Genomic DNA, 72,089 nt, shown 5'->3' with positions numbered 1-72,089 from the left:
TATCACATCTCTACTAGATCTTCCACAGAATTCAACACGCTACGAGTTCTTGGTAGAACAGCTTTGGATTCCCGCTTATGATATCCCCGAATCCGAAATGATATGTCACCTTGTCGGCTCTGAATCCCCATGGTATGGTGAGTTCTACACCTATCTTCGCGATCATACCCCTCCTCCCAACCAATCGAATAACCAACGAAAAACCTTCATTCGCCAAACTGCTCGATATACCATTATTGCCGAAACCCTATACCGACGTAGTCTTGATGGTACTCTCCTTCGATGTCTGGAACAAGCTGAGATAACAAAGGCTTTGGAAGAAGTACATGAAGGAATTTGCGGGACTCACTCAAGTGGTCCATCACTAGCCAAGAAGATCATGCGAGCTGGATACTATTGGCCCTCTATGGAAAAGGATTCCTACTACTTTGTCAGGAAGTGCAAGAAATGTCAAGTTCACGGTGACCTGATACATGCACCAGCACAAGAACTGCAACCAATCACAACACCATGGCCTTTTTTTCAATGGGGTCTTGATCTTGTGGGTAAAATCCATCCATCTTCATCCAATGGCCATAAATTCATTATTATCGCCACCGAATATTTCACCAAGTGGATCGAAGCTGTTCCACTTACCCAAGTCACCGGCAAGCAGATCGCCTCATTCATCCTCAATTACATCATCTGTCGGTATGGTGTGCCCATGTCCATTGTCACAGATAACGGTCTTCCTTTCAAAAATCAGGATGTCCGTGAGCTTTGTGAGAAATTTCATATCCAACACCGCTTTTCCACTCCCTATTACCCACAAGGCAATGGTCAGGCCGAAGCATCCAATAAAAACATATTGAGAATCCTAAAGAAGACAGTCAATGATGCCGGTCGTGATTGGCATGTTCAATTGAATCCAGCGCTATGGGCATATCGAACTAGCATTCGGACCCCTACAGGTGCAACTCCTTATTCATTGGTCTATGGTGCTGAAGCTATCTTACCTATTGAGGTCGAGATACCATCCTTACGAGTTTCCTTGCATAATCTCATCGATGATGAAGCCTACAGAGTATCCCGTCTTCAGGACTTAGAGTTACTTGATGAGAAGCGACAAGCTGCATACAATCACCTCAAAGCCTATCAGCAGCGCATGAGTAGAAGCTACAATCACCGAGTTAGATCTCGTACATTTGAGGTAGGTGATCTTGTTCTTCGCGAAAATCCTCGCAACCAACCAAATAGAGAACATCAAGGCAAGTTTGAATCAAATTGGCTCGGCCCATATGTTGTCACTGCTGTATTCGGGTCCGGGGCATATCAGTTGGCTACATCAGAAGGAGAACCGCTTACAGATCCAATCAACAGCATGCACCTCAAAAGGTTTTATACCTAAGGTGTACAGAGCATTAGGCTCCACTGCACATCAAAAAATACCAAAAACATTCAGAAAATGTCCTGAAGAAAATACAAAAACATTCACAAAAGTAAAGAAAAAAATCATGCATCCAAACGGTGAACAACCACTCCGGTGGCACCTTGGGTAAGTGCGATGGTGAAAACCTGGCAAATAGGCGCCACTCGTAAAGGCAATGGCTCCAGTATCTTTCAGACTCATTGCGATCACATTCATGCACACATACATCCATCCATCCAAACCATGGCTTGTTATTTGATCTGCAATTAAGAAAATACTCCATGTGTCTAGCATCCCACCTTTTCATAGTCAGGTCTACAAACTGGGGGCAATACCCTTACCCTCGTGAAGGAAGTGGATTCTACATTGTCTCATATGATTCATTACGCTCTTCATTCAAACAATCATCAAAAACCCAAAAACATTCAAAAATGACTCTCAAAATACCAAAAACATTCAAAATTGTTTCACAAAATCCAAAAAAACATCGAGAAACCATCGAAAATCACCCAAAAAAACATGACAACACCTTGTACATATTCATCCGATCAGATACAAAATACTCACACAAATGACCACTTATCACTTGACCAACACAATCAACATCAACAATCCAAACTGTCTTAAACAAGGATGCATCCTTCCTTATCAAAACAAAGACAAGATGACATTTTATTTGACAAGAAAATTATGTTAAGCTATCAAATACTTGGTTGATTTACGAGTACAATCATTTGTTTATCTGTATCAGGATCTTTCAGCATTGTTTTGTATCGTTTGCGCATTACTTCCGATGAAGTTCTGGGGCATGTACTAATGGTGTCTACGTGGGAAGTTCACTAGGCTATGTGATCTTATGCCAAATGCAATCATAGATCACTACGGCTTGCTGACTACAGCGTATACCTCGACCATATGAGCATGAACCATTACCAAGGATCCATATTCTTTTATTCTTTATGTATATACTGTTTGTTTGCAGGTACAATGCTCATTCTTTGCTTCCTCCTCATCCAATTTGGATAAAGGTTTTTATTTCTTAGTACGGTATGCACTTGTCTCAGGATATGATCAGCCTAAGATCAAGGAGGACGATCCAAGTCATGCATGAACGGAGATAATCCTTGTCTGTTCCGCAAGCAATACTCAGGTCAACTTGATCCATTATATCAAGTTGCTTGTATTAACTTGCTATATCAAAATCCATGTAAGAAATACTCTGGTCATCTTGAATCTTTATGTCAAGTTGCTTGTATTTTCTTACAACATTTTAAAGCTCAGTGATGAAAAATAAAGCACCATGGATCGTCATTCCATCTCATCTATATATATTGCATTTCATTGCATTCCATCCATCCATACATTCATAATAGCTGCATATCATGCATACATAGTCATAATAATGCATACTCTATTTTCCTCTTCTTCCATAGGAATGAGTCATAGGTCCTCCATTTCTTCTAACATTGAACCCCCCCACCCTCCCCATCTCGATAATCAGCATCACATATCCTTCATCGTTTCCCATCAACCCAATCAAGCCACGTTCATCACCATCCATCTCTAATAGGAGGGATTGTGTTTCCCATCCTCATTCATCCACACAATCAAGCAAGTTGCTCTGTCTACACAGATACATCGACTCCCACACACCTAGACTATCAACAGATACTCTGATCAAGTATCTTCGGGTCTCAACAGGTAATCGATTATGGTAATCCTAGACTACATCAGGCATTTATCATAATGACCTAGTCTCAACGGGGTTGCCATGATTCCCCACAACCATCCATCACACGCACATACTATCAATTGATTAGCCAATCAAACACAATCCAACGGACAATTACATCAATTGTCTACGTCTCAATGAGTATTTTGCTTCATATACCTTGACTTCATCGGGCAATTACATCAATTGTCTAAGTCACATCAGGTCACTTTGATTCACTTACTCAGACTTTATCATGTCCAAGCGACCAACTGACATCAACTGTCACGCTTTGACTTGACCGGGGCAATTAAACCGATTGCACCAGATTGTCCAAACAATTTTGATCAATTGTATAGCATCAATCCAAACCCCACACTACATCTGCTATGTATCTCTTGCATGACTTCAGGGTACTCGCTGGCTTGTTGTTTCTTCATATTCACTCCATTTTCTCTCATTCTTTCATCATTAGTTCTAATTTCATTCTTTTTCGAGAGATCGCCCGATTTTTCAAAAAAATTCGGCCCATCCCTCGAGGGGGCATACCACCCATTAAATTTACATTTTATGGGGCATTTCTTCACACCTATTTTTCTTTCTTTGAAACGACGCGATAAACTGCACCGTCTCAAAGAGGGGCAAATGTAGTCACATAAATCTGTCCACTTAATTAAATGAATACTTAGTATTTATTTGATTATTTAACCATCAATTAATAATTAATTAAATTAATATTTAATTAATTCATCTTAACCCTCTTCTCCTATTAATTAAATAAATTATTCAATTTATTTGATTTAATTCACTTAACCAAATTCAGACCATTAATTAAATAAATAAATCATATTTGTTTAATTAAATCTTCTCTCACATTTAAATAAATTAATATTTATTTAAAACCCCCAAAATCCCACCTTGCACAATTATTTTAAATAAATAATTTATTTAAATCACCTTTATCCTCCACCCACTTGTATTTTCCTACAAAAGCAAGTTGCACAACTATTTTAAATAAATTATTTATTTAAAATCCTATTTATCCTCACCCACTTGAAACCTTTAAAGGTTTCCCTTAAAGTAGTCAAACTTGATGGCTTTAAAGTCTTCAAACTTGATGGCTTCCTTCTATAGTCTTCTTAAGACTTTAATGGTTTTCCTTAAAGTCTTCAAGCCTTTAATGGTTTCCCTCAAAGTCTTCAAGCATTTTAATGCTTTATCTTCATTTTCTCATTTAAATAAATTAATATTTATTTAAATATTTATCCAAATTCAACTTACACCATTTAATTGAAATAAATGATTTTATTTTAATTGAAAATACCAAAATTTCTCCCACTTGCATTTTCCTACAAAATCCACTTGTATGCCTAAACCCCTTCTAGATTCTTCTAAACCCTTCCTAATTAGCCTAAATTCATCCCTTAAATATTGTCACATTCCTAAGCAAATTGGAGTCACTTCTCAAAGACTCCAAAGTCTTTGAAAAGCAATTAATGCTTTGTGTGTTCAACAAATTAACCCTCAAAGTCTTGGATAACCTTTGAAAGCTTCCAACCTTCAACCACTAAATGGCTCAAAGTCTTGGATAACCTTTGAAAGCTTTCAACCTTCAAACACTTAATCCCCAAAGTCTCCAATAACCATTAATGGTTAATTCAACCCTCCCACATGGTTAAAACATTTGTTTTGACTCAACCTCTACCCAACCCAAAGGTCTCATCAGGCCATTAATGCTTTGACCATGATTATCTCTTAAACATTTGCACAAAGGTTTATCCTTGGATTAACTCCTAATCCAGTGGGTAATCCTAATTTAGACTTGACCCTTATCTTCTAGATAACCATGAGGTCTTCTCAGGCCTTTAATGCCTCCAACCTCTTCTCTCAACCCAATCCTATGTTGACACTTGTCACCATTTTATTGGTGCCAATTGTGCACATGGATCCCCAACTTTCAATCCTAACCCTTGTTAAGATTGCTCAATCTTAACCCTTCATTTCCCCATTTCTTCTATAAATAGAACCCTTCTCCTCAAGCAAAGAGAAGCATTTTAGAGTATTGTTGTTATACTGACATTAGCATAGAGCTTTTTCATAGCATCACTATCTACTCTTGCATAGTATTTTCTTATCATATTCAACCATCTTGAATCTCCATATGGCATCCATGGCTAGTGCTAAAAGCTGAGAGCTACACTCGTTTGGGACTTGGAGAGGAGAGGAACAAGGGAGGAGCAACTATGAGCATCTTGATTAGCTATTTCATTTTATGTTTATATGCTTTCTATTTCATGCTTAATATCTCTCTTGATATGCCTGTTTAGGATAATCTTTTGTTGCTAACACTAACGTTTGTTTCTTGTGCTCTTGTGTGTGTTGCCATCAAACAGATTTTCTAATCCTTTTTGCAGAGCATCAGTATAGTATGGACAAAGAGTGCTATAGTACGGACTGTTACTCCAAGGAAGGAAAAAACAGTGAGAAAAACCAAAATTTCATGATTTCTATTAGGGTTCTCTTGTTAATACAATCACCAACCTATTTACAATGTTTGAAGTATTCTTATATAGGCACACTCAAACCATTTCAACCCTTATGGCATCTATAACTACCTTGTAGAGTGATTTTACAACTTTTCTCACTTTTTGTCAAAATGTTGCTTGACAACATTGACAATTTTTTACTCTTAGTGCATTTTTGGCCTACAAGACAAATATCTTCCACCTAACCATTTGAGATGGTTTCAAATAATTAAACAGACCTACTCAAATTCCTTGCTGAGCTTGTTACAAGGTTTTTAACACATTTTCACTATAATGCCATTTTTGGCTTACAAAGGCACTATGGGCCAAAACTGGAAAGAAAACTTGAGTAAAATTATCTAAACCACTCTAATATAAACATAAACCATAATGAAACCTAAAAAAAACACTTGGACTCTTAAAATAGTCCTTTATTCAATTCATGATCCCATCAGGATCAAACAAGCCAAAATTGTAAAGGTGCTCCTGCACCATACTCCCCAAAATTGAAAAAGTTCCAAGTCCTCTTGGAAATGATACCTGCAAATCATATAGGCTTCATCTTGACCTTTGGCATGTACTTGTCTTCAGCTTCATCATGTATGGCCAAATGAAAAGATCCTTCCTTCATCTTCACTCTAGGCCTTGCTTCAAAAATCAACATCCACCATAGTTGTAGCTGCTCATAAGGTGTAGATGATACCATCAACTGCCATTCTAGCAAACTCTCAGTCCAAGAACAACTCCATGAATAGATATGAGAAATCTCAATGAACTTCATCTCAAAGTGAAGAGAAGTGCTCATTTGTGGGGACCAATAGATGTGCTTGGTGTCATGCATTTTCCTAGTATAGAGCATTGCTCCCATAAAGGTCATGACACCTTCATAAAGACTAATACCAATCTGATAGTGTTCATGCATGTAGACCTCTGTAGCAACATATGGATCAGTAACAACTATCTCTATATCTGGCCTACCAATAGGCTTCTCAGGTGCATGTGACCCTTGTATCATGTCTTCTTCTTGTTCAATCTGTTCAACAACTCCATCATCAGGATAAAGACTATGTGCTTCAGCCACATTGGTCTCTAACCCTTGCTCATCCTCAAGAACCTTTGCCATATAAGGTTCCTCTTCAACTCTTTGCTACTCACTCTTCACTTCAGCATGCATCTGCTGCTCAAAGCCACTAAATGGACTATCTACCTCTTCAACTTCAGCTTCTATGGTACTTGGGGTCACTTCTTCCACTAAACTTCCATTGTGTACTGTTGCACCATCTGCTTCTTCAACATCTTCCTCCTGGTGATTCTTATGCTTAGGGAAAGCTATTCTCTCAACCAATCCTAGACTTCTTGTTATACGCCATGTAGGATCATCTTCTTCTCTCATAGGGTTCAAGATAAAATTTGTGCCATCCTTAGAAAATTGATACACATTCCTATAAGCATCATACATAGTGCAATTGTCATATTGCCATGCTCTTCCCAAAATCAAATGACAATCTCTCAAGGGCATAATATCACATTCCACCATCTCATAGTAAGGACCAATATTGAAACGTACAACAAACTTCTCTTAGACATCAACCCAATGATCATCACTCAAACCAAATGCTTTGTAAGGTAACTCATGAGGGATCCTTGGTAGATTCATCTTTTCCACCATTTCTATGGAGACTATGTTATCAAGAGAACCACTGTCAACTATAACCTTACATACTTTACCCTTGCATTTGTACTTGGTTCTGAAAATGGCTTGTCTTGGATCATATCTACTCTCCATGTTGTTAGGAACTTCTTTCTTCAACTCTCACAATTCACAACTAACTGCAAGGATCTACTTCCTTGCTCTGATATTGATTTGATAGGGAGATTGCTAGGTAAGTGCTCAAAAAGGATTTTTAAGTCTAAAGGTTCAATTTGTTTCCCAAAGACTTACTTGTGGCTTTTGTATATGTTTGCAAATCATTCTTGAGGTCTTCATGCTAGCCACTCATACATCACTTCCCTAGCAAACTCCCCTTTAACTGGGCTCATTCCCTTACTCATCCCCTATTGGTTATGCCAAACCACTCCATTTCTTCCAACACACTCCTCTGTCCCTTTTGGGCATGATTCTAACTATTCTCTGTTCTCACAAGCACCTCCAACTGGTTTAGGGGACTAGATGAAGGTTTTGTTCAAAAAGCTTGTTTTCATTCTCTTGTTTTGGCTTCTTAGTTTCACTTGCTCAAATCAACTCCTTGGGTCTCACAATCCAAAATGCTTCACAAGGGTGTCATGGAGGTTTCTCAAAGTTCATTCAATATCTTGGAATGTCTTCCAAAGATCTCTCCAAACTGCATGAGTTCAAGGTGATCGGTTTCTTGGAAAATGCATTTTAACAATCAAAAAGGCTTGTAGCCCGTGGAGGGCTAATTGTCACTTTTTTGCTCATTATGGTCAACGATGGCCAAATCCTCCCACAAAATTATCTTGTATGATAATTTAGAGGTCTAGGCTCAAGGAATTTTTAGGTCTTAGGCTCCATCAATAAGGTTTAGTGACTGTCCACAAATTTGGGCTTAAAAGTAGGGTTTAGTGAGGGTTTGGATGCATCTACCATAGATTCTCTCTCTCAAACTTGTTTCAAACTCCCACACTACTAGGAGAACTCTACCATAACAAATTAAAGCATTCCTTGCCTTTGATAAACAATCATTATGCCAAACACTTGGCAACAAACTGGGAAAAGAAGTAAAAATGCCACTGTCATTGTCAAACCTCTGCCCTTTACCAGTCAACTGGTGCTACGCCTTTGGACCTGCATAACAAGGAGTTTGAACTAGAAATATACCTCAATGAGGTCTATAAAACATTAATGAATTTTCCTATTACATATCCTTCATAGTTACAAGGCTTGGTTAATGCTCTTGAAGCATTCCTTGAGATATTTGACAATGCAAATCACAAAACAGTGAACTTGCTGCCAGTTACAAAAATTGATAAAACTTGCACATTAAAAAATTGTCAACTATTGAATTTGAATCAAACTAACTTGTAACACTTCTCAGACTCCTTTCTTGGCAACTTAAACACTTCAATGCATTTTGATTACAAGAATTTGAGTTTTCAAGAAGGATATTAGTCAAGTTCCAAAACTTGTATAATCTTCACTCAAATTTGTCCTCCAAACATAGTTTTGACTCAAAAAGAAATATATACACAATTTACATGCATAAATAAACTTGACCCAATCCATTTTGGTAGGAACCCAAGCCTGGATTACTCAAGTTGTGGCATTTTCCAACTCCATACCCTTGACAGGGCAGTGAGCACACAGAATGGAAGAAATTTTTTTACACCAACTTGCAAAAGAAAAAACAGTACAATGATCACTTGGGGAGAATTAAATAATCAATAGGAGCACTTCCCATAAGGTACAGTATGGACAAAGAGTGCTACAGTACAGACTGTTACTCCAAGGAAGGAAAAAACAGTGAGAAAAACCAAAATTTCATGATTTCTATTAGGGTTCTCTTGTTAATACAATCACCAACCTATTTACAATGTTTGAAGTGTCCTTATATAGGCACACTCAAACCATTTCAACCCTTATGGCATCCATAACTACCTTGTAGAGTGATTTTACAACTTTTCTCATTTTTTGTCAAAATGTTGCTTGACAACATTGGCAATTTTTGACTCTTGGTGCATTTTTGGCATACAAGACAAATATCTTCCACCTAACCATTTGAGATGGTGTAAAATAATTAAATAGACCTACTCCAATTTCTTGCTAAGCTTGTTACAAGGTTTTTAACACATTTTCACTATAATGCCATTTTTGGCTTACAAAGGCACTATGGGCCAAAATTGGAAAGAAAACTTGAGTAAAATTATCTAAACCACTCTAAGATAAACCTAAACCATAATGAAACCTAAAACACACACTTGGACTCTACAATAATCCTTTTTTCAATTCATGATCCCATCAAAATCAAACAAGCCAAAATTGTGAAGGTGGTCTTGCACCAGTTATCATCTTTCTGCTTTAACTAGTCTGTCTTGACCAATGCCTCTTCATGCCTAAGTGTTCACATCTTTGAACCTTTTGTTTGAACCTAGAGTTCAGTTCATGAGATCATCGGTTCATTGGTTTATTGAGTCCTTGTGCGCATTATGGCTTAGTTGTGGCAAGTTTAACTTGTGCAGAAAAGTCTGTGCGGAGAATGAACTTGAACCTTTGAACCTTTGTTGGTTCAAGGTTCAACACGCAACATAATGTAAAGGAAAAGTAATTAATGAAGCATATTGTGGGTAAAGTCTGTAATTTTGAACCTTCTGATTGAACCTCGTAGTTCAAGGTTCAACGATTCAGTTTGATAGTCCAATTCTGCACATATATCCATCAACCCAAAAATGCAGCAAAAAAAAAGTTACAAATTTTCAAAATCTAAAGACAAACGACCTAATATTTTGGTCTTAAATGATCCCAGATTTAATTTTGTGACCATACGAGGTCATATGATGTATTATTTTAATATTTTCTCAGTGCAACAATATGGTTGGTAGAGTCAGTTTACAAAGGAAGTACCCTAATTTGGCGAGCTGTTAAAAAATAGTTAAAAACCCATTTGTAATTTTAAATATCATAATTGCTCACAAATTTTCATGGCCCCAAGATGTCCGGTTAATCCATGGTGAATTTTAAAAAAAATGGTTGCAGGAAAAATTAAAACTTTCTCAGTCATTTATGTGCAACAGTTTAAAACATTTTAATAATGTTTTAAATCAGTATGAAAGCAGCAATTTCACAGGAAGGTGAAAGATTAATTTTATTTTTTTTGTAATTAGTAATCTTTTCCAAGAATCAGTTATGTTAACTAAAAATCTCATCGAGAAAGAGAAGAAGATATATATGAAATGAAAACAAAGAGTTGAGGAATTCTTTTTTTGTTGTTAAAAAAGAGGGGGCAACATAGTTTTCTGGATGGCACAATTTTATTTTACAGAGGTGTTGAGTCCGTGAGCCCACATTTTGGCATTGATGAAATAAAGAAGATTTTGTTGATCCATGCATCTGTCAATATTTTCTTTTGATTACCATGAGCTTTGTTTCTCTTGTAATTACCTTTCATTGCCTTTTCCGTTACATCAAACTGTGTATATGCATTTGATTATGAAACTTTGATTTCATAAATAACTTGTATATTGGAAAGAAATCTATTGTTAGCTCTTTGTCTGGGCATTCTAACCCCCCTTGTCCTTTGAGGCATGAGAGAGACTCGATCAGAATCCAAGGCATTTTGATTCTATTGGAAAGGGTATTTTCGTGGGTGTGGGTAATTAAACTGTGTTTTACTTATCTTCATTCACTTCATTTTAAATCAGTTTTTCACATCTACTTTCATAGTTATGGGTAGATGTTAGTTTGCCTTTATTGCTTTCTAGTTAACAGCATATTTAGAAAACATACATTTTATCCAACTAAGGGAGTTGTACCTTCATATCAAAATTCAGTGAACACTTGCAGTTTCCATTACAAGTGACTCAACTATTGGTTCTTTTTTTGTCTTTCAATTTGGGCTTTTGGGAGTCATTTTTGAAAGGTATTTAAGAAATACAAATCTATTAACCAACAGATTTTTGGCGATTCTGCTGGGGAAATCGAAAATAAAAGATCAGTCCTTTCTTTCCTGAGGTTTTAAAGATATCTCTGTGTGCAAGGAGATTGGCGACTTTGTTGATAAACTATGTCAAATCAAAAAGTTTAAAGAAATGGGAGAAGATTAGACCCTACTGTCACAAAAATTCTTCAGACGGATGACAAGGTGTTGCATGACTTTTGGGATCGCTGCAAAAAAAAGTATTATTGAAGCTGTAAAAACAAAGAAAAGTATGGAAGATGACCATGTATCTGCACTCTTATGGATGAGCCTGTGCGCTAGGTTTCACAAGCTGAAAGAGTTGGAAGAAATAACAAATTTGCTGCATGCACACGAAGAGAGAATATCCCAACTTAAAGAGGAATTAAGAGTTGATGATGAGGATGCCCCAGTTGTTTCATTTTCTTTTTATTCTTGAAACTTTCCAGTCTTGAGTGAGCAAGAAGTCCAAGGAGTAACGATTAAGCCTCATGAAGATTTAACATACGATCAAGACAATATTGGAGGACTTGTGAGCCTGGATAAAGACTCGTTGGAATCTTTTTCTTCTCCGTAAATAGAAAGTTTCAATTTTGAAATTATTGAAAGTCAACTTGTCCCATAAAATCTTAAAGATGAAAGTTTTCAGATTAACACATAGCTAGAATATGCAACCTTCAATTTTATTGAAGAAGATGGTAAGAAATATTCTTTGCAAGATTTTAATGAATCTATTCTGGAGTTATTTCACTTTGAAGATACAATGATGTTATTTGAAGGTTTATCTAATGAGGCTTGTGTTAGAAATAAATCAAAATCATGCTCTATCAAGGATTTTTTGAATTCTGAAAATGTGAAAAGAAAAGAAGGTTTTAGAATAAATACAGAGCAAGAAAGCAGTCAAGCTGTAAAAGCATTGCAGTTTCCATAATTTTTGGAGGTTTTGGAAGACATTTCTTTATGTGAAAAGGAAATCATATGTCAGTTTTTATCATCCATTGAAGGAGAAGGCTCTTCTATTTTCCTTTGGTTAACAAAGATCCTATGCTTGATGAAGTTATCATATATCACAATCTTGACATGGATGTTGAGAACTCTTTTAGAGGTGATGTTTTTAATCTGAGAAATTTTAAAAATAATGCATCCATCCCTTTAGATACCTCTGACTTTTATTATTTGCAATAAAAATAGAAAATACTTGAATAGTACCTTGCACGGAGTTCAAGGAAATTCAAAAATTTATGATGAAAGGTGGCTTTTTGAAGATGAGCACATATATAGGTTTTTTTTACACATCATTAATCTGAGAGTTAGTAGTGAAGCAGTCGTTAGAGGGTCATTATCCTTTGCTACATTTCACGACCACAATCCATTACTAGAGAAGGACTCATATTTTTCCCAGCCAGTTAACGACTTTGCATAGCCATTTGTGAATTGGTTTTGCTGCACCTAGTCTGGGTGCATAAGGGTCTTAGTTTCCTTTTTCTATTGTGTGTCTTTTGGCTTGGCTTTCCATTTTTGAGTTGTGGTTAGTTTAGTCTCTTCGGCTTGGTCAGTTTTGGCTTGTAATTTTTTAGTTCATGCCATGTTCCCCTTCACCCCTTTGCAAAGTAATGCACTTTATTCCTTCAATTTCTTTGACTCTATTGCGCAATGGATAAGGCACTGGTCTCACCCAAAGACGTTCTAAATTCTCTTCGTCCTTGTAGTCCTCGTCCCCTAGTTAGAGCCAATTGTTACTCCCTATTTTTGTACTAATTAATTTTTCTTACATTGATATATTTGTGCCAAGATAATGTGTGTTTAATTCAGCATAATTAATTCTCTTAAGTTATCATCTTTCTGCTTTAAGTCTTTCTCAGCCAATGCCTCTTCATGCCTAAGTGTTCGCGTCTTTGAACCTTTTGTTTGAACCTGGAGTTCAGTTCAAGAGTTCATCGGTTCATCAGTTCATTGAGTCCTTGTGTGTATTATACCTTAGTTGTAGTAAGTCTAACTTGTGCAGAAAAGTCCATGCGGAGAATGAACTTGAACCTTTGAACCTTCGTTGGTTCAAGGTTCAAGGTTCAAAGGTTCAATGCGTAACATAATGTATAGGAAAAGTGATTAATGAAACATATTGTGGGTGAAGTCTATAATTTTGAACCTTCTGATTGAACCTCGCAGTTCAAGATTCAAGGTTCAAAGGTTCAACGGTTCAATCTGACAGTCCAATTCTACACATATATCCGTCAACCAAAAAATGCAGCAAAAAAAAGTTGCAAATTTTCAAAATCTAAAGATAACCCACCTAATATTTTGGTCTTAAATGCTCCCAGATATAATTTTGTGACCATACGAGGTCATATGATGTATTATTTTAATATTTTCTCAGTGTAACAATATGGTTGGCAAGGTCTATTTACAAAGAAAGTACCCTGATTTGGCGAGCTGTTAAAAAATGGTTAAAAACCCATTTATAATTTTAAATATTATAACTGCTCTCAAATTTTCATGGCCCCAAGATGCCCGGTTAATCTGTGGTGAATTTAATAAAAAGTGGCTGCAGGAAAAATTAAAACTTTCTCAGTCATTTATGTGTAGTGGTTTAAAACATTTTAATAATGTTTTAAATTAGTTTGAAAGAAACAATTTCACAAGAAGGTTAAAGATTAAAAAGAAATATTTTGTAATTAATAATCTTTTCCAAGAATCAGTTATGTTAACTGAAAATCTCATCGAGAAAGAAAATAAGATATATATGTAATGAAAACAAAGAGTTGAGGAATTCTTTTTTTGCTGTAAAAAAATAGAGGGCAGCGTAGTTTTCTGGATGACACAATTTTATTTTATAGAGGTGTTGAGTCTGTGAGCCCACATTTTGGCATTGATGAAATAAAGAACATTTTTTTTTTTCAATAAAAGTGGACAAGCCACTAAACTTTTTTATTATATTTAATAATTTTTACAACGGGTTCAAAAGGCATACCGGTAGGAAAGAACCCGTAAGAAAACCTCTGGTTATCACCTTAAATATAAATGAAACTATACTACCCTTACAATATAGTTGTTATATATCCAATTGATCATTAAACCTGCCCAAACCCATTCAATTGAAATATACAATGAGGTCCCATAGGATATTTCTAGATACAAAGTTCATCATGTGGTTATATCCACCAAAATATGGGCTCAGTTGGTTACAAAATGAAGAGCTGGATATCAACAAATATCTCCTCGAGAAAATCATGCAAAGACACCAAGAAGCCCATAAGCTTTTACCAAATGGAGAGCAAAAAATCTTCAACCCAGCTTGTCAAAACTGAATTATACAAAAATTGTCCATATTTGCATCAAAAAACATACCACAACTACAAGATATCATAGAAAAGTAATCAGATATGTAAAAACCAAGTGCTAGTGCCTTCAGCAGGAGGATCATTAGCTGCATCCGGAGGAGGAACAACCCTTAGAGGGAATTCCAGCCGTGTAGGAGCAAAGAACAAAAAGCTCAAAGAAAGTAACGAATGTAGAGCCTCAAAAACAACCCAAGCTTTGTCCACAAACTGAGCAGGAACCTAATTCAGAAGAAAATCCATACAAGCCCGAGTATCATCCATGGTATCACATATTAGCCCCATTCTTAAATCAAACAATAATTGACCATACCATCCATTACCCAAAAGCTCATGACGAGGAAGAAAACCACCGTAATAGAGAGACCCCACATTGAAATGATAATTATCCAAAGCATAAAAAACCATATCCCTATTACACAATGTTGGAAATATGAACGTGGAAACCAGGAGACAGACTAATTCAACATCAAGTAAAACATCATAACAAATCGAGACAAAATCTTAGAATAAGAAATATTAAGACAAATTTCCAACCAGCGATTCCCCAAAAGCTTGCGGATTTCAAAAGCCACCTCAGGAGAAAACAGGTTAAAAACCTTACTGAGCTTTTCATAATTATCCGCAGTTTCTTCCTCCGAAACCCCAGATTCAAGCACCACTCTATATATTCTAGAAGACAAGAGACTCAACATTTATAGAAGAAAAACACACCAAAAACCCACAAAACATGTGAAACAAAATGCAGCCTACCTCAATCTAAATAATCGAAGTGAAATGCACGAAAAGAAGTAATAAATGGCTACCATCAACTTACCACCATGTCGACGGAATTTTTTTTTGAAAAAATATCATATCAGAATTACAAACTGCATCAATGTGATATTTCACAATACATAACAACACTTCAAACATGACAGCCATCAATGAAAGCTTAATGGGAGAAAACACATATGCCAACAAATGATTACAAACATCATAGAACAATGCCAATCCTACCACACCCGAAACTCACACAAAACAATCTTCAAGGAAGTATAGAGACATCATCAAACAATAATAACCCAAGTACGTACAACAGATAATACCTCACACATGCCAATATCCTTTATAAGCTGAAAAACATTATATCGCACATGCCCCCACCCTTGAATGTATCATGATTACCCACATCCTCACCCTATGAATGACATCGTATATGATGAATACATAAAATAGAAATATAATTTCTGATAGTTCTGATACTTAATATAAGTACAGATCCAATAGCCAACAAGATGAGGGGGGGGGGTGAATCATACAAACTTAATCATCCATAAAAACATAAGATTCAACCTCGGTAACATATATAATAGTAATATAACCAAAACTGTTAAACTTGCAAACTCAAAAGCATATGAACAATATAAACCTCATAACACCAGATTTAATGTGGAAACCCAAATAGGGAAAAACCACTGTGGGATTTCAGACCCACTAAGAAATATACTCTTCTAGAGTATGCTCGGTTAAAAGAAAATCCTGTTAAAGATTACAAACATATTGGTAGATGTGACCTGGTTAAGGGATTTCCCTCAGATCTGTTAGGATCTTCACTTTGTTAGAAGTGACCTTGTTAAAGGATTTCAAACATTCAATCAGAATGTCACCTTGCTAGAGGGTTTACATATAAGACTGTTAAGTCCACTCGGTTAAGAGATTTTCTGTCACTTTCACAAAATAACAGTAATAAAAATCTATCTGCAACTTCACATCTAAAAATGCTAAAGTAGATTCCTATGTGTTCAATACAATCTAGACATAGAACTAATCTTGTCTATATGTTGGGCTTCTATACTCTGTTATTCTAATAGGTCTTCAAGCTTCTGTGCTTGGTAATCACTATGTAGCATCCCTGTGCATACACTTGCCCGCATACATTGTTTATCGACAGTTTCCTATTTATAAACAATTAGGTAACCACTTAATCTCCTTGATCACATTTCCCATGATCAATGATATCCATCAGATCTTCAATCTTGTCCAGGTTCAATGCATCTTTCGATCTGAAAATGTTTTACCTTGCCTTAGAACTTGCATAATAGTCTTGGAACTTGTGCCAGGGTATTGCGATTCAATCTGAGCTGTAGATCTTCATGCCAACTTTCCATTGCCTTAGATTCGTTAACAAACTTCTTCTACGGCTTACCAATCATTTAATCCACGCCAGCTCATCAACTTCCTTCATTAAATACTGCATGTAAACATTTAATTCATTCTGTTATAGCTCAGTTACAACTCGGTAACAACTCAGTGAATACTAAACTCCACTCGGTAGACATTCCGCCTTCATTAACTGATAGCGATAACCTTAGGGTTTACCGACTAGGTTCCTTAGGGTTTACCGACTAGGTTCTTTGCTTGATAACATAGTATAGTATTAACCTTTACGATTTACAATATATGTATGATGTTAAAACAATCTAAAACATCATGATCTCATCATTGTCTGACTCGATAGTAGTTTCCCATTGAATACCTTATTCATCATATTCTTTCCTGTGTCTTTTACCGACATCTTTATAATCTTCATATCATACTTCTCAAGATATGGCAACATCATACTGAATTAGAAAATCAATTTCTTGACATCAATGACAAAATAATAATATAAAGATAGTAAAACATCTTTAATTAGTTATATCCATAATCCTCAATAACCTTCTCAATATCCTTAAGAAATGCCAACAATCTCCCCCTTTGGCATTGATGGAAAAACCAATTGATTTGACCTTAATAGATTCAGATTGCTATGATTCTGAAATGCTGAAATGCTCTCCCCCATACATTAGACTTCTCCTCATTTCTTCAGTCTACTTCCCAATCTGTAGTCTGCTCAGTTTTCTCTTAGTCTTCTCCCCTGATAGATCTTCTCTCAGTCTTCTCTCCGTTATATTAGTCTTCTCCCCCTTTGTAGGTCTTCTCCCCCTTTGACAACAATGCCAAAAAGAACTTAAAGCATGACTTGCTGCTATTGTGTATCAACTGAGTCTCGGTCAGAGCATTTGTCTTCAATTCCTGTTCCCTGTAATATTTTCTATATTAATTCCAGTACACTTTTAGAAAACATCCTAAAGTGTATAACTCAACATCAACTCCCAAAAGATATTCATTAGAGTCATCAGATTGATGCTTTCACTGAACTCGGTCAGTGAGTAGAAGATAGGGGTAGGACCCCTAACTTGCTTCTGAGATATTCAAAAGTGTCCTTTGGTAGTGGCTTGGCGAAGATATCTGCTATTTGCTCCTTTGTGCTAACATATTCCAACACCACTTTCTTCTCTTGAGTTTCTTCTCTAAGATAATGATATTTGATAGATATGTGCTTTGTCTTAGAGTGCATAACAGGATTCTTTGAAATATTAATGGCACTAGTATTATCACAGAATATAGTTACTAGCTCGGTAACTATCTTATTTATACCTTCCAACAATTGTTTGATCCATGCAATGTTGGTACAATTCAATGCTGCAGCAACTTATTCAGCTTCTGTTGTTGACTATGAAACACATTCTTGTTTCTTGCTAAGTCAACTCACTAGTCTTTCTCCTAAAAAGAAAGCTCCTCCACTTGTGCTTTTTCTGTCATCAATGTTGCCTGCCCAATCAGAATCAGTATAAACTTTTAAATCAAAATCATTTTCTTTTTGATATACTAAGCCATAATCCTCTGTGCCTTTCAAGTATCTAAAAATTCTTTTGATTGCTGTCATGTGTGTTTCGTTAGGATCTGTAGAGAATCTTGCAACTATACCTACTGCATGTGCAATGTCTGGTCTGTTGTGAACAACATATTGTAGTTTTCCAATCATGGATCGGTAGAGTGTCTCATCAACAGATGCAGATTCATCATTCTTAGATAATTTACAGTTGGTAGTCATAGGAGTACTTACTGGTTTTGAATCATCCATTCCAAATTTCTTCAAGATTTCCTTTATGTAATGAAAATCTCATTTTTCATTTGTAGTATCTGTAAACCTATAAAATACTTTATCTCACCGATTAATGACATCTCAAATTCTTTCCTCATTTCATTTCCAAAGTTCTTGCATAAAGAGTCATTTCCACAAAATATAATATCATCAACAAATATGGCTAAGATCAGTATTCCATTTTCATCTTTCTTCATGTACATGTTGTTGTTCTCACTTGTCCTTATAAAACCAATCTTAATCAAATAAGAGTGCAATCTTTCATACCATGCTCTTGGTGCTCATTTCAAACCATATAAGGCTTTGTTCAATTTACATACCTAATCTTTATTATTGTCTTCAACAAATCCTTCAGGTTGTTCAATGAAAACTTCTTCTTCTAATATTCCATTCAGAAATGCAAATTTGGCATCCATTTGATATACCTTGAAGCTCTTGAAAGCAGCATAGGCCAACAATGTTCTTACTCCTTCAAGTCTAGCAACAGGTACAAAAGTTTCACCATAATCAATTCCTTCTTCTTGAGCATAACCTTTGCAAACTAATCTTGCTTTGTTTCGAATTACTTCTCCTTTTTCATTTAGCTTGTTTCTGAAAATCCACTTTGTACCGATTACATTTTTGTCCTTCGGTCTTGGGATTAGTGTCCATGTGTCATTCTTCTTGATTTGATCAATCTCTTCTATCATAGCATTTACCCAATCTTCACTGTTAAATGCCTCTTTCACTATTCTCAGTTCAAATTCAGATATCAAACATATGTTCTATCTCAGTTTGTTCCTTGTCATCACTGGATCATCCTTATCTCCTATAATCTGACTTGGTGCATGATGTCTTCTGACATACTTCGCTAATACAGGCTCGGTAGGCTCTGTATGATCTTCTTCATCACTCGGTAATTGGATATTCTCTTCATTTTCTTCAACAATCTTCTCGGTAGGACTTCTCGGTTGAACATAGACAAATTCATCATAGTCTTCTGGTTCCTTGGAATTTCCTTCATCATTTCTTTCTCCAAATTCATCAATTTTCACATTTGCACTTTCTACTATTTTGTTAGGTGATTTGATCAGACATTTAAATGCTTTGCTTCTGAAAGAATAACCTAGAAATGTTCCTTCTTCACTTTTCTGATCAAATTTGCCATTTCTATCATCTTTATGAACATAGCATTTACTTCCAAAGATTTTAAAATAACTAACATTAGGTTTCTTATCATACCAGATTTCATATGGTGTCTTCAAAGTACCTTTCTTCAATTGAACTCGGTTCAAGGTGTAACCAACTATGCTTATTGCTTCTCTCCAAAATGTTTGTGGCACCTTCTTTTCAATCATCAGTGTTCTAGCACAATCCACAATAGATTTGTTTCTTCTTTCAGCTATTCCATTCTGCTGTGGAGTTCTTGGTGCAGAGACTTGTCTTTTAATACCATGATCATTGCAGAATAAGTTGAATTCATCAGATGTGAACTCTCCTCCTCTATCTGATCTAAGACATTTCAGTTGTCTTCCTGTTTCATTTTCAACTCTTGCCTTGTACCATTTAAACATTTGAAAAGCTTATGATTTTTCCTTTAAAAACATTACTGACATCATCCTTAAATAGTCATCCACAAATAATATGAAATACTTATCACCATAATAACTTTGAACTTTCATAGGACCACAAAGATCAGTGTACACTAGATCTAAAATTCCCTTAGAAGTGTAAGACTTACTTGTAAAGATTGATCTTGTCATCTTACCCATCTGGCATCCTCAACACATAGCATTCTCAGGTTTTTCAAGACTTGGTAGACCTCTTACTCTGTGCTTCTTACTTATTTTGATCAGATTATCAAAATTTACATGACAAAACCTTTTATGCCATAACCAGGTATCATCAATCTTTGCATGCAAACACTTATTCCGAGTTGAGTCAAGGTGAAATGTATTACCTTTTGTTTGTGTCCCGGTAGCAGCTAACTTTCCATTCTTGTCATGAACTTTGACAATTTCTTTCTGAAATTCTATTCGGTAACCTGTGTTGTTTAGCTGTGCTACACTCAACAAATTGTATTTCAAACCTTCAACCCAATAAATATCATTGCATCTTTCATTATCAAGAAGAGTTATAGATCCTTTACCTCTTACCGGACATGGTGCATCATTACCAAAACTAACATAGCCTCCATCATAATCTTCTAACATAACAAACTTGTGTTTATCTCTTGTCATATGATGTGAGAATCCACTATCTATAATCCAAGAATCATTAGTGTTTATGTGAGATATTAGAGCTTTTTCTTCATACCTTTCTTCATCTGAGCCATCCTTGATAGCCACATAAACTACTTCCTCTGTATCAGTCTCATCTGATTTATCATCGTTAGATTCCTCATTAGCTACTAAGCATGTCTTTCTATCTCTTCTTCTGAAGTCTCGGTGTCCTCTGTAATGGTTATATTTCTGTCTGTTATCTCAGTAATCTCTCTTTTCAGTAAAATCTTTGTCAGGACAGTTAGAGCCCATATGTCCTATCTTATCACAATTGAAACATTTCAAAGGTAGTTTTCCTTTATACTTACCTTTGCCTCTCGGTAACCTTTTGGCTAATAGTGCTTCAAACTCTTCTTGCTTTCTAATTTCCTCATATAGTTTGTGTACCTCCTCCATGTTTTTGCGAAATCTTTCACTTGCTTCACTGTGATTCCCTTTAGAGTACTTATACTTTCTATCATTGTAATCATCAGTTTCATCAATATGAAAAGAACTGAATGCAGATTCAACTTTATTTAAAGATGACCCACTGTTATCAAAGTTACTTAACTCAAATGCATGTAGCTTACCAATAGTAGCATCCAAAGAAACTGACATATTAGGTACAAACCTCAATTCATTGATTGCAGAGACTCGGATTGCATAAGCTGGTAGAAGGGTTCTTAACAACTTACTTGTTATATCATTTTCTTCAATAGTTCCACCTGCTCCTTTGATTTGATTGACAATCTCCTTTAGTCTTGTACTGTACTGAGTTATGTTCTCACCTTCATTCATCCTCATAGATTCAAGTTGTCCTCTTAGACTGTCTACTTTTGCTCTTTGAACATGTTCATCTCCTCCATATACTGATATGAGCTTATCCCACATTGCCTTTGCATCATTGCAACCTTCTAGATCATTAAACTTTGAATCGGTCAATGCAGATGTTATTTCAATCATTGCTTGAATATGTTCTTGCTTCGCCTTTATTTCTTCCATAGTCAATGGATAGGTGCTCGGTGTAACAAAATCATTCTCTAGATAGTATACATCATATTCTCCAACTCCTGATAGATGTAGCTTCATCCTTTTCTGCCATGTAGAGAAACTTGACTTGTTCAGCTTCGGTGCATCCCTCTTATACATCTTTGGATCTTTAACTCAAGTGCCTTTAAACTTTCCTTCTGGAGTCCAAAGCTCTGATACCAATTGATAGTTCTGATACTTAATATAAGTATAGATCCAATAGCCAACAAGATGAGAGGGGGGGGTGAATCATACAAACTTAATCATCCATAAAAACATAAGATTCAACCTCGGTAACATATATAACAGTAATATAACCAAAACTGTTAAACATGCAAACTCAAAAGCATATGAACAATATAAACCTCATAACACCAGATTTAACGTGGAAACCCAAATAGGGAAAAACCACTATGGGATTTCAGACCCACTAAGAAATATACTCTTCTAAAGTATGCTTGGTTAAAAGAAAATCTTGTTAAAGATTACAAACACATTGCTAGATGTGACCCGGTTAAGAGATTTCCCTCAGATCTGTTAGGATATTCACTTTGTTAGAAGTGACCTTGTTAAAGGATTTCAAACATTCAATCAGAATATCACCTTGCTAGAGGGTTTACATATAAGACTGTTAAGTCCACTCGGTTAAGAGATTTTCTGTCACTTTCACAAAATAACAGTAATAAAAATCTATCTACAACTTCACATCTAAAAATGCTAAAGCAGATTCCTATTTGTTCAATACAATCTAGACATAGAACTAATCTTGTCTATCTGTTGGGCTTCTATACTCTGTTATTCTAACAGGTCTTCAATCTTCTGTGCTCGGTAATCACCATGTAACATCCCTGTGCATACACTTGCCCGCATACATTGTTTATCAACAGTTTCCTATTTATAAACAATTAGGTAACCGCTTAATCTCCTTGATCACATTTCCCATGATCAATGATAACCATCAGATCTTCAATCTTGTCCAGGTTCAATGCATCTTTCGATCTAAAAATGTTTTACCCTGCCTTGGAACTTGTGCCAAGGTATTGCGGTTCAATTTGAGCTGTAGATCTTCATGTCGACTTTCCATTGCCTTAGATTCATTAACAAACTTTTTCCATGTCTTACCAATCATTTAATCCGCTCCAGCTCATCAACTTCCTTCATTAAATACCGTATGTAAACATTTAATGCATTCTGTTATAGTTCGGTTACAACTCGGTAACAACTCGGTGAATACTAAACTCCACTTGGTAGACATTCCACTTTCATTAACCGATAGCGATAACCTTAGGGTTTACCGACTAGGTTCTTTGCTTGATAACATAGTATAGTATTAACCTTTACGATTTACAACATATGTATGATGTTAAAACAATCTAAAACATCATGATCTCATCATTGTCTGACTCGGTAGTAGTTGCCCATTGAATACCTTATTCATCATATTCTTTCCTGTGTCTTTTACCGACATCTTTATAATCTTCATATCATACTTCTCAAGATATGGCAACATCATACTGAATTAGAAAATCAATTTCTTGACATCAATGACAAAATAATAATATAAAGATAGTAGAACATCTTTAATCAGTTATATCCATAATCATCAATAACCTTCTCAATATCCTTAAGAAATGCCAACAATCTTTCATTGTCTGTTATAATGCAATATTGCCAACAATTTCTACTTCAAATACTAGACATGTACCGATAGTCATCCATATAGTGAACATGAACATAAGCCTGCCAAATCAAGGAGGGTGGGAAAGGAACTTAAAAACACCAAGTATTAAATCATGTAAAAACCAGATAACAAAAGAGACATGCAAAGCATTAAACATTCTAAACTCCTTCCCAAACTTTAGAAGGAATTTCTTTAGAATCAATTATACAAAAATGTGCTTTGCTATCAATAGCTAGATTAGCCAGAAACTCTACCATTGTGTTAATTTCTTTGTAACAATGACATATTAAGGAGGAATCAAAAGAATCTAACTTTTGTAAAATATGATCAAGAAATATTGCAACTTCCAGCAACTCAATTTCTTCTTCATGACACTCTGAATAATTACCATAGAGTCACCCTCAATCACTATATTTTTTATCTTTAAAGAGATTGCCATATCCAAGCCAAAGGATAAAGCTTGATACTCCACAAAATTATTAGGAATAATACCAATATTGTAACATTTAGCAAGGATGAGTTGCGCATTATGATCAAAAATAGCTATCCCAACCCCTGCCTTCCCAGGGTTTCCCCATGAGGCACCATCAAAATTAAGTTTGAAGTGTCCCCAAGGAGGAGTTTTCCACTTGGCCAACAACCACAGCGCAAAGGACTTGTTACTCTTAGAGATTGAACCATGAGAGGGTAAGATCGAGAGGGCTTTCCAAACCTTGGTAACCCTATTATCCCAATGGGAAAAGGAAGACTGGTTACCCAAGTTCTTATAAATATATGACAAAACAACCTGCGAAATAGAGGCTTCAATTTTTTGCAAAACATCCGATATAGAAGAGCACACCTTTTTGAAAATCCTACTATTTTGTTCAAGCCAAATATTCCAAAGGACAATAGAGGGAGAAATAACCCAAAGGAATGCATAGAAAGATGATGCAAACATGAGAGGCCAAGAGCAAAAGTGAGAAGCAAGATCCTTACCAATAACAAAAGATAAACCTAATTTACACAACAACCAATTCCAACACTCATGAGCAAAATCACAATGAAGAAATAGATGTGAAGAGGACTTGAGGTTCTTATTACAAAGAACACATGGAAAAACAACAGTAATACCTAATCTGTCCAACCTCATTCCTGTTAGAACTCTATCCTGGACAGCCAACCAAGCAAAAGCTCAAGCTTTAGGTAAACAAGCCAAGTGCCAGAACAACTTATAAGGCCAATAAGAACAAGTTTTAGCAAGTAAAAGGGAGTTATAACCATCCTTAACAGAATACTTTCCAAAGTCATTCCCAGTCCAAATAAGTTCATCCTCAGAATCCAAGAGAGTGACAAACCTCTCACCCATAATCTTATCAAACTCTGTTTTCAAGTGCAGATCCATATCAAGGAAATCAATCGACTTCCATTTAGCCAATTTTAGAGGACCATTCTGAACAATATCAAAATAGTCCACCACAAACACACCCCAAAGAGAAGTGAGGATTGCAATCAAGGGAGACCAATCTCTAATGCTAATCAAGGAACAATGTCCATTCCATGATTCATCCCAAAACTTAGCTTTCCTTCCATTATGAACAACCCATGAGAGACGGGGAATAATAACTGCTTTGCATTTACATAAAATAATCCAAATGACAGAACCAGAAGGCAAATTAGAATTTTAAAAATAATCTCTATGGGACCATTATTCAGATATTTAGCAAACATAACCTGAGCCCACAAAGAATTTGGCTTATCATAGTTTCCAGACCAATTTAGCCCCTAAAGCTAAATTTTGATTCTCCAAATTACGAACACCAGTACCACCTAATTCCTGAGGAAGACAGATCTTATCCCAGGCTACCAAAGGCAACCTCTTTTTTCCATCCTTATTGTTATTCCAAAGAAACGACCTTAGAGTATCTTGCAAGTTTACAATAACAAATTTTGGTGATTTTAATACTGACATTAGATAAATAGGAACAACATTCAGAATATATTAAATTAACATCAATTTACTAGCCAAAGACAACCATTTATGGTTCCAAGAAATAATTCTTTTCAAAATGACCAAAATAACCTTATCCCAAAAACCAAACTTATCTTGCTTAACAAAAAAAGGAATCCCAAGATACATACATGGCAGATTACCAATCTCAAAACCTCAAAAGGAATGCAATCTCTTCTGAACGAGCAGTGAAGTATTAAGGATTTTTTTTTTGACTTATCAACATTTACTTTCTAGTCGGAAAACAAAGCATACTCTTGAATTATTTCTGAAATTATTCTAGCCTCTGCTAAAGAGGCATGACCAAATAACAGAGTATCATCAACAAAGAGACAACGTGAAATATTTTGAGGAAAATTTTGAATCCTAATACCTCGCCAAAGACCCCCCGATCTAGCAGCCTTGATAGCCCAACTGAAGGATTCAATAAGAAGAATAAAAAAAAAAGGAGAAAGGGGATCTCCTTGCCTCTAACCTCTAGAAGAAGAGAAAAACCACAAGGAGAGCCATTCAGAATTACTAAAAAATCTTGCAGAAGATATACATGAGCGAATCCATTTTACCCAAGCATAGGAAAAACCTGACCTCAACAGAATGCTACACAAAGCTTTCCATTCTACTTTTTCATAGGCCTTCATCATATCAAGCTTGAGAATCATGGCCAAAGATTTCTGGGAGGAGATAGAATGCAACACCTCATGTGCCACAATTGCACCTTTTGCAGTTTCCCTCCCTGGAAACAAACCCCTTTCTCCAAGGAAATAATATTAGGTAAAATCTTTGCTAACCTTATATAAATTGCCTTAGCGAATATTTTATATAAGGTATTACATAGAGCAATAGGCCGGAACTCAACAAACGACTTTATATCCTCTTTTTTAGGAATAATTGAAATCATTGTTATATTCAATTCTTTCAAAATAGGCCTATTCCTCTTAGCCTCCTCAAGAGCCAATAAAACATCATTTCCAACAAAATCCCAACATTTCTGAAAAAACAAAGGTGTATAACCGTCAGGACCAGGAGCTTTATCAGGGTTCATAGCAAAAACTGCCTGTTTAACTTTTTCTAGAGAAAAAGGAGCCATTAACATCCTATTGTCTTCTATGGTTACTAGAGAAGGGACATGAGAATCAAAGTTGCTAACATCTCTTACTTTTGATGTCAAAAGGGTTTTAAAAAACCTAACAACCTCCTTAGCAATATCATCCTGCTCGGTCAATAATTGACCTTGTTGATCCTGAATACAAGCAATCTTATTCCTACTCCTCTTCAACTTGGTAGAGGAATGAAATTTTTTTGTATTCCTATCCCCATCTGAAAGCCATAATTCCCTAGACTTCTGTCTCCAATAAATTTCTTCCCTAACCAAAATCTCCCCAAGATGAAACTTAAGAGACTTTAGTTCATCACAAACCCTAGGAACCATCCCATGTTGAATCACATGATTGTTGAAACATTCTATCATATCCTGAATTCTCTGCTTTTCTTCAAAAATATTCTTAAAATGAACTAAGTTCCACTCTCGAATATTCCACTTTAAAAAACTGAGCTTTCTAACAATTTGAAACATTCTAGAACCCGAGACAAAAGGAGCAGACTTCCACCATTTTTTAAGTAAAGGTAGAAAATAGGAATCTCTAAACCACATAGGCTCAAACTCAAAGGGTGACTTGTGAAGAGGTCTATCCTATAGAATGGAGAAGGAGATTGGAAAGTGGTTTGAACTTAGATTAGGAAGAATAGAAGAAAAGAAACCAACATCTGAATCAATCCAATTTTCAGATAATAAGAATCTATCTAATCTTTCAGCTATTTGAGAAAAAACCCTTCTCATATTAGTCCATGTAAAAACACCATTCTGAGTTTTACAATAAAAAAGACCCAAATCAGACATGAAGGTCCCAAAATCATCTATAATCCTCTTATTAGGAAGTATACCACCACTCTTCTCCCCTAATTCAGAAAAAGCATTGAAATCTCCCCCAAAAATAACAAAATATCCCTGTCTCAAAGGGGAGGAGATCCTTCCACGCTCTCTCCATAATTTACATTTGGCTTGAATTCCCTAAGGAGCATAAATATTAAAAAGCCAAAATTTAACATTAGAAACCTTACTCTTGATAAAAGTCAACATCCAATTAGCATCAGAAGAAACAAGTTGTAAGTCAACATTATAACTATTCCATAAAAGAGCCAAACCACCTGAGGCCCCTGAAGAAGAAACAGAGACATACTTCCACCTTTTCCAAGAAGAAAAAATGACATCAACAGATTCTAAAGACAACTCAGTTTCCTGAAGAAGAAAAAATATCACACTTAATTAAGTCAATCTGAGACTTAATTAAGCGTCTCTTGTTAGGGGCGTCAATATTTTCTTTTGATTACCATGAGCTTTGTTTCTCTTGTAATTATCTTTCATTTCCTTTTCTGTTACATCAAATTGTGTATATGCATTTGGTTATGAAACTTTAATTTCATATATAACTTGTATATTGGAAAGAAATATGTTGTTAGCTCTTTGCTTGGGCATTCTGATCCCCCTTGTCCTTTGAGGCATGAGAGAGACTCGATTAGAGTCCAGGGCATTTTGATTCTATTGGAAAGGGTATTTTTATGGGTGTGGGTAATTAAACTATTTTTTACTTATCTTCATTCACTTCATTTTAAATCAGTTTTTCACATCTACTTTCATGGTTATGGGTAGATATTAGTTTGCCTTTATTGCTTTCTGGTTAAAAGTATATTTAGAAAACATTCATTTTATCCAACTGTAGTGTCATAAAATTGTGACCCCTGCAATTTTAACCACATTTTGAGTCCTCATCTCGACGATGACATCTTCTTCCCTAACCGAGACCTATTTCTACATTTTCAACCCTTCACTCTTTCTCCTTCATGACCTGTGTCTACTCTAGACCCTATCTGGGCCCCAAAATAGGGCAGGATAGGGGCGTGGTGCCCCTGTCCCCCTTAGGATAGTGGTGTGGTGCCCCTATCCCCCTAGGATAGGGGCATGGCACCCTTTTACCCACCCCTTAGGGTGGCCCTATGTCAGGTCTGCCCGGTCTCCTATGCACAACTTGTCTTTGGGGTTTGCAATTCCTCTTTGTCGGCCTTCGGTGGTTAAAAATTAATCCTTGAGGCATGTATAAAAAGGAATTCAATACCCTCATTCAAGGATGGATGGACAATGGATAGACATATGATAAGGGATAAGGAGCATAAGGAAAAGATACAAGATTTCAAGGTCATCATCAAGAATTCAAGCATTCAAGTCTTCTTCATTAATCCATTGGAGCAACATTACAACATTCATTTGCAAGCATGTGTGTGTGTTAGGGTTTTGTCATGTTACATGCCATTTCATACAACATTTGTGGTTACATTCTAGAAGCAAAACAATCATCATCAACAAGTTACAGATTTGCAAGGTATACATTTCCATTGTTTACATTCAAGCATTTGCAATTACTTTCTTTCAAGGTTGATTCCTCAACTGGGGTTTAACTAAGGCAAACCCCTATCCACAACCATTCTCCCTCTCTTTTCTGTGTGTAGGTTACAGGTGCACAGCTATAATTGTAGGTTTGGGATTCATTTGCATAAACAAAAGAACCCTTTTCATTTCGCAGATTTTGTGGCGGACCATGTACATTCTTGCCACGGTCCCGACGAATTTTCTCCAAATTTGCAGGGCAGATCCACATCAGTCTAATTAGCTCAGATACGAAGTTACAACATGATCCCAAACTGGTAGCTCCTCATTTCACTCATTTTCTCTCTTTTTTGCATAGTCAACAAGTCAACTTTCTCATTTATAAAAGATGGTAAATCACACTTCAACCACTTGCAATATGCTTAGAATTCACATCCTTGTTTCCCTCAGATTTGGATCTAGCGGATTCAAGCCCCTCTTTTGAATGTAAAGTTCCTCCCAAGTGAAAATCATCCTAGTGGCTTCCTTTCTCTCTACTAGGTGGGGAGGCACTAGGATCCAATTTTCCACTTTACACCAACAAAGGGAGTTGTACCTTCATATCAAAATTCAAAGAGAACTTGTGATTTCCATTACAAGTGACTCAACTATTGGTTCTTTTTTTGTCTTTCAATTTGGGCATTTGGGAGTCATTTTTGAAAGGTATTTAAGAAGGACAAATCCGTTAACCAACAAAAGCGCAATGACAGAGAGGGAGCTTGAGATAATAGATGTAGAAGCAAGTAATGCAGAAGGCCTAGGAGCAGACGAGACTAATATATCAAACTACATGATGGTACCGACTTCGGGCCCAATGAAACATTTGACTGAAAAAGAAACCGGTAGTGAGCATCCTCATTGGTTAGATACTACCTTGACCAGTAAGAAGAGGAACTTAGTTCCTGCCTTGGTACCAATAGATGATATGGTCAGCAAAATTTTGGGAAGGCCTCCAAAGGCAAATAAATTGAAGACTATGCCAAGAATAGACTTTGATGAAGATACTAAGAATTGGATAGAAAAAATTGCTCGTCCTAATGTAGATGCAGCCACAGAAAGCCCTCATCAAATGATTTTTCCATTGAAAAGGTGAACCTTGGAGTCAGAACAAGGGCAGCAGATGCCTATCATCTGGAGGCATCGACTAAAAGAATTGTCACATGGACTTGGAAAGATGAAAAGGATAAGCAAGAACTAAAGGAGACCTTGAGACATATGGCAGAATACATAGAAGCAATCCATAGTTCAAATCCACAGCCTCAGTCTCAAATACCATCCTCCTTCGACCCTAAATCACCAGTGCATCAGAAAGCCCTTGAGAAAATTCAAAAATGTAGAATGATAACTGAGGTTTTCATGGATTGTCTTGAGGGAATTCATAAATCAAGAACATAATATTTTATTAACTTAAGCAAGGTATATGAAAATGCTCAGTCAGTCATGAAGGAATTAGAGACAAAAATTACAGATTGGAAAAAGAAGGAATCTAAATGGGCAACGGTAACAATATAGATGCAGGAGGTGCAAACATATGGGGTGATGAAGTTCTTGAATGAAAAACCTGTACCGAGCCTTGATGATAATGTTCTCTATGTCTACAAAAAGAACATAGATAGGAGAAACTCCATAATACAACAAGCATATGGTGAGTTGGATAAGTTGATGAATCATCTTGCTAAACTAATAATATCAATACAAAACGACCTCAAATGCATAGGGATTAAGTGCTTAAAAGAAGATGGAAAGACCATTGAAAGTCTTGAAGTTATAACAGAATCATTTAAGGGTAAGATCAATTATATGAAGGAAGTGAAAGCATTAGATTCAAGTGACCTATCAACCACAGCCAAAATCAAATCCCCGTTATTCCTCTACATTGAACACTTGGGCGATCATGCTAATCAGGTGGAGAAGGTCCGCAGAGAAAAAGAAGTGTGGAAACAAAGGATCACCCAAATCGGCCTCCCACACTCTGCGCTTATCCAGAAGTTCTCCACAACTCATGCAAATTGGATGAAAGACACCACTGCCACATCTCTTGAAGCCAATAAAAGTGCCCGTCACCTTGGTCAGATGTCCTCCTGATATTTGTTCTTGGCTTTTTCCATCTGGGGAACTAGGTTTAGTTATTTTTGTTTTAAAAACTACTTTGAAACTGCGGGGTGGAAAGTAAAAATTATGTGTTTCCCTAATTAACTATTGGCCAAGTTGTGGCTATAAATGCATTTTCATAAGACTTTGGAAGGGTCCAAAAAACTTTGAGTTGAGTTAGCAGACTTTTTTTTTTCTTTACCATGTTGTGGATTTTCAGTGAAGACATTTGATCTGTGAATGAAATGATACATTTTCTGTAGCTTTCAAATCTGTGTGTTTGAATGTGGAAAACAAATCTCTATTGGGATATATGTTTATGTGCAAAATATGTTATTTCCTTGATTATCCACTTATCATAAGTCTGTGAATGAATCTGATAAATAAAATCCACTATTAACTTTTATTTGGATATTCTGATCCCCCTTGTCCTTTGACACATGAGAGAGACTCGATCAAAGTCCATGATATTTTGATTTCATTAATAAAGGTACTTACGTGAAATGGAACTGATTTGATTGTAAGTCTATGGGCTTTGCATATAGAGTATTTATCTTTGCAACACTCATGTGGTGTTGACTAATGAATGTGGAATGCCTTTTCTTGCTTTCTGGTTAAAAGTGAAGTTAATGTTCGTTTATGTTTAAAAATTCATTGAATATCATATGGGAAGATGCACCCTTATGAAGAGGGTAAACCAATAATCGATTCACATAACTATTGGTTTCATTTGCCTTTCAAAAAGGTCATACATGATTCATTCACTATAAAAATAAGGAAGAGCAAATATGTTAACCAATTAACCAACTATGTGCAAATGAGTTAATTCATTCTCTTGTGTTCACTAAAAATCCTTAGCATCGTATATGACTAGCTACTTGGATTATCCTATCTTTAAAAGCATCCCGAATAGAGCCTCGTTGCTAGCAAGCTTTTACAGCTCCGATGAGGTTATTGACTGTAATCTCTCAAATATTGCTCCATTGCCAGTAGGTGTCCATATCCCCGATGGATTTACTCACATGTTCCCATAGTCAATCTTTTTATTGCACTTGTATAAGTGATATTTTAGTTATATATCATTGCTATTTTGCCTTGAGATGGATATTTGGCATAACACTTTTTCTTTTGTATTTTCTTGCCTTGACTTGTAATTAATGAAACCCACTTGGATGTGACAATTATAGTGGCGCTGAAGTAGGATTTTGGATTTTTCACTAGTCATATGATCAACTAGGTGTCTTGAATGAATTAGAGATTTTGTTAATGTGTTTGAGATATAGAAATTAATAGATTTTGAGTTAACAAGTCTCAAATAGTGAAATCAATACCTAACCATGAGTAAAGTGTCGTCACAAGGTAATGTTGAAAACGAATGACCTTAGGACCTCAAAGACTTCATGTTCAAATATCTAAGAAAGGAGATGACCCTTGTTTCTCTTGAATGCAAACAAATGATAAACTTGGATAGTTGCCTTGTTTTATTGATGCTAATATATGCCAATGCAGAAACTATATGCTATGAAAATTGTGAATATCATGTGCTTGGAAAGAAACTATATGGAATGCAGTGATTTTTTAAGAAAATGATATGCAATGCGGAGAGTAAAATCTATACTAACCCAACCCTTAGATGTAGTATCATTTAAGGTGCATGATGTTCATAGGGTCAGGAAGTTTTGTGCAGGTAGTTCATTGGTGTTTGTTTGAAGAGCTGAATAAAGATGTGTTTTCCAATAGGATATAAGGACTCATATAAGTGTACATGTTCAGTATCTCCAATGTTGATTTCATTAGTTTTTGGATTTTGTGGATCATCAGAGGGAAATCCAGCTCTGGAACCCATGAATTCAGCTATAGCCTTATCATTTTTCAAGCAATCCAAATGTGGTAGATTCTCTTTCCCCCAATCTATCAAGTGTGGGTGTATGAGGCAAATAGATTCTGGTTATGAAGTTGTGACCACATTGGCATTTAAAAATGGCACACATACAATCATTGATAAATTTTTCTCTGCAGTATGATCGGGATTGGAGATTTCATTGATAAGGAGTTCATGAAAAACTTGTGTCGAGGGATTGATTCATAAGGGGGACTAGGAGAAATGATAAGTTCATTTGAGAGGGAATCTTGTGAGGAACATAGAGGATTATGGCATGAAGATGAAGGGATGGAGGGATCTTGATCAGGATCTGGATAAATAATGGGATCTTGCTTAGGACATGAAGGTGAAGGAATACTTTGATCTTGACTTGGAAAGGGATTATTAGGAAGGATGGAAAAGATGTCCTGATCTTGCTTAGGAGGTGGATGTTGGATGGGATTTGAAAGGACACTTTTTTCTTGAGACAAAAGGGTATCATTATGAATGGAATAGAAAAGAGTGAGGGGATCATCATAAGATTCTTTGTCGGTGGGATCTTGGTCAAAAGTTGGGTTGGATGGAAGGGTTAATTATTTATCTTCATTTGTTTCAAGACTCATTTCTTCTAATTTAGGATCATCCTCTTGACACAGGGAAGGATTTTGGATATGCATGGGAGATACTTGGAATGTTTCAACACATTAGCTTGATGAGAAAGGATTTTGAATGAGACTCTTTGAAGTGGGTTTTCTTGGAAATGGAATATATGATGGCATTGGATATTGAATTTATGACGCATGGGATGGACTAGCATCATGACTTGGATTAGATTGGATTCGTATTATGGATAGCCCTTGGGAGGTTTCATTATTGGATACAGATGGTGTGGATTTCTCTTGTGTGACTTCAGGGTATAAGGAAATGGTGGAAGGTATAGATGCTACGTGAGGTGCAAAGTCTTGATGGGAAGAGTCATTTCTAGACATGGGCAAATGACCTTGTTGCATGATAGGTGACACAATGACCATGTTCAATTGATGTTCAAAGGGTGACATGTTTGTAAATACACTTGCATTCATTTGGGACACCCTTGGTGGTGTATTTGAATACATAGAAGGATATTCACATACATGTGATGTGACTGAAGGCAAAATTGATTGTGTGATTGTGTGTGACCTTGGTAGTGGTTGACTTGTTTGCACAATTTGTGGTGCTGAGAGTTGTCATTTGTTGTATTGGTTGTTGGACTTGCATCGTTGGATGTGTTTACTATTGATATTGGTTTCTCATGTTTATTTGTGTGAGAATAGCTGGTATGTCTAATTCCATAATAATAGCTTGCACATCAATTGGCTCTAAGTTCATATTGGGATATCTGAATTGTTGAAATAGTTTGAACATCTGGGATCTACTCTCTTCACTTTGTTTAACATTTTGTCCAAGATCTCTATTTCTCGAGCTAGTTTCTCTTCAAGTGGTGGATAAATAGGTATGACGCTTGTTTATTCCTAATAAGTGTGATGCACGTTTTGGGACATGTATATGCTGGATTGAGATGATTGATTGTTTGGTTGCAATGACATGGTCCCATGAAAGTTGGAAGTTTGATAAGGGTAATGTTGTCTCCTAGAGGTTTGAGAGCTTGTTTCAACCATTGCACTATATGCCATTATTTGGGGATTTTTGAAGTTTAGGGATGAAATGCAATCGCAATGAAAGGATGGAAGTGCAACCCTATTTTTTTGTTGTTTTTGAGAATTTTGAAAATGCAAAAATGCAACTGAGGATGACAAATGCAACCTATGTTGTTGAATTGTTTTTACAAATTGGATTAAGGAATGACAAGATGAAATCCTAAAGAACGACAATGCAACCTATGGACTTGGACTAGGGAACACCCTAATTTTGAAGATAATGCAAAATGGAGATAATGATTTGACCCTATACCTTATGAGGATGAAGACTATGCATTATGCAAGGACTAAAACTGGAATTATGAGGACTGTGCAAGGACTTATGCAAAGAATATGATGACTATGCAAGGACTTATGTGAGGATTATGACAACTGTACAAGGACTATATGCAAGGATTATGATGACTATATGGGGATTATATGCAAAGATTATGATGACTATGTAAGGACTTGTGTAAAGATTACGATGACGTATATGGGAACTCTATGAGGACGTAGATGAAGACTATGCAAGGACTTATGAAAGGTAAGGATGCAAATGAGGATTATGCGAGGACTTATGCAAAGTAAGGACATAAATGTGGACTATAATGAGGACAATAATGAGGACGATGCAAGGACCTATGCAAAGTAAGGACGCAAATGAGTACTAAAATGAGGATGATAATGAGGACTATGCAAACACTTATGCAAAGTAAGGACGTAAATGAGTACAATAATGAGGATGATAATGAGGACTATGCAAAGATTTATGCAAAGGATACGGATGTAAATGAGGATTATAATAAGGATGATAATGAGGATGATGAAAGGACTTATGCAAATTGTAAGGAGGTAAATGAGGACTGTGATGAGGATGATAATGAGGTCTATGAAAGGGCTAAGGACTCTAAGAACACCTATGGTCACAAGTATGCAAAATTTTGGACTTTGTTGGATTGTCAAATGTTTCAAATAACTCTGTTTGTAGGACAAGTCTATTTTTTCAATTATGAGAACACTGTCTGAAGATAAGTATAGCTGAATGAACTATGTTCTGATGAACTCTGAGAATTCAGAGATACATAAGGTAGGGCCTAAAATAGCCAAAATACTGACTCAATACTAGTCTAGCACAATGATACACATAAAAACACAGAAGACAATCTTAGGCTAGAAAGTGGAAACCATTTAATGGGCCCCCCACAACAAAATACTAAAACAAGACGAACAGATAGAGAGTTTGGAAGCACTGGCTCCACTCCATGACACACACTTCTCGAGCATGCCAATCTCTCTTACCCCGAAGATGTTAAGATCTTATCACCGAGGATTTTTTGTCTCATCATGCAAGGTGCATGGAGGGTATCTATGGGGTACGATCCGCACACCCAAAACCAATAAACGTGGGATTTGGGATACTAAGTTGGTTCTTATTGTAAGTTTCGAGGGATTTTGATCCAACGATAAATTCTCAAAGAAAGCCACTTAAGGCTTTAGTTAAGCTTATCAGTGCAGGGAAGGCCCCCACATACATCAAATTCACTCAACACTCTAGCTGCCTGACCAGTATGTTTATATAGTGGCTCAAAAAACCCGCTCGAGAGTATGCTGGGAGAGATGATATCCCCAACGCATCCCAATTAAAAATACCTCTGTGGGTGATGAAATCCCCAGTCAAAAATACCCCTAACTACTAAAAAGAAAAAGCGAGTGTCGTTATCACCTTTCCCTCTCTGTCAGTGGAAAGGTACTTAATGCAACAATAGGTCCACCCAAGACATAAAAAAGTTATTTTTCCCTTAAATATCGCAATGTGTGATTTATTCTATTCATAAGCCAGATTCACGTCAATTTAAAAGCCCAAACTGAGGTGTAAGATACACATGTGCATGTCTATTTTAAAACACCAAAGTGAAGTGTGAGATCATGCATGCCAATTTTAACCAGATTTATTTTAAGCACCAAGCTGAAGTGTGAAAGCATGCATGCCAATTTTAACCAAATTTGTTTTATGCACCAAGCTAAAGTGTGAAAGCATGCATGTCAATTTTAACCAAATTTTGTTTTAAGCACCAAGTTAAAGTGTGAAAGCATGCATGTCAATTTTAACCAGATTTGTTTTAAGCACCAAGATGAAGTGTGAAAGTATGCATGCCAATTTTAAACTTAAAATCCAAAAGTGATTTAACCCTAAAGGATCCTGCAATTAAATTGTTAGTGGTTTCCAAAATAATCTGGGAGGATCAAGCCTTCTTTGTAATTTCACCACACGCTACAAACAGGGAACTAGTAACCAAAAAACACACAGAAAAACTAGAAAACTGAAAGCCAAACTACCTATTGAACGAATGTGTGATTTTAACAGAGTGAATACATAATAATGTCTAAGCGAATGCATGACCCTAACAGGTCGAATGTGTGAAACTGACAGGGAGAATGCGTGACAGATAAACAGACAATTAAAAAAAATCTACAAAAAGCCTAAACTTCACCAACAACCTGCAAAATAGACTGTGAGGCCCTAGTCAGATGTCTCATCAACCATTCTATATTAAGCAATTTATATTTCACTCTGTATGATAGGACTAGGTTGTTGTATCTGTCAATAGTTGGTTGGTCCTCTAGGTCTTGTATACTTTTTTAAGATTTTAGAATTCACTGATAACGTCTGGCTTGCCTCCTTTGTTCTATCATTCTTCAAGCACCTGAAATCTTAAATTTTACCATATGTGCCATAAGAAGTTACATTGAAAGCATCATACAATGATAAAAAATCTTCAAATTTGCATAATGTAATACAAAATTTAGACAAAACAGAGGATTTAAAAATAGAAAAAGGAAGGAAATAGAATGCCTAAATATAAACGATGTATGCGTAATTATATCTGAGAGAATGTGTGAAAGTATCAACACAAATACATGACCCTGAAAGGTTGAATGCATAATTATGTCTATGCGATTGCCTGATGATGCCTGCTTGATTGTGTAATGTTTGATTCCTCTTTTTAAATCCGTATAAAACCTGCAAAAAAATCTGAAAATCCGTACAATTTGCAAAAATCACATAGAAACGTAGAGGGTTTATTAGCTGTTGTTCACGTTGGGTTCACCAAAATGTATATGCTTAAAATCATCATTATTTAATTAGAAATAAAGGGAAATCACGAATCCCTATTCTAGAAATTCAAACATAAACCAATTAAATAGATGCATAATAAAATCAAATTTAAACAATATAAAACTCCCTATTTTGCATCATAGCTTCCATTGTTCTTCTCTTCTTTGTGATAATATGGCTCTCAGATATCGTGCTGGCAACCTGCAATTGACACAAAAATTTGAAGTTCATGATTCTCGTGATTGTTTAAAATTGAGATTGAATGCTCAATTTATAGATTTTTGGAGAGGATTGATTGAGAGGTGGAATAGACTGATCAAGAGGTGGAACTCGAGTGAGCTCACATGCTGATTGATAGTTGAACTACTGATTTGGAGGTGGAACATAATAGATTGAATAGATAATTGAGTTAACTGATTGAAAAAAAAACTAATTGAAAGATGAAAAAGAATGATTGGAGAGAATTAAAGAAAAGATGTAATTAATCAATTAAAATAGATGGAATAGTTAACTGATTGAATGTTTTTTGGAAAAAAGAAAAGTCGAAGATAGAAATAGAGATTGAAAAGATAGTTGAATTAATTAATTTAGCATGTGCTTGCACTTTGACTTTGATTTTCAATTTAATCTTTGCATGAGATTTATTTCAAATATTAAATTTATTTTAAATTCAATTTGTTATTGAATATATTTAGAACTTGACTTTGATTTTCAATTTGATTTTTGAAATCATGCACATGTATTTGAAATTAGATGAAATTAGAAGAATATGAATTTGAATTTGAATTTGAAGAATTAATGAAATTAGAGGAATTTAAAGAAATTAAACAAAATTAGAATTTAGAAGGAATTAATTAGTTAATTAAATAATTTAAAGAAACAATTTAATTATTTAGAAATTGAATTAAATTAATAAAGATTATTCAATCAAATGTATTAAATCATAATTAATTAAATAATCAATATTTAATTAATATTAGAAAAGGGTTTAAATGATTAACTGATTAGAAATAGAAATAGAAATAGAATAATTAATAAGACGATGAAGAAATATGAATTTAGACGAATAGAATTAATTAGATTAATTAAAGAATTAAAGAATTATTTAATCAATTAGAGGAAAATTAGTACATGATCAATGAGACATTTTTAGGTGTCTACATTTGCCCCTCTTTGAGACAATGTCAGAGCAATTTTGTTTCAAAGAAAACAAAATTTTTTTTGCCCCGGTGATGCTTTGGGTATAATGCCCTAGTATATCAAGAGATGTAGGTAGGATGTCCCTTTAAGAGATTGTTTATGCATTAAAGGTATGAATGATCTCTCAAATGAAGAAGAATGTGAGATAGAAGAATAGTTAGTTGATTAGAGATAGAGATAGGTGATGTGAAGATGATATTGAGATAGAATATGAGAGAATGAACCTTAGAATGAAATAGAATGAAATATGAGAATTAGAAGAAATTGAGGATGACTGATATGAGATGATAGATTGAAAATGAGAGACTGAAAATGAAGATGATGGTTTTCATGAACTTTTGTGCCTTTATTCATAGCGCAATATATATTCATCATTGAGCCTTATTATGTAACAATGGAGCTTTGCACATCAGGGTATAAGGAACCAAGATGTAAAGATATCTCATTGAAGAAAAAACACATAGCAGACAAGGAGTGAAGTCTCCATTCCGGGAATAATACCAGGGGTTGAGGTATGTGCGATAGTCACAAGCATAACTATCCATGATATTTTGGATGAGATATTTGCCGAATGAATGTACCAGTCACAGACACCTACAGGAACTATTGCCCTAGAAATTCATTGGTCCACACCACAAACAACAAACAAAGAAAAAGATCACGACCATCCTGGCTCTTCTAGTCACTTGTGGACATCCTTGAGTAGCATAGGAACATGACTTGTCGCCAAATGATAAAAGATAATGACTAACTAGGACAAAATTCAGCAGCCATACTGATCTGTGTCTTCATTTTGATTGTTTGATGTGATAGTTGATAATGTGATCTCAGAATGTTTGGACCTCGTTTAAGACTGACATGTCTGATTTGGAGTATATCCATCTTTGTTTAAGACAAGATAATGATCACTTGATACGGATATTTATACAATTGATAAGATAGTTTGATCAGTTGATTGCAGATGTTTGACTGGATAGTTGTATCCTTTGTTAACTTCGTGCGAAGTGTTTGCTGGATATCTACTAGGGTGTTTGATTCTTGCGAGACATTTTATTGCAAATTTTTTTATTGATTTTTTAGTTTTGATATTTTTTTGGATTTTGTGGATTGATATTTGAATGTTTTTGGTTGATTTTTTCAGGATTTTATATGAATGCTTTTGGAATATTTTTTTCAAGATCGTATATGGATTTTTTTGGTATATTTTTGTTGTTTCCCAATGTTTTTGATATTTTTTCAGTACTCTGTTTGATTTTTAGGATTTTGTGCTTTTCAATTTTTTGAGATTTTTTTTGAAATATTTTCCAATGTTTTTGGATTTTTTCAGGACTTTATATGTTTTTTAGGATTTTTTCAGCTATGCCCCCAGTATGCATACCTATATGACATGATGACCTACCAAATTCATATGGAGACAATGAATTTTTGACATGACCTATGTTAATGCAATATGCATGATGAAGATGCATTTCCTATTTAAACAAGGATGACTGTGTTTTTTTAGCATTTTTTAATACACCAATTGAATTGGAGGTACAAATATTTCATAGATAAGTGGTCAATTGATCCTTAAGGTCCCTTGGAACATCCAAATTAACACACTTAGTGACTAGGATTTACAAATGGAAACGCGGAAAACTTCCCCATTGGTTCTTGAAACTTTGATCTTCTTTTGCCCATGTGTGTGCAAATGAGTTAATTCCTGCTCTTGTGTTCACTAAAGATCCTTAGCATCCTATATGACTAGCTACATGGATTATCCTAACTTCAAAAGCATCCCAAATAGAGCCTTGCATCCAGAAGGCTTTTAGAGCTCTGACGAGGTTATAGACTATAATCTTGACGATGTTATAGGCTATAATATCTGGAATATTGCTTTATTGCCAATAGGTGTTCATAGCCCTGATGGAGTTACTCGCATGTTCCCATAGTGAATCTTTTTGTCCCACTTTTATGCATGATATTTCAGTTATATATCATTGCTCTTTTGCCTTGAGATGGATATTTGGCATAACACTTTTTCTTTTTCATTTTCTTGCCTTGACTTGTAAGTAATGAAACCCACTTGGGTGTGACAATTACAGCAGTGCTGAAGTAGAATTTTGGATTTTTCACTAGTCATATGATCAACTAGGTGTCTCAAATGAATTAGAGATTTTGTTAATGTGTTTGAGATATAACAATTGATAGATTTTGGGTTAACAAGTTTTAAATAGTGAAATCACTACCCAACCATAAGTAAAGCATCATCACAGGGTAATGTTGAAAACAAATGACCTTAGATTGAAAACAAATGACCTTAGAACATCAAAGACTCCATGTCTGAATAGCTAAGAAAGAAGACGACCCTTGTTTCTCTTGAATGCAAACAAATGATAAACTTGGATAGTTGCCTTGTTTTATTGATGCTGATATATGCCAATGTAGAAACTATATGCTATGAAAATTGTGAATACGATGTGCTTGAAAAGAAACTATATGGAATGCAGTGCTTTTTTAAGAAAATGATATGCAATGCAGAAAGTAAAAGCTATACTAACCCAACCCTTAGATGTAGTATCATTTACAATGCATATTGTTCATAGGGCCAGGAAGTTTTGTGTAGGTAATTCATTGGTCTTTGTTTGAAGAGTCTGATAAAGATGTATTTTCCAATAGTATATAAGGACTCAACTAAGTGTACATGTTCAGTATCTCCAACATTGATTTCCTTAGTTTTTTGATTTTGTGGATCATCAGAGGGAAATCCAGCTCTGGAACCCATGAATTCAGCTATAGCCTTATCATTTTCAAAGCAATCCAACTGTGGTAGATTCTCATGCCCCCAATCTATCAAGTGTGGGTGTATGAGGCAAATATAGTCTGGTTCCAAAGTTGTGACCACATTGGCACATGAAAATGGCACACATACAATCATTGATAAATTGTTCTATGTAGTATGATCAGGATTGGTGATTTCATTGATAAGGAGTTCATGAAAAACTTATGTAGAGGGATTGGGATCATGAGGGGGACTAGGAAAAATGGTAAGTTCATTTGAGAGGGAATCTTGTGAGGAACATGGAGGATTATGGCATGGAGATGAAGGGATGGAGGGATATTGATCAGGATCTGGAGAAATAATGGGATCTTGCTTAGGAGATGAAGGTGAAGGAATACTTTGATCTTGACTTGGAAAGGGATTATTAGGAAGGATGGAAGGGTTGTCTTGATCCATCTCAGGAGGCGGATGTTGGATGGGACTTGAAAGGACACTTTGTTCTTGAGACAAAAGGGTATCATTATGAATGGAATAGAAAAGAGTGAGGGGATCATCATCAGATTCTTGGTTGGTGGGATCTTGGTCAAAAATTGGGTAGGATGGAAGGGTTAATTCTTGATTTTTATTTGTTTCGGGACTCATTTCTTCTGATTTTGGATCATCCTCTTGAAACAGGGAAGGAGTTTGGATATGCATGGGAAATTCTTAGAATGTTTCAACACATTGGCCTGATGAGAAAGGATTTTGAATGAGACTCTTTTAAGTGGGTTTTCTTGGAAATGAAATATATAATGGCATTGGATCTTGAATATATGAAGCATGAGAAGGACTAACATCATGACTTGGATTAAATTGGATTTGTATTATGGATAGCCCTTGGGAGGTTGCGTTATTGGATAAAGATGGTGTGGATTGCTCTTGTGCGACTTCAGGGTATGAGGAAATGGTGGAAGATATGGAGGCTACTTGAGGAGCAGAGTCTTGATGGGAAGAGTCATTGCTAAACATGGGTAGATGACCTTGTTGCATGATAGGTAACACACTGGCCATGTTCAATTGATTTCCAAAGGGTGAAATGTTTGTAAATACACTTGCATTCATTTGGGACACCCTTGGTAGTGTATTTGAAGACATAGGAAGATATTCACAGACATGTGATGTGACTGAAGGCAAAATTGATTGTGTGTGACCTTGGTAGTGGTTGACTTGTTTCCACAATTTGTGGTGCTGAGAGTTGTGTCATTTGTTATATTGGCTGTTGGACTTGCATCATTGGATGTGTTTGTTGTTGATATTGGTTTCTCATGTTTATTTGTGTGAGAATAGATGGTATCTATGATTGCATAATAAGAGCTTGCACATCAATTGGCTCTAAGTTCATATTGGGATATCCAAATTTTGAAATAGTTTGAACATCTGGGATCTACTCTCTTCACTTTTTTTAACATTTTGTTCCAAGATCTCTATTTCTCAAGCTATTTTCTCTTCAAGTGGTGGAGAAATAGATATGACACTTGTTTGTTCCTAATATTTGTGATGCACTTTTGGGGACTTGTATATGTTGGATTTAGATGATTGATTATTTGGTTGCAATGACATGGTCCCACAAAATTTGGAAGTTTGATAGGGGTAATGTTGTCTCCTAGAAGTTTGAGAGCTTGTTTCAACCATTGCACTATATGCCATTTTTATTTTTATTTTTGAAGTTTAGGGATGAAATGCAATGGCAACTAAAGGATGAAAGTGCAACCCTATTTTTTTGTTGTTTTTGAGAATTTTGAAAATGGAAAAATGCAATTGAGGATGACAAATGCAACCTAGATTTTTAAATTTTTTTGAAAAATTGGATTAAGGAATGACAGGATGAAATCCTAAAGAACGACAATGCGACCTATGGACTTGGACTAGGGAACACCCTAATTTTGAAGATTATGCAAAATGGAGATAATGATTTGACCCTATACCTTATGAGGATGAAGACTATGCAAAGACTAAAATTATGAGGATTGTGCAAGGACTTATGCAAAGAATATGATGATTGTGCAAGGAATTATGCGAGGATTATGACAACTATACAAGGACTATATGCAAAGATTATGATGACTGTATGAGGAGTATATGCAAAGATTATGATGACTATGCAAGGACTTGTGTAAATATTATGATGATGTATATGGGAACTCTATGAGGACATAAATGAAGACTATGCAAGAACTATAATGCAAGGATTGATTGCAAGTAAGGACGTAAATGAGGACTATATTGAGGATGATAATGAGGACTATGCAAGGACATATACAAAGTAAGGATGCAAATGAGGACTATAATGAGGACACTAATGAGGACGATAATTAGGACAATGCAAGGACTTATGCAAAGTAAGGATGTAAATGAGTACTATAATGCGGATGATAATGAGGACTATGCAAACACTTATGCAAAGTAAGGAAGCAAATTAGTACTATAATGAGGATGATAATGAGGACTATGCAAAGAATAGGGATGTAAATGAGGATTATAATAAGGACAATAATGAGGACGTTCCAAGGACTTATGAAAATCCTAAGGACGTAAATGAGGATTGTGATGAGGATGATAATGAGGACTATGCAAGGACTAAGGACTCTAAGAACACCTATGGTCACAAGTATGCAAAATTTTGGACTTTGTTGGATTGTCAAATGTTTCAAGGTAGACCCTGTTTCAAATAAATCTGTTTGTAGGACAAGTCTATTTTTTCAATTATGAGAACACTGTCTGAAGATAAGTATAGCTGAATGAACTGTGTTCTAACAAACTCTGAGAATTCAGATATACATAAGGTAGGGCCTAAAATAGCCCAAATACTAACTCAATTCTGGTCTAGCACAATGATACACATAAAAACACAGAAGACAATCTTAGGCTGGAAAGTGGAAACTATTTAATGGGGCCCTTGCAACAAAATACTGAAACAAGACAAATAGATAGAGAGTTTGGCAGCACTGGCTCCACTCCATGACACACACTTCTCAGGCATGCCAATCTCTCTTACCCCGAAGATCCGAAGATCTTATCACTTAGGATTTTTTGTCTCATCATGCAAGGTACATGGAGGGTATCTATGGGGTACGATCCATACACCCAGAACCAATAAACGTGGGATCTGGGCTACTAAGTTGATTCTAATTATAAGTTTTGAGGGATCCCGATCCAACGAAGGATTCTCAGAGCAAGACACTTAAGGCTTTAGTTAATCTTATCGGTGCAGGGAAGTCCCCCACATACATTAAATTCACTCAACACTCGAGCCACCTGACCAGTATGTTTATATAGCGGCTCAAAAACCCGCTTGAGAGTACGCTAGGAGAGATTATATCCCCAATGCATCCCAATTCGAAGTACCTCTATGGGGTGATGAAATCCCTAGAAAAAAATACCCCTCACTACTAAAAAGAAAAAGTGAGTGTCATTATCACCTTTCCCTCTCTCTGAAGACTCCAAAGGCGGGTGTAAAGGTACTTAATGCAACAATAGGTCCACCCAAGAACAAAAAAGTTCTTTTTCCCTTAAATATTGTAACATGTGATTTATTCTATTCATAAGCTAGATTCATGTCAAATTTGAAGCCCAAACTAAGGTGTAAGATACACATGTGCATGTCTATTTTAAAACACCAAAGTGAAGTATGAGATTATGCATGTCAATTTTAACCAGATTTGTTTTAAGCACCAAGTTGAAGTGTGAAAGCATGCATGTCAATTTTAACCAGATTTGTTTTAAGCACCAAGCTAAAGTGTGAAAGCATGCATGTCAATTTTAACCAGATTTGTTTTAAGCACCAAGCTGAAGTGTGAACGCATGCATGCCAATTTTAAACCCAAAATCCAAAATTGATTTAACCCTACAGGATCCTGCAATCAAATTGTTAGTGGTTTCCAAAATAATCTGGTAGGATCAAGCCTTCTTTGTAATTTCACCACATGCTGCAAACAGGGAATCAATAACTAGAAAACACATAGAAAAACCAGTAAACCGAAAGCCAAAATACCTATTGAATGAATGTGTGATTTTAATAGAGAAAATGTGTAATAATGTTTAGGTGAATGCATTATGATAACTAAGTGAATGTGTGACCCTGACAGGTTGAATGTGTGAAACTGACAGGGTGAATGTGTGACAGATAAACAAACAATTAAAAGAAATCTACAAAAAGCCAAAGCTTCAATAGAAACCTACAAAAAGATTGTGAGGCCCTAGTCAAATCTCTCATCAACCATTCTATATTAAGAAAGTCATATTTCACTATGTATGATAGGACTAGGTTGTTGTATCAGTCAATAGCTAGTTGGTCCTCTAGGTCTTGTATCTTTTTTTCTACCTTTAGAATTCGCTGATAACGTGTTGCTTACTTCCTTTGTTCAGCCATTCTTCGAGCACCTAAAATCTTAAATTTTACTTTATGTGTCATAAGATGTTATATTGAAAGCATCATACAAGGATAAAAAATATTCAAATTTGCAAAATGTAATACAAAATTTAGACCGAATAGAGGATTTAAAAAATAGGAAAATGAAAGAAACAAAATGCCTAAATATGAACGGCGAATGCATAATTATATCTAAGCGAATGCCTGAAGGTATCAACACAAATGCATGACCCTGAAAGGTTGAATGCATAATTATATCTATGCGATTAAGTGATGATGTCTACATGATTACGTGATGTTTGATTCCGCTTTTGAAATCCGTACAAAACCTGCAAAAAAAATGAAAATCTGTAGAATCTGCAAAAATCACATAGAAACACAAAGGGGTAATTATTTTTTATTCACATTGGGTTCACCAAAATATATATGCTTAAAATCATCATTATTTAATTAGAAATAAAGGGAAATCATGAATATTCTAAAAATTCAAACATAAACCAATGAAATAGATGCATAATAGAATCAAATTTAAACAATATAAAACTCCCTATTCTGAATCATAGCTTCCATTTTTCTTCTCTTTTTTGTGGTATGATGGCTCTTAGATATTGCGTCGGCAACCTGCAATTGACACAAAGATACAAAGTTCGTGATTCTTGTGATTGTTGAAAATGGAGATTGAATGCTCAATTTATAGATTTTTGGAGAGGATTGATTGAGAGGTGGAACAAATTGATCAAGAGGTGGAGCTCAAGTGAGCTCACATGCCGATTGATATGAGAACTGCTAATTTGGAGGTGGAACATAGTAGATTGAATAGATAATTGAGTTAACTAATTGAGAAAAAAACTGATTGAAAGATGAAAAAGAATTATTGGAGAAAATTAAAGAAAAGATGTAATTAATCAATTAAAATAGATGGAATAGTTAATTGATTGAATGCTTTTTGGAAAAAAGAAAAGTGGAAGATAGAAATAGAGATTGAAAAGATAGTTGAATTAATTAATCAATTAATTGAATTGATTAATTTAGCACGTGCTTGCACTTTGACTTTGATTTTCAATTTAATCTTTGCATGAGATTTATTTCAAATATTGAATTTATTTTAAATCCAATTTGTTATTTGAATATATTTAGAACTTGACTTTGATTTTCAATTTGATTTTTGAAATCATGCACATTTATTGGAAATTAGATGAAATTATAAGAATATGAATTTGAATTTGAATTTGAAGAATTAATGAAATTTAATGAAATTAGAGGAATTAAATGAAATTAAACGAAATTGGAATTTAGAAGAATTAATCAGTTAACTAAATAATTTTAAAAAACTATTTAATTATTTAGAAATTGAATAAAATAATAAAGATTATTCAATTAAAGGTATTAAATCATAATTAATTAAATAATTAATATTTAATTAATATTAGAAAAGGGTTTAAATGATTAATTGATCAGAAATAGAAATTGAAATAGAATAATTAATAAGATGACAAAGAAATATGAATTTAGACTAATAGAACTAATTAGATTAATTAAATAATTAAATAATTATTTAATCAATTAGAGGAATAATTAGTACATGATCAATGAGACATTTTTAGGTGTCTACATTTTCCCCTCTTTGAGACAATGTCAGAACGATGTTGTTTCAAAGAAAAAGAAAAAAAAATCTGCCCCGGTGATGCTTAGGGTATAATGCCCTAATATATCGAGAGATGGAGGTAGGATGCCCCCTTGAGAGATTATTTATGCATTAAAGGTATGAATGATCTCTCGAATGAAGAAGAATGTGAGATAGAAGAATAATTAGTTGATTAGAGATAGAGATAGGTGATGTGAAGATGGTATTGAGATAGAATATGAGAGAATGAACCTTAGAATGAAATAGAATGAAATAGAATGAAATATGATAATTAGAAGCAATTGAGGATGATTGATATGAGATGATATATTGAAAATGATAGACTAGAAATGAAGATGATGGTTTTCATGAACTTTTGTGCCTTTATTCATAGCGCAATATATATTCATCACTGAGCCTTATTATGTAACAATGGAGCTTTGCACATCAGAGTATAAGGAACCAAGAAGTAAAGATATCTCATTGAAGAAACAAACATGTAGCAGACAAGGAGTGAACCCTCCATTCTGGGAATAATACCAGGGGTCGAGGTATATGCAATAGTCACAAGCATAACTATCCATGATATTTTGCATGAGATATTTGCCGAATGAACATACCAATCACAAACACCCACTGGAACTATTGCCCCAGAACTTCATTGGTCCACACCACATACAACAAACAAAGAAAAAGATCATGGCCATCCTAGCTCCTCTACTCACTTGTGGACATCTTTGAGAAGCATAGGAACATGGCCTGTCGCCAAATGATAAAAGATAAAGACTAACTAGGACAAAATCCACCAGCCATACTAATCCATGTCTTCGTTTTGATTGTTTGATGTGATAGTTGATAATGTCTGATCTCAGAAATTTTGGACCCCGTTTAAGAATGACCTATCTGATTTTGAGTGTATCCATCTCTGTTTAAGACAAGATAATGATCACTTGATATGGATATTGATACAATTGATAAGATAGTTTGATCAATTGATTGCAGATGTTTGACTAGATAGTTGTATCCTGTGTTAACTTCATGTGAAGCATTTGTTGGATATCTGCTAGGGTGTTTGATTCTTGTGAGACATTTTATTGCAAGTTTTTTTATTGGTTTTTGATTTTTGATTTTAGATGAATAGAATTAATTAGATTAATTAAATAATTAAATAATTATTTAACCAATTAGAGGAATAATTAGTGCATGATCACTGAGACATTTTTAGGTGTCTACAGGGAGTGTGAGCTATGGTGAAGTGTCCCTGCACTCAAACAAGCTTCAAAACCAATGCCATGTCAAGCAAGATGTAGATCCTAGGGATATAAGGCACCAATGTTGTGCAGAACCTAATGATGTATTTCCCCAAAATGTTGGTATTGGAGAAACCATGTGAGTAAAATGATTGAAACCATCATGATAGAATAAATATTTATCTATCCAATATTAAAAAATTATGAAAAAAATTCACATTTTCTACTGGGTTTTTGAATGTGAGTATTTGGTGATGGTTGTATACACTAATTGTAATTCAGTAAAAAGAGTCATTTCTTTGCTATTCATCCCTAAACTTGTAGGACATATTTGTCCAATTAAGTTCATAATATAAAAGAAATAGATTGTTAATCTTTAAAAATACACAAATTTGTGTTATTTGACTATTATTCTCCAAAAATGCACAAAATTCGTGTTATCCATCATTTCTCATCTTATTGTTATATGCAAAAGACCTAATCGGAATAACATTTATGGTGATAGATAGAATTACATAGACCTTGTGTTATATTTATTTACAATTCTTGACTATACAAACACAACAAAAACACAAAAGGAATTTTCTAATCCAGCAAAAAAAATAAGAAAACAAACACAACACAAATAAATTAGAAGCAAAAGGCAAGGAATTTGCAGATCCAACAACAAAAGGCACACAACAAACTTACTTTGTCAAAAATCAATACAGTGTAGTTTGTCTAGTCTTCCCAGTCTTAGCAGTCTCCAATCTTTGCAATCTCTAGGCTTTGCAATTATCTAATCTAAATTTGTTTAATCCAAATTTCTAGTTGCAATGTTATTTCTTTGTTTTCTTTCAAATATTGTTTGTCTACAATATATACATTCAATGTGCATTCAATGGTTTGTAAATTTTTGTACCTCGCCAAATTTCCACAAATTTTGTTTACCTTATATCTTCTCAAATAGGATTTCCAACTAGCCAATTATAAATATAGTACTCTTAATCAAAACAATCAATAATGTATAAAATTTGGCAATTTAATCAAATTTTTCTTGAAATAAAAGAAAATAAATCTAATTTTTCCAATGACTATTTGGACAATCAGCCATTAGAAAAATAAATAAATAATTTTATTTAAATTATTTAGTTACACATAATTATTGAAACTATATAATTCTATAAAAATTTCAAAAAAAATGAAAGATAATTACCCAACTGAAATTAAAAAGGTTTATAGTAATATCCTACCTAGGGCCAAGAACTAATAATTTATAGTAATATAAATGTAATGTTTACATTATATTATTAATTTTATTCTATTGTATTATATTATATAATAGAATAAGATATAAACACCACATATATAATAGAATATAAATACTATATTATATATTTAGGGTTTATATTAAATTTATGTCGAGAGGCATCTACAATGACATCAAAATGTCTGTAAATAAAAATCAAATTTTGAAACAATTTGACATGCAAATGATAGGTAAATGAATGAAATATGTCATGTTTCAGCTTTTGTGGAGGTGTTATTTTATTACTCCAAATAAAATAGAACCCTCGCCACTTGTCTCTAGCTAGATTTGTGACTTTTTGCATGCAGAACTTTAGTGGATTTGTATTATTGGTGTTTAGTATTTTAGAAGAACATTTATTTTATAGATGATTCTCTTTCATTATAAGATATCTCTTGACATATTTTACATATATTTTTTAAATATATGTATACTATGAGGAAATTGGGACTGCGAACTTTAGAGCAAATTTTGGAGTGACTTTCTTTGGAGCGTTTGCTTCAGACTGCGTGCTCTCCAACATCATTGGCATTGTCTGACAAGGCCAAATCTGTGAGGATGTGGAGGAGTTAATCTCCTCCATGTGGTTTGCATCTTCTCTTCGTGCCCTCTTTACTGTTTTGCATTTACTTTCTGCTCGACGCTTAATGTATTTTTTCTGTGCATTAACCTAGCCATTAATCACACCGCTCTGGTCGCTCGTGTGACTCCTCCGTAGCTCCCAATGGAGCCTGAGTCTGATGGTGGTTCCATTAATGCACCTCAACCCACAGAGAAGGCTCATTCAAGCCAAACCAAAACATTTGTCGAGACTGTAAAACCTTCTGAGCAGACTCACTCAACCCAAAAGAAAACCTTTGTCGAGACCGTTGCTCTGTTTGCCCATGGAGTCCACCCTAGTGCGATATTTTTGAAGACTCTTGGAGGTAAAAAATCCAGTGAGGAAGGTAAGAGCCCTATCATGCCCTCGATTTCTTTCTGCATTTCGCCAAATGATGAGATGTTGAAAGAAATTGTTTCAAAAAAAACTAGGTTAAGTGATACTGCAATTTTTTTTCACTTGTGTTAATATTGAGAAGTGCCCACCTAGGAAATTCCTAGACGATTGGTTTCATAATCTTTGGAATTTGAAGTTAGGGCTTAGATCTCATTCTGTAGGCAAGTCCAGAAAGGTCTGTATATTATCTTTTTTAATAATCATGAATCCTAGGTTGAAATTCTTAAAAGACTGATGCTCTGCAAAAAGGATTAGAAAATCTGTTTGATGGCAACACACACAAGAGCACAAGAAACAAACGTTAGTGTTAGCAACAAAAGATTATCCTAAACAGGCATATCAAGAGAGATATTAAGCATGAAATAGAAAGCATATAAACATAGAATGAAATAGCTAATCAAGATGCTCATAGTTGCTCCTCCCTTGTTCCTCTCCTCTCCAAGTCCCAAATGAGTGTAGCTCTCAGCAGCTTTTTGCACTATGGATGCTTATGGAGGATTGAGATTTAATATTAAGCTTCAAATATGAAATGAAAAGCTAAATACTATGCTATTTATGCTAAAATGATTGATTTTACCAAAAAGACAAGATTTTAGTTATGCTATGCTAAATGCTCTCTAAAAATGTCTATAGCCTAAATGCATACAAGTTTTCAGGATCTGGATTATGAAGGAATGGGCTCTATTTATAGGAAAAATGGAGCAATGTATGGCCACGATTGAAAGGTTTAATCAAGGGTCAAGCTTGAAAGTTGGGGATCCATGTGCACAATTTGCACCAATGAAATGGTGACAAGTGTCAACATAAGATTGGGTTGAGAGAAGAGGTTGGAGGCATTAAATGCCTGAGGAGACCTCATGGTTATCTAGAAGGTAAGGGTCAAGCCTAAATTAGGATTACCCACTGGATTAGGAGTTAATGCAAGGATAAACCTTTGTGCAAATGATTAAGAGATAATCATGGTCAAAGCATTAAAGGCTTGATGAGACCCTTGGGTTGGGTAGAGGTTGAGTCAAAACAAATGTTTTAACCATGTGGGAGGGTTTGAGGTAACCATTAATGGTTATTGGAGACTTTGGGGATTAAGTAGTTGAAGGTTGAAAGCCTTCAATGGTTATCAAAGACTTTGAGCCATTTAGTGGTTGAAGGTTGGAAGCTTTCAAAGGTTATCCAAGACTATGAGACATTTAGTGGTTGAAGGTTGAAAGCCTTTAATGGTTATCAAAGACTTTTAGGCTTTGAGAAGTGACTCCATTTTGCTTAGGAATGTGACAATAATTAGGGGATGGATAAAGTTAATTAGGAAGGGGTTAGAAGAATCTAGAAGGGGATTAGATTTTGCAAGTGGATTTGGTGGGTGAGGGAAAATAGGATTTTATAAAAATAAAAATTCATTTATTTCAATAAATGTGTGCAAGTTGTATTTGGATAAATATTCAAATAAATATTAATTTATTTAAATGAGAAAAAGGAAGATAAAGCATTAAAATGCTTGAAGACTTTGAGGGGAACCATTAAAGGCTTGAAGACTTTAAGGAAAACCATTAAAGTCTTAAGAAGACTATAGAAGGAAGCCATCAAGTTTGAAGACTTTAAAGCCATCAAGTTTGAATACTTTAAGGGAAACCATTAAAGGTTTCAAGTGGGTGAGGATAAATAGGATTTTAAATAAATAATTTATTTAAAATAGTTGTGCAACTTGCTTTTGTAGGAAAATACAAGTGGGTGGAGGATAAAGGTGATTTAAATAAATTATTTATTTAAAATAATTGTGCAACTTGCTTTTGTAGGAAAATACAAGTGGGTGGAGGATAAAGGTGATTTAAATAAATGATTTATTTATTTAAATGTGAGAGGTGGGATTTTGGGGGATTTAAATAAATATTAATTTATTTAAATGTGAGAGGTGAGATTTTGGGGGATTTAAATAAATATTAATTTATTTAAATGTGAGAGAAGATTTAATTAAACAAATATGATTTATTTATTTAATTAATGGTATGAATTTGGTTAAGTGAATTAAATCAAAAAATTGAATAATTTATTTAATTAATAGGAGAAGAGGGTTAAGATGAATTAATTAAATATTAATTTAATTAATTATTAATTGATGGTTAAATAATCAAATAAATACTAAGTATTCATTTAATTAAGTGGACAGATTTATGTGACTACAAAGACAATACTGGACTATTGGGAACACCTCCTTTCGTGCCCTAGCCTGGTCCTTAGAGGCCGTCAATGAGGAATTTCTTGCGCTCTCAAGCCCTAGATGGGTCATCCTTAAGGATGTCCCTCCCTTCCTCTAGCGTTTTCTTCCCCAGGTATTGGAAACATTTGGGAGAATAATTTGGGTTGATGAAACAACACGTTTAGTCCCTAACCTTGATGCAAGAATTCTTATATCCATTGAACCTGGGGTCGACATCCCTCCTCTGCTAAAACTTAACATTAGTGATGAAACATTTGTTTGCCTTGTTGAAATTCTTGGAGGACTAGATGCCTATTTTTTGTGCAAAAAAGAAGAGCATCTTCGGAAGAACTGCCCAATCATCAACTGCAGGAAACAAAAAAATAACACTAACCTAGCAAGAACACCTGAAAACCCTAGCTCCGATAAGGAGTCGATCCCTAATCCAAGCAACCTTCATTCTGTTGGAAACAATTCTAACCCTAAAGATGATCCCCCCTAAGCTCGGCTCCTGGCTTCATCCCTATTGAATTAAATCCAATGATTGTTGACTCTGCCATGGAACCCCTCAACCCTGCTTCCGTCCCCTCCAAAATCTCTGAGGATTCGCCTTCTGATTGTTTTCAAACAGTGACTTCAAGAAAGCAGAGACAAAATAATGCCCATCAACTCGCCTTAAATATAATTCAAGCTGGTGATCAAACTGCTAATCAATTGACCACCAGTAACAAATACCCCATCACTATAAATGATGACATACTAAAAGCTTCACAAACTCCGACCACCTCCCTGGTTAAAAATATGGTTAAAAATTTAGAGAAGCCTGATCATGGTGCTGGTGATGCTAGCATGAGTGATAACCCTGCAAAAATGGTGCTCAGGTCTGGGACCCCCAAACGATCTGAATCCACATTATTTGCAGAGGCTACCCCTGATGTTAACACCTCCAACCCCGTGAATGCATCTCTGCTAAATGAAATAGAGGATAACCATATTATTGAAGTCATTTATGCTAAAAAGGGACTAGAGGACATTAAGTCTAGATCAATGCTCCTTGGCTTTCTAGGCTCCCAAATACCTGGGTCGAACATTGCAGAAACTGCATATGGTAAAACTAAGCTAACGGAACTTAGTGAGGAAGAGGATGACCTCATGAAAGGTTCCTCCATGGTTAAAAAGAAAGGCAGGCCTTTTGCCTCCAAAAATAAGAAAAAGTCTGGAGATCAAAATGGTCTCCCAAACAGTCCCTCTTAATCCTCTTTCTCATGAAATACATCTCATGGAATATTAGAGGCTTGGAGGCGCCTGATAGAAAGTTTGTTATTAAAAGGTTTCTGAATTGTCATAAGCATCTAGATTTCTTGATGCTTCACGAGCTTAAATCTGTTGAGTTCTCCCTTGACACTACGCTTGATTTTATTTGGAGAGATGCAATCAAAATATGCACCAATCATCCTAAGGGAAAGGGTGTAGTTGGTCTCCTCATTAACCCTAAGTGGGCAAATCACATTAGAGATAGGGGCATCCCCCCGTGTAATAGAGTGGCTTGGGCCTCCCTGGATATTAGAGGCTCCTGTTTTGGGGTATGTCCTATATATGCACCTAATGATCATAGGGAAAGAGTGTCCCTCTGGAATTGGCTGGCAGCCCTTCCAAGTATTCCCTGGGTCATGGCTAGAGACTTTAACATGATTGAAAACCAAGATGATAAGGCTGGGGGTATCCCTTTCAAGTGGAAGTACCAAGAGAAACCTCACTGGGATAGGTTCAAACAACACATGCAGCTATTTGACCCCCTTGAGGGTAGCAAATCTGAATCCTCTGCCCTATGGTACACTTGGTGCAATTTTCAGCAAGGCCCTAGCCAAATTTACTCCAGATTAGATAGGTTCTATGCTAATAAAAATTTCTTCTCCTTCTCCCCTAACCACTTGGGGAACTCGGTGGTTGTTCTGCCAGTAACCCTTTTTGACCATTTCCCTATCATTGTTGTCATCAATACTAGGAACTCCATCCCTAACAACACTCCTCTCAATAAGAAATTTATCCTTAATACCTCCCTGCTAAATGAAAAGGATACCCTAACTACCATTAAAATGGTTAGACTCTTTAACATGCACTCTCAACATCCCCAATCCCACACCCTCAGATGGAACAAAAATGTCTCCTCTTGCCAAAAAATATTCCAAACTTTAGGCCAGAAGAAAGCCAAGGATCTCAGGCTTGTGGAAAAAACTCTCACTAATCGGCTCCACTCCTTGGAGCATGAAATACAATTACATCCTTCCTCCTCTATCTTAGCGGAATGGGTAGCTCAGGCTAGAGACATTCTTAGGAAGCATCAACAGGTCAAAATTAGGGGTGCCTTCATCAGAGCATGTAATCATTGGCTCAAATTCGAAGATAAAGGCTCTAAAGTCTTCTTCAATCTCCTTAAACAAACAAAATAGAGAAAAATTTGACAGAATCATAATTGAGGATAAGGAACTCCTGAACATCAATGAGATCAAAGATGCTTTTGAAATGTTTTATAAAACCCTCTTTACCTCGAAAGATAGTGAAGCCTCAAAAGAGGCTAGAAATAAGTGCAGTAACATTATCCCAAAAAGAATCTTCGAGGCTGAAGCTCTCCCTCTCAAGACCAAAGTCTCTATGACAAAAAATGTTGATGCCATTAAAGCCCTCAAGGATGATAAGGCCCCAGGCCCCGATGGACTTCCTGCTGAGTTTTACAAAACCAATATTGAGTGGCTCACCAAAGACCTTTATGATATATACACCGAAGCATTTGATAGTGGCACCCTTGGGGACTCAATCAATAGGGGAATTGTTAAACTTATCCCAAAAGATGGGGACAAAGCCCTCATAAAGAACTGGAGGCCAATTACTTTGCTTAACATTTCTTATAAAATCCTGGTCAAATCCCTAGCCTCTCGCCTTGAGAAAATCCTTCCCAAGTTCATTTGCTCTACCCAAATAGGATTCATTAAAGGAAGGTATATCTTGAAAAACCTTGTCACTAGCTAGGAATCTATGGAATGTGCCAAAACTTCAAATCAAGATACTGCCATGTTCCTTATTGACTTTGAGAAGGCCTATGACAGGGTGGAATGGGACTTCATCCTCATGATGCTCAAAGCCTTTGGTTTCCCTAGCGAGTTCTATAAATATGTCCAAATTCTCCTCAAAGATGCCTCCACTCTGGTTGAAGTTAATGGATCACTTTCCCAGTCTATTCCTCTTTCTAGATCCATTAGATAGGGCTGCCCCCTCACCCCTGCTCTGTTTGTCATTGCCTCGGATGCCCTCTTTTAGCTCCTAAGAGATGATACCCTTTCCCCTAAAGTCCATGGCATTAAGATGCTAGATGACTTTGAATTGTTCAACATACAATTTGTTGATGACACGACGCTCTTCCTGGAGCTCTCTAGGCATAACATTGACTCCCTCAATCAAAAGCTTGCAACCTTTGGCAGAGCTCCTGGTGCTCGTCTCTCCAATTCCAAGTCTATCCTACTTGGGTGGAATGAGGAACCTCCGGATTGGCTTCAGCAGGTTGGATACTCATGGGGAGGACCCAATAAAATTGTTCGGTACCTCGGTATCCCTTTTTTTGTCTCTCCCTCTCTCAAGGATATGTGGATTTGGGTCAAATAAAAGATTGACAAAAACCTCAATAAATGGGACAATAGGATTCTATCCTTGGCTGGTAGGATCCAAGTCTGTCAAAAAATCCTCTCCTCCTATAGTTTGTACTACTCCTCTGTCTGGATGTTTAGTAACTACCAAGTTTATGAGATCCAAAAATCTAGCAGGTGCTTCCTTCGGTCTGATGGTAAGGGTAAAAGAAAGGCCCATGCAGTCAAATGGCTCTGGTGCCACATAGATAAGAAACTTGGTGGGCTGGGACTTAAGGATCTCAGAACGCAAGGGGTTTCTTTTGTTGCCAAGTGGATTTTTCATGCCCTAGAAGGACAAGAACCCTAGAAGATCCTTGTCAGAAATAACACACAAAATGGCATCCCCAAGTCTGCCAAATCTTGAAAAGCCCTCCCCTTTAGTGATCTAATAGCAGGCAGATTCTCTATGTCTATTCAAGGTACTTGGGTGTTTAAATCCATATGGAAAGCCTGGGAGCATGTGCGTAAACTTATTATCAACTCTAATATTGACTGTAATAATACTCTGCATGGGGAAAGGTCAATATGGTGGAATCCCTACCATAACTCTAAACCCCTCGCTTTAACCCAAGGCTGTTCTGCTAGGTATTGGTGTAACAAAGGCATTAAATACCTCATGGACATCTTGGAACATGATAATCTCATCAACTGGGAGGACCTTAGCAATAAGTTTGGCCTCCCCGCCTCACATTAGAGAATCTACAATATGATTAAAAATGCTTGTGCTTGTTTAGATCTTCCTAGGAACACTGATGTTGACGCTCATAGATACCTCTCATTCTGATGGAAGGATGGCTCCCTCCTCTCCAAGGTCAAAGCCAAATCTATCTACAAACTGCTCACTCATTATACCTCGATGATCGATCATGTTAACTCCCTCTGGTATGTTGACCCTAATACTTTTGCCTGGTAGAAAACATTTGAGAAACTATGGAAGTCCCCCATCCCCCCTAAAATCAAATACTTTAGGTGGCAATTAATGTTGGATAGACTACCTATTAGGAATAATATTGCTGCCTTCGACCTATGCTCTGTATGTAGGAAGCCTGAGACTATGCGGCACTTTTTTTTTTATTGCATTTTTGCCAAAGAGGTCTGGCTGATGTTTGGAATTTTCATTACTAAACATGTTTGTACTCTTGATATTATTGCTAGATTCATTCATGGCCTTAAGAAGGATGCTAACCTGTTCTGGCAAATTCTCTCTTCTTTCAAACTTTGTTTTATTTGGAAGCTCAGAAATGAGGAAAAATTCCAAGGTACTGATAGGACTCTTACTGGGTTTTTTAAAAAACTCACTCGTTATAAAATTGTTGTGCAGGTATGTTTTTTGATGAATGTTGAAAGGGAGAAGCTGCTGCGTTTCCTCAAGGATGGTTGGGCAACCATGTTCATCTATGAGATGAAGGATGGCTTTGAATGGGATAGAATTGCAGAGAACCAGACTGCATTCGATGAGGCTCTAAAGTAATTGATCAAGGAACTCAGGGACAACAGGGGTCCCTACTTTGATAAGCTCGAAATGTTTACCCAGGTCCTAGAGCGGAAGAAGGTGGTGTGGATGGAAGGGCCACAAGGATGGACAACATGGATGGAAAACCAGGATGAGATTCTGTAATAGGTGTCTAGTAGCCTCTAGTTGATGTATATGGTTAATTGTATATACTCTCTCCCGTATCTCCTTTTTTTGTAGAAGGTTGTCTTTGTTCAGTCGGATAATCCCACTAGGTAGTGGCTGAGGCTCTGCCTCCCATCCTCATTTTTGTATAAACTCTCCTTATTTTGGTCTCTCGATATTTAATACAAAAAAAAAATGTATACTAGTATTAATTACATCGAGAGACGTATTATACTCACATAATGATTGATATATATCCATGATTAAAAACTCCCTATGATTAAACTTCACTCATCATATTGTATGACATCTATCATAATTATATGATGACATCTATCATAATTACAATCAGTTTTACTATTACTTAAATAAAAATGATTTAAATAACTTTAATCCCATCAACCACTTATAATTAGGGATCTCAAATTAAATAATTAAAATTTTCATTATATTACTCTATATATAAATAGAAATCAATAAAATATTTACTAGATTTTATTTCAAATTAATGTGAATAAAATAAAATAAAATAATAAATTAATTTAAACAATTTAAAATAATTTAAATAACTTTAATTCGGTCAACTAGTTATACTAAGAGTTCTCAAACTAAATAATTAAAATTTTCATTATATTACTCTATATATATAAATAGAAATCAATAAAATATTTACTAGATTTTATTTGAAATTAATGTAAATAAAATTAAATAATAAATTAAATTAAATAATTTAGATTATTTAAATTAAATTAAATTAACCTAAATTAAATAAAATAGATTAAATGAAAATAAATTAAATAATTTAAATCAAACTAAATAAATTAAATAACCGATAAAAAAAATTAAATAACTTAAATTAAAATAAATTGCATATGTAGTATTGTAACAAGATAGAACTAGTTTAATAATTAATTTTATTTGACTATATCTAGTTATTAATCCATGAAATTAAATAATTTAAACAAAACTAAATTAAATAGGTGGTCTCCATGTGTAGTATTGGTAATGCATGGTTGTACTTAGTCTGGTAAACTTGCAGTTATAATAAGAGTTCTCAAATTAAATATTTAAAATTTTCATTATATTACTCTCTCTATAAATAGAAATCAATAAAATATTTAGTAGATTTTATTTCAAATTAAAGTAAATAAAATATAAATTAAATTAAATAATTTAAAATATATTTTTTTATCGATAATATTAGATTTTTATTAATATAGAAAAGGATAGTACAACTTCAAAAGAGGGAAACAGTTTCTGCCAAAAAGCCTCCAACAAAACCACCAACCAACCAAACCACCTAACCCGAACAAAACCACCCATCCAAAACCATCTTTAAAGACCACCAACCCAAAAAATTTCTACAGTATCACTATGCACAAAATTGCCTCTAGATGATACAGAGTAGGATTAAGCAAAATGAAGATGCCATAGTCCAATAAACATGAAATAGAGAATAAACTCTCAAACAGAAATGATATCACATAACTGAAAACTATTCACAGAGAGTTACCCAGGGATAAAGCTAGGGTTCGCTCCCCACTTGCCTTTCGCTTCCTCGACCTCAATCACCTACAAGCCAGCACTCTCTCCTCCTCTATTGCCTTTTGCAACACAACCTTAACATCCATCAATTGCACAAATACTTTCAGGGCTTCCCAACCCCTCCTCACCTCCTCTCTGTATCACATTTTAGTTCCATCCTCCTACCATCTCACAAAGGGAATATAATTCCCTTCGACCACTCAGTGGAAGTTCTAAATACCCTCACAGACATCAAAACCAACCCCAGGAACTACCCATTCCAGAATTGACTCCATGCCCAAATGATAATCTTCAGGAACAATTGCTTTCATCACCTGCCTAACCAGTTTGATAGAATTCTCCAGGTCCAAACCCCATGCCAAAATAAGTGAATAAACATCCATATTGGTTCTGTATCTATGCCTCACAGCGCCCAGGTCTTCACCCAAAATGAATTGTACACTCTTCATCACTCATTCATCATTAAACAAGAACATCCTCCTCAACCTTCTTTCTGTGATAGGGCCCAAGAACAGGCACATTTGTTTCTTGGTTTTTAGGGTGAAGTTAGCCTCCATTGCACTTGTGTCGCAGTAAAAAATCACTTTGCCTACACCAGGGGAGACTCTATAGGGCAATCAAAACTTTGAGAAGAGTCTGTAAGTGAAGCCACTCTCAAAATGCAACACGAAGCTCAACAAACATTCTTCATTAATGCAGAGTCCCATTGCTACTCATCGCCCTTTTATGCTAGGTTGGCATGAAATCACCAGCATTCAATGCAAAGAGTTAATGCAGGTTCATTTATGATAGGTACTTGCCAAAAAGAGAATAAACATCTTCTGCCAAAAGTACTAAACAACTTCGAGCTAGGTTGGCCAAGGTATTACCTCATCACCACTACCCCACCATCTAGTGACAAAAAGATCCAGCTCACATGCCACATTGGACAATAAGTCTGCCACCCCATTCCCTGCCCTTTTAATATGTGAAATTCAAAAATCTTGGAAGGAGCGTAACTTTGAACAGATTACTGAGATGAATTTATTAATACGCCAACTTGGAGAAGATCCCTTCGCAATTGCATCAACAATGATTTTAGAATCTCCTTCTAGGTGTACCTTTGAAATGTTAAGATTGCTAGCCAACTCAATTGCAAGCAAATTTGCTTGTGCCTCCGCCTCATTATTGGTACCATCTTGCAACCTTTGAGCTCCTTTTAGTAACGCCTTCCCTTCCGCATCACAAGCCACACATCTTGAACTTGAGATTCCCAGGTTTCCTCTCAAAGCCCCATCAAAGTTAATTTTGGCCCACCCCTGCTCCAGCTTAACCCACAGAATATCTGAGTTCCTTCCATTGCTAGGAGTAAGACAAACCCTAGAAAGCCCATGAATAGGCCAATAATTTAAAATAATTAAATTAAAATAAAATAATCTAAATTAAATTAAATAACTTATATTAAAATAAAAATGCAATGTGTAGTATTGTAACAAGTTAGAACAAGTGCCATGTAGTGGCAAGCACTTGCCTTATAGTATTGTAATAAAAATATTTGTTATAATTCTTAATTATTAGAATTTTGAGCTATTATTATTTTAAAATTATATTGTTTTAATTATATTTGTGTAATATTTACTATAACTCGAAATTGCACCTTGGTGTGCAATGAGTATGTCAAAGAGGTGTAGAAGGTCAATTAGGGAAAAAATTGGTCTATTTTTTGTATAAATTTGTGTAGTACATGAGATCAATTAGTAGGCCATTTAGAAAATGATGTTATTTATGCAACAAAGGCCTCAATGGAGAAGTGAAAGCTTCAAATCAACTATGCTTCTAGTTATAAGGATCCAATCATAATTGAAATAAAACCTTTGAATAGAGAAAATAATCAAGTTTTTTTACCAACAAGCTTGTGTTATATTTGCAATAGGGTGAGAAGTAGAGAGATGTAGACATAGGGAAAGAAGGAGGATGAGATGGAGTGGGGAAGAGCCAAAGAGAGAGAAAGGTAAAAAGATAGATATAGAGATAGACATATAGATGGATATGGAGATGGAGAGGAGAAAGATGTGGAGAGATGAAAAGAGAGGATAGAGGAATACAAATGAAGGAAGAAATATGAAGAGATAGATATAGAGAAGAAAATAGATATAGATATAAAGGTCTAATTAGAGGGAGGAAAAGAGATGGATGAATATATAGAGACATGTCTATAGATAGAGGGGGAGAGATGAAAATAGAGGTAGAGATGTGTTAGGCCTAATATGGAAAGCTAATGTACTGAGAGGGAAGGGGTGAATCAGTACTTCAAAACCTTTTATCAATAATATCTTTACTGTTATGCATAAACCAAAAATTGCTACAACATAACATAAAGCTAAAACAAATAGATAACAATCATACATGATTCACTCCATAACACATATATTTTGGTTACGCAAAAACTCTTGGTTAGAGAGAAAAACTGTGGTGGGGATGGCACCCACAACTTCACTACTGCAATAATAAAGAGTGCTCGGTTAGAGCTACATGTTTAGCTATTTCTGATAGCTTACCCTGTTAGGAGTATCAAGATCTTTAGATCTACCTTGCTAAAGGATTATTCTCTGAAATCCTTCTCGGTGACCTCTGTGTCTCTGTAACAGTCATAACACTCAGTGCTTTCTTCATACACCTCTATATCTCTTCTTATCTATATATTATCTAATCTCAATCCATGCTGTATAAATAGATCTCTTATGTCAGTGATCTAGTTCATTGCTTCGATCTTACAAACATGATTTATCTAATGAATAACCATACAAAATATTTCATTGGTTAGATGACCTCAAAATCATACACAATCCTTAAGTACAATTTCCAATGTGATAACGGTTCTTTTGCTCCTCGATCTTGTAACACGTTTCCACATGTGTGTCTAGGTTCAATGAATCTGGTAAAACGTTTCACTCGGTGTATATCAACTCGGTGTATCATTATTGTTGCTCGGTAGACATACAATGTTACTCGGTAGACAGTTTGATGTATACTGGGCTCTGTGACTACTTTCTTCTATAACCGACTGTTCTGTGCATACCGACTGAATGTTTCGGTAGTAGTAACTGACTAGAGTATATAGAATGACTTTGGATATAAAACTAATGGCAACTTAATAAGTAGTAACAATCTCCCCTTTTGACATTAGTTGAGATGTTTGACAAAACTACTTTCAAAGTCATAGCTCAAAAATCTATATACTAAATTTGACTAGACAGACAGTATATACATTAGTCAATGAAATAGTATATTTAGATATACTCCCCTTATCACTATACTGTACAAAATTCTGATTTTGCATGCTCGGTGATCAATGTTCTGTGATAACTGCTCGGTTCACTGCTCTTCTATCAAAATTAACTGTGCATATGAATACTCTATTCTGCTCGGTATACTCCCCATGTATACTACACTCCTCCTTTGATACTTTGAAGCTATACTCACTCCCCCTTTTTGACAAACATCAAAACTTAGTTACCATTTGGTGGTGGCAACTGGTCAAAAATGGATTTGTACTTTGTCTTGGCACCAGTGAGAGTGGCAGAGAGGGTATCCTTGACACTGTCCATGAGTGAATTCTCAGCTGTAATGTCAGCTAATAGTGAAATTAGTCCATCTAAGGTGCTTCCCTCTTACTGAGTGGATATGGAGGTAGCCTTGTTGATCTGTTCTTGGATGGATGAAAGATGAGGAATGAATAATGTCTGAAGTGTCATTATGTCCATCCTTATCTTGTGCTCTTCATTCCTTAGTTCCAATTATTGAGCCATGAGCCGTTGTAGCTTGGTATAAAAATTCTGAATAGAGTGTGGCTCAGTGGTCAACTTATTAGAGAGATCGGTGATCTCTTTCTAAATTACTTCTGTTTTATTTTTGATGTCCTTAATGAATAGAGAGAATGTTCAGAGTTTCTGAAATAAATAAAGAATGTGCTTGAGTTGAGGGGTCAACTCAGCAATAAATTTGACAAGTTTAACATTGCCAATAGCAATAGCTTTTTGTACCTCTTCAATCATTTTAGTAGTGAGCTCCTTGTCCTTTAATTTGCTCAAATATTTAGATGTATCTACTCCAGATGTCTCTATCTTGGTTAGGAGTTCATCCAGTTGAATGTGGATGGGGGCATCTTTTGTCACTGTTGCTTCAGGTAGCATATCGGTTAAGAGTTCTTTCACCTTCTGAAGTACTTTATTTTTCTTTTGAATAGCCATTTGCTTCTCCTATTCGGCTTTGGCTTTGCATAGTTTACCAAATTCAATGAGTGCTTGCCCTTTTAATTTGGATATATCAATATTGGGAAACACTATTGGTTTTGACAAATCTAATTTGAAACTATGCTTTTTCATCTTCTTTTCTTTACCTTTCACTGGTTGAACTAACACAAAGGCTTGTGAGGCTTGTTGACCCTCGGTAGGTTGCTCGGTAGAGGCAACACTTTTATCAATTTTGTGAGTCTCTGATGTAGCCTTTGTTGTGTCCGTCGTTGCTTCTCTGCTTGGGGTCTCAGATGTAATATTTTCAGTGCTAGAAGGAGCTTGAGAAGACTGTTCTTTGGTGGCTTGAGAAGCAGTTTCTCCTTCTATAGACTTGTGACCTTCTATTCATTGTTCAGTGTCCCAAGGGGCCTCAATTGAAGTAGACTAAGTGACCGGAGGATAGGGATGAACTTGCTCCAAAACTGACTCACTGGATACCAGTTTGGCATATGCATTCCCTTCTATCATTTCCTGTTCCAGTGCCTCAGTGTCCATGATATCCTCATCAATTTGTATAGTGTCAGTAGGGTCTTGCTCAGTGATATCAGGATTTTCCTCGGTAACATCAACTGTTTCAACTTCAACTTGCTCACCAGCATTCTTGATTCGAAAGATTTCCTGCCATTTTTCCTTGGTCTCATTCTCTACATCCAAGTAAAATCCATTCATCAATTTCAAAGCTCTTTGCTTGACTAGGAAGTTTGAGTGGTGGTTTGTCAAATGTTCAGTGATCTCATCTACTTACATGTCTGGAAAGAGATGTACCAAACTTTTTTCTCTCATCTTCTTTTTTGAGTCCATGGCATACTTCCACCTGTTGTCAATATGCAAATATAATTCATTTGGAAGAGATTTAGATACTTCCAATGGGACCAATTGAAATTTCAATAGTGTGCAGATGACATCTTCTTCTATTTGTCTCTTTTCATCATCAGATCTGGATTCATATTTAACATATCTGAATGCTCCAAATCCACCGTATCGCTTCATATTAGTACAAAAATTTTCAACACTATGTACATTTACCTTTTTTCTCTTGACAATCTAAAATTTACTTGCATCTTCAGATTCGGTGTCACTAGACTCTTTAGTCAGAATGAGTCTCCAAGTAGATTTCTTGTAAGTTTTTGTTACCTTTGGTGCAACAACATTCTTTGGTTTCTTACTCTTTGATGCTGCAGATGATCTTGTGTTTGGGCGCTTGACTGAAGGAGTCGGTGATACCTTTGATGTATCCTGTTTCTTTCTTTTCAAAACTTTCCCTTTAGGTAATTCGGTGCTCAGTGTTATAGCTGCCTCTTGGGCTTTAGATTCCTCTTCGGTGATGGCTATAGTGCCCTTGATAGGTGTGGAGGAATAACCTTCTCCAAATTTCTCCATTAATACCTTGATCATTTTTGTTGCCTTCCTTGTAGCCTTGGGTACTACAATGCTCATTTTTACTTTTTCCTTCACTTCTTCATATGTTCCATACCTCAGCTCGGTAGCATGCCTTGGTAATGTGAGAAAAGCATCTATCTGTTGTTGTGTGATGTCAAAATCAATCTCATTACCCATAGGTGGGAAAGATTGGGTTCTCAGTTCCACAACATTAACATAGCAGTAATTGGTGTCCACTTCAAACATATGTCATCCTTGTATTTCTCTACTAACTAGGGTGGGATCCAATACCTTTTATGCATCCTTTCCTGAAACTTGCTAAAGTAATCATCCATAATATCATTAAAATTATCACCTAGCTTCTTGATGAAGTCATTGATTTGATGGGTAATTGGTCTGTGTAGCTCCCAAACTACATTACCGACTGATGGAAAGAATTTCTCAAAATAGAAAAACATGCATACTAGAAGTGATCCAAACTTCAAAGTGTTAGCCGAGTTTTTCTTCTTAGGCTTCCTTATGGTGTTTAGATTCTCAAACGAGTTTTTCAGCAATACTTCACAAAGATCAATTTTCATTCCTTTCTTCACAATTTTATAGGCTAAGTCGACTGTTGCACAGGGTACACTGTTTTCCCTTGCCGATTGGAAGAAACAATAGCCTATTACTCTAATGGCAAATTTCAGCTCTGCATCTATTACATTGTTCAATTTCAGTCGTCTGCAATCTGATTCAACTCTAGTTAGAGTGATCAATTCCTTTTGTGATATCATTTTTTGAGCTTGAGCATGATCAAAGATAGGGTAATCGGTGATCAAATGAATGATTTCCTTGGTGATTTTGAATGGTTTCTCCACTAACCACATGAAATCATCATGAACTCTACTTAGAACAAACTTGACCCACTGGGGTTTGAATACACGGGGATAGGTTAGGGCTTCGGTCAATCCCTTGATTTTGATGTGTTCATATTTTCTATCCAATTTCCCATCGGTACACAATTCATCATATGTGTCCTTGATTTTAACATGACCTAGTTCCTCAACACGACACTTAGTGAAGAATCTGACATCCTCAACTAGTAAAACTCTATCCGGAATGAGTGAAAATGCAGTTTTATCATCCAATTTAGAAGCTACTTTGGGAGTTAAAGAGTATTTCAGTGAGGGCTTTTCAATGTTCTCAACAACAACGGGCTTCTGGATCTTAGGTGCCAATGCAAATTTTGGATAATCACTCAACAAAAGATTCCTAGGGTTTGAAGAGTTTCAAATGACAGACGCTTCCCGCTTTGCAAATGTAAAACAGATATTCTCAGCTGATGTGTTTGGTAAACTAGTTCTTAGAAATGCTTGAGATCGATGTAAATACCTTGAAATTCACTTGGGAGGTGGTTTGATCACCTTTGATTCGCTTTGCTCTGCTTTCTTGAAAACTTGGTGAGTGAAAAATGACCGCGCAATAGCTTTAAGTACACAATATACCTTATCGAGCTTCGTGCAGTTAGGTCAAAAGACATTAAATGCACTCGGTACCACTTCCTTTCTATGCTTTTATCGAGTAGCCAGTCTTCTTGTATTCACCGACTAGACAAGCTTCCAAAAGACTTGATAAAATTTCAAATTTCCTAATGCATCTTTAACTATGCAGATTTCGAATTAAGTACATGAAAAAATAGAAATTGTTAAGATTTAACCTTTGAGAGAATGCAGTCCCTTCATACCTTTACCGATTAATTTGGAATAGGTGCACCTAACTCAGTAGGTAAGGTGCTTTCTTCATTTGACACAATTTCCTTCTTTTTTCAAATCATCTATAATTTGCCTTTTATTTCTTTAGTATCTCCTCTAGGTTGATCTCTGCAATCTCTAGCCAAGTGTCCAATTTTGTGACAATGAAAACATGTCATACCAAGATTTCTCCATGATCTTCGATTGTTCATTCCAAACCTTATAAAGTAGTTGGCACTTATATGTCCCTATCTTCCACAACATTCACACCATATCCTTGTATTGTAATCCCACGGTACTGCAAAATACTGTCGGTAAGGATTTGTGTGAGTTCGGTAACCTCTAGCATTTGCTCGGTGTGCAGACCATATATAGTTCTTTTGCTTAAACCAACACTTCTCGGTACTATGTCCATATCTATTGCAGTTTTTACAAAACCCTTTGAATTTTTCCTTCTGATAATTGTTAACAGACTTTGTCCTACATTGATTAGATGTGTGACCACACTTATTACAATTGTAACAATAACTATTAGACTTAGTGACATTCAATTGCTTACCTTTTCTGATTTGGCACAAGTTAGCAGTATGACCTTGATTTCCACAGTAGTTGCAAATAGGTTTCTTTCCTTTGATGTTCTTCTTGTTTCCAGCTTTCTTTGATGATTCTCCTCTCTCGATAGTGTGGATTCCCTTCTCGGTAGAGTCTTTTCCTTTGTAACCGAGTCCTGCATCTTTGTTGGATCTTCTTGTATTGAGTTGCTCATCCAACATCTTCGATGCTTCATAACTCTTCTTCAGTGTTTCTTTGGATTTATTCTTTGTTTCAAGTTCATCGGTCAACCTTGATACTTTAAGTTTCAATGCTTGATTCTTAGTATCCTTCATATTTGCTTCATGATGTGCATAACCCAATTGATCTGACAGATTGCTTTGTATTCCAATCATCCTAGTGATTTCATCATTCTTTTCAAATACTAATGCTTCAAGCTGTTGTTTTTCTCTTTCTAGATCTCTTACTTTATCCTCAGCTGTCCTCAATGCATCAAGATTATAAGTCATCTGTGTGCTCAAATGTTCATGTCCTCTTTTCATTGCTTTTAGCTGATCAGTCAGTGCTTTGTTCTTTTCTTTCGGTTTTGCAATCATCTCTTCAGTCTCTTCAGATATATTGTTCTCAGATGATGTTTCAATTTGTTCCACTAGCTCTTGAGAGTCCTGCAAATCATCAGATAATCTTCTTCTCACTTTCAATGATTTTTGCATTTGTCTTTGCATGTCTGCAATCACTTGATTAGCATGATCCAACTCTTCTTGCAAATACACAATTCTCCAAGATTGTTTATAGCCTTCCATTGATAAGATCTTTTTCCTTAGGTTGTTAAACCCATTTCCAAGATTCAAGCTCTGATACCAATTGTTAGGCCCAATATGGAAATCTAATGTACTAAGAGGGGAGGGGTGAATCAGTACTTCAAAACCTTTTATCAACAATATCTTTACTATTATGCATAAACCAAAAAACCGCTGCAACATAACATAAAGCTAAAACAAATAGATAACAATCATACATGATTCACTCCATAACACATATATTTTGGTTATGCAGAAACTCTTGGTTAGAGAGAAAACCTGTGGTGGGGATGGCACCCACAACTTCACTACTACAATAATAAAGAGTTCTCGGTTAGAGCTACATGTTTAGCTATTTCTAATAGATTACCTTTTTAGGAGTATCAAGATCTTTAGATCTACCTTGCTAAAGGATTTTACAACACTTATTCTAAATGTTGCACCTGGTTAAAGGCTTTACAATTTATAGACTTTGTTAGAGTCTTTTACCCTGTTAAAGGTTTCTCTTACAAATTCAAAATATTACAATAAAATCTTTACAAATATCTGCAACTTTAAATTTGAAATGTTATAGCAGATTCTATGTGCTCAAAGTGAGATTACCTTGCTTATAGAATACCTTGGTAACCCATAGAATAACTCGGTAAACCCTTCTATTTACTCTATTCTTTGACTGTTCTCTGAAATCCTTCTCGGTGATCTTTGTGTCTCTGTAACAGTCATAACACTCAGTGCTTTCTTCATACACCTCTATATCTCTTCTTATCTATATATTATATGATCTAAATCCATGCTGTATAAATAGATCTCTTATGTCAGTGATCTGGTTCATTGCTTCGATCTTACAAACATGATTTATCGAATAAATAACCATACAAAATATTTCATTGGTTAGATGACCTCAAAATCATACACAATCCTTAAGTGCAATTTCCAATGTGATAACAGTGGTTTTGCTCCTCGATCTTGTAACACGTTTCCACATGTGTGTCTAGGTTCAATGAATTTGGTAAAACATTTCACTCGGTGTATATCAACTCGGTGTATCATTATTGCTGCTCGGTAGACAGCTCGGTCTATACTGGCCTCTGTGACTACTTTCTTCTATAACCGACTGTTCTGTGCATACTGACTGAATATTTCGGTAGTAGTAACCGACTACAGTATACATAATGACTTTGGATATAAAACTAATGGCAACTTAATAAGTAGTAACAAGATGAAGATGAGTGAGAGAGGAAGAGGTAAAAAATACATAGAGAGATGAAGAGAGGTAGAGGGAGAGATAAAGAGAGAAATATAGGGAGATAGATAGAAAGAGATAAAAAGGAAGAGATAGAGAGAGATATATAGATGGTGAGATATAGGGATAGAGAGATAAGAAGATATAGAGAGAGGGGGAGAGGGAAAGAGTGAAAGAGATAGACAAACAAAGAGAACTAAAGATAAACAAAGAAAGATGGAGAGAGAGTAAGATAAATAGGGGAGATAGAGGGTGAGATAAATATATATTGGGGAGAAAGAGAGAGAGAGAGAGAGAGAGAGAGAGAGAGAGAGAGATTTCAAAATATAGAGAGGGAGAGGGAGATATAAATAGAGGGAAATATAGAGAGATGGAGAGGGATAGGGAAAGAGATAAATAGATAGGGATAGACATAGAGAGATAAGGAGATAAGGAGATAAAGGTAAAGAAAGATATGAATAGAAAGAGATAGAGGAGAGAGAGATCAATAGTTAGAGAAAAGAGGGAGTGATATAGATCGAGAAAAGTATAGATAGTCAGAGGTATAGGGAGAGAGATAAAGAGATGTGTATAGAAAGAGATAAAAGGATCAAGAGAGAGATATATATTGTTGGCAAGATACACTGCATTGATGATCAAATGTTGTCATTGATGGCCTTGAGTCAGATATCCAATCCACAGTTCATAATTCATTCATTCATTCTGGAAGATTGATTGAGGTCCAGTGAGGTCTGGTAAGAAGAACAATGTATCCGATAGAGTGTACAGTTTGGTGGTCAGCAGATTATTTTGGCTGAGTATTTTTCTTTGCGGATCTGGGAGATGTATTGTGGATATGCAATTTACCTAATTCCATGTTTGTGGCCTCCAGTGTTAAGTTTGGTGTTGGTTGGAAGATCCAGTAGATGGTTTTTCTACTAGAACAATGTTTTGGTGCAATAGTGTGTGAAGATTTGTTGTGCGGATCATATGGAGTCATTTTGATGGTTGTTTATGTGTTCGAGGTTGATGAGCCGACATATGGGAAGTGTGTGGACATATTCTTTGGTCCACTTAGTTGTTTTTGGATCGGATTGAGGCGACTTTGGTAACACGTTTCATGTTGCATGTTATGCGGTTTTGGGGCCGACATGGAATTGATTTAATTTGATAGTGCGGATATATTAATCTGATTGATATGATCATTTGGTAGGTTAATAGTGATGTAGTAAGCATGTATGAGCGATTGTGTATAGTTTTACTTGCACGGTTGAGAGATTTGTGCTCTGGTATAATATAAAATATCAAATCAGAGCAGAGTAACAGAGCAGTGTGTTAGAACAATGGAAGAAGACTCTTTGTGGTTAACCGGAATTTCATTTTGGCATTTGTAGATTCTATTCATTAGTTCAGACAATCAATTATCATTTGTAGGATAGTGAGTCCTATGGGGTTTGTAGCTCTCTTCTTTGTAATTGAGCAGTGAGCTCTAGGCAGTGTTTCTGAATGCATGTGTGTTCCCCTTGTAATATTATTATACTCCTGATCATAGTATTATAATATCGTGGGTCTCAATCCCACCATGTTTTTTCCCTTAACCGGGTTTCCACATAAAAATCTTGGTGTTATGGTGTTGTTGATCTTGGCTTTATGTTTCTACACTTACTTTTCTTCATTTTCTCAAAGTGGTTGTAAGATCAGGTTATTAAAGTTAAATTTCTTGAACACTGATTCACCTCCCCCTCTTAGTGTTCCCTTATTTCAACAATTGGTATCAAAGCCTAGTTCCTCGAAAGAAGCCTAAAAAACTTGAGGGAGATCTG

The sequence above is a fragment of the Cryptomeria japonica genome, chromosome 7 (genome assembly GCF_030272615.1).
Source record: "Cryptomeria japonica chromosome 7, Sugi_1.0, whole genome shotgun sequence".
In the NCBI taxonomy this organism is placed as follows: domain Eukaryota; kingdom Viridiplantae; phylum Streptophyta; class Pinopsida; order Cupressales; family Cupressaceae; genus Cryptomeria; species Cryptomeria japonica.
This window is presented reverse-complemented; position numbering follows the sequence as displayed.